The 64,968-nt window shown below is 35.4% G+C and overlaps 2 protein-coding genes and 1 long non-coding RNA gene across 3 annotated transcripts; all 3 read left to right on the forward strand.

Annotated features, from left to right (window-relative positions):
- Positions 1-2,472: 2,472 nt before the first annotated feature.
- On the forward strand, positions 2,473-25,287 carry LOC123664479. Its single transcript, XR_006744823.1, has 3 exons — positions 2,473-2,483; positions 14,956-14,963; positions 25,191-25,287. It is a non-coding gene; the product is annotated as an uncharacterized LOC123664479 (long non-coding RNA).
- A 7,267-nt stretch (positions 25,288-32,554) lies between these two features.
- Positions 32,555-35,404, forward strand: LOC123664599 (UDP-glucosyltransferase 2-like). The gene is made up of 5 exons (XM_045599116.1): positions 32,555-33,385; positions 33,731-33,953; positions 34,154-34,373; positions 34,671-34,872; positions 35,399-35,404. The coding sequence occupies exons 1-5, from the start codon at positions 32,555-32,557 to the stop codon at positions 35,402-35,404; spliced, it is 1,482 nt and encodes a 493-aa protein (XP_045455072.1).
- Positions 35,405-42,924: 7,520 nt separating this feature from the next.
- Positions 42,925-47,555, forward strand: LOC123664600 (UDP-glucosyltransferase 2-like). Its single transcript, XM_045599118.1, has 5 exons — positions 42,925-43,755; positions 43,865-44,087; positions 44,456-44,675; positions 45,465-45,701; positions 47,510-47,555. The coding sequence occupies exons 1-5, from the start codon at positions 42,925-42,927 to the stop codon at positions 47,553-47,555; spliced, it is 1,557 nt and encodes a 518-aa protein (XP_045455074.1).
- Positions 47,556-64,968: the final 17,413 nt, after the last annotated feature.

Genomic DNA, 64,968 nt, shown 5'->3' on the forward strand with positions numbered 1-64,968 from the left:
GATTTCGTGATGAGGGAGTCAACCTACCATCCCCCTTTTTAACCCCCAAAAAAGAGTTGATTTCTAAAGATACATTATTTGGACACCTTTTCACCATATAAGTCTCTTACTTCAAAAACATAGGATTTTCATACAAACTTCCAACCCCCGTTTTACCCCCTTAGGAATCGAATTTTGCAAAATTCGTTCAAAACGGATGTCTGCGCCCTATAAGAAGCTTTCTTGCCAAATTTCAAGTTTGTAGCTGTTATAGTTTCGGAGATTATGTGATGAGTAATTCAACCTACCATCCCCCGTTTTAATCCCAAAAGGGAGTTGATTTCTAAAGATACGTTGTTTGAACACCTCCTATCTTTAGAGCACACATTTTAAATTTCAAGTCTCTGACTTCAAAAACATAGGACTTTCATATAAACTTCCAACCCCCGTTTTACCCCTTTAGGGATCGATTTCCGTAAAATCCGTTCTTAACGGATGTCTACGCTCTATAAGGAACCTATCTGCTAAATTTCAAGTTTCTAGGTGTTATAGTTTCGGAGATTTCGTGATGAAAGAGTCAACCTACCATCCCCCGTTTTACCCCAAAAAGGGAGTTGATTTCTAAATATACATTATTTGAACACCTTTTCATCATTTATAGAGCATACATTTTAAATATCAAGCATCTTACTTCAAAAATATAGAACTTTCATACAAACTTCCAACCCCCGTTTTACCCCTTTAGGGGTCGAGTTTCGTAAAATCCGTTCTTAGCGGATGTCTACGCTTTATAAGGAACCTATCTGCCAAATTTCAAGTTTCTAGGTGTTATAGTTTCGGAGATTTCGTGATGAATGACCTTTCGCTTTTATATATATTATATATATATATATATATATATATATATATATATATATATACCACTTTTGTTCATATATCTATATATATCTACATATATGTAAGGCGGATGCATGAGACATGGCTAAGAATGTGAGGATTATTATTTTATTCTGATAATTAATCGGAATCAAGTCGATTTATATTAGAGTCAGTTATGTCTTTAAAATAATTGTTGTGAACTTGAGTTACACTTATAGTTGAAATGTTACTTTAATTTGGTATTAAAAGATAACCATATATCAAACCCAGACATAAGCCATGCGGCTATAGCAGAATAAACTATAGCCACTCCCTCTCTTCCCCTGAAAGTCGTAAGAGGCGAATGACGGATAACAAAGTTCCATTATGAACTTGGAACAGTAGAAGCCAACGGATGGCGGGATAACAAATTCGTCTTCGATCAACTAGGTCTAGTAGGTCTAATATCTGAAAAAATATTGCCATTGGAACGCACCGTGCTCTTCGACTGCTATTATAAATTGAACAATTCGTCTTTTTCGTAACCCCCCCTCGCTTTTTGTGGAATTGTGAGTTGAAATAATCCAGTTTACTGTCTTTTTTATTTACTTTTTCATTGTGCTGCATCGACAAGCATCGACATGCATTTGAAAGCAAAAGAACAGCTTTTTAGGGCATGCACACCAGCGAAATGGCTTTAATAATAATTTTACTACATAGTTACAAGCTGGGGAAAATGAAAAAAAAAGCTAATTAGGTAATCAGAGTCCGTGATTCACCCGCTCTGATGGTCTTATAGATATATTTCAAGTGATTTTTGTACATTCTAATATCAACGTGCGTATTTATTTTCTATAGAATATTTTAAGCGAAATAAAAAAAAATAACGATACTACTCCTGCTATCCCAGAAAACCTTTTTATTATAAACATAGACAGAGACACAATAAAATTCTTTGCAGTTCTAATATCGACTTTGGCTAACCAATAAATCAAAAATGTGCGAGACTATTCTAGAAATAGATGATGTTCTTGAATAAAACAAAGATTTTACGGTTTGAATGAAAGACTAAAAGATAAGCATTCCTCAGGTCTTTGACGAATTCAGGAAGGAAAGATTTGGCTAAGCTCCGAAGACTATGGTCTCTTTAAGATAAGAGAAATGTAATCATAGACCACGCATACTCTCACAAATTAAAGGGTTCAATTTTGGCCTTTGAAAATTTTGGCAAGTGCTCGAAAGTCGAAAAATTGTTATATTAATCATATCAATTTATCTTGACTCACAGATCTATAGACATAATCATTACACGGCAAAATATTTGCTATTTTATCGACAACATCAAAAGAATAATTATAATAGTTTATTAATTTAATTACTGTTGTAAGTCCATTCATATCGATATGGATGTACTTAACGTGTACTGATGTAGAAAATTGAGTTTTTTTTTGCTTATTTTATGATTTTTTTTTGCCTGCCCAGCGTGGTGACTATGGGCAATACACATGAGTTCATGCCATTTTTGGCGCGAACTTGTGGAGGCTTATGTCCATCAGTGGACTGCTATAGGCAGAAGTGATGATGTTTTTTTTAAGCCTCCTTTCGGCTTTTCCGTATATAATTTAGCTTGTTTCAAATTATAAAGAGTTATGGTATTCACGGTAGAGTTATATATGTTTATGCAGTTTCGGTTTTCAGTTAATGGTCCATGCACTTGTTAATGTTGTTTTAACTATTTTTATGGCGTACTTCATGTGATTTATTTGCTCGTAAATGCATTGCTATCACCGTATCAATGAAACGGAGCTTAAAATTAATTTATCACTTGCTGTAAATGACATTACGTGTAGCATAAAATTATTTTAATTACGAAATTCTGTATCTAATTTAATTTTGATAATGATATAATTGTTTTAATATAATTCATAGAATAGAAAACTTTTTTTTCTTTTCCATTTTAATAATAAAACAAAAACAATCCTTTGATAGAGCTAGTATTTCATTTGTTCTAATTCTTCCTTTATCAAAACATTAACGAACTAACATATTTGCTTCTCAGTGTGAACGTATGATCCTTTTCCACCTTAAACGATAAAAAAAATATTTAAAATTTAAAACTCATATCTAGAAAAGCCAAAAACATTTCAAGCAATACTTGTCCAAAATTTTTCATGAAGACATTTTCGTGCTATTTTATGTGACATCAAACAGTAATTCTTAATGTCATTATCGAAATACCAGAACTTATAAATAAAGAAAATTTATTAAGTTTTTAAGTTATATAGACAAAAGCAAACAAGTAAAACCATAGCGTTAATTCGTACTACGAACATATACACACAACATGGAAACTTTTTAACTTTATTTCTACCAGACTAGGGAATCTTTCATACTTTAAGACACTGTTAAATATTTCATTTATTATTTACATGACTAAATAAATAATAATAATAATATTGACGTAATCTTATTTTGTACCAATACTATACGTATTGTTAAGGACACACAAAGAAACTAGCGCCATCTAGCGGCAACCATTGAAACCACGCAAAGACAGAGACCGCATGAAACTCTCTACTCAATACTAGATGGCGTTAGAGGAACAACTGTGGAACTCTATAGAAGTATAGTCTCGAAAACCGGGTATATGCGCGAACTTTCCAGAATGGTCTGGGCCTCGTCTCGGCCGATATAAATAGCCGCAGCGAGGCGAGCGAGTTCAGTTCAGTTTGAGCGATCTTCGAGGCGACTTCAAGAGTGAAAACTAGTGATCAAGAGTGGTACCAGCGAAACCTACGACATTGGCTACGACTGAGGACATTGTGAGTGCTTAGTGTTTGAACTTAGTGCTTAGCGTTTGAACCTAGTGCTTTGTGTTGGACCTAGTGCTAGTGAATAAAGTCTTGAAAAGAGTCAGCAGGTCTTTTTCTCCAAATCCTTCGAACCCTAACACGTAACAACTGGTGTCGGAAGTGAGATTTGGAGATGCCTTACTCCGAGAGAAGACTCCAAGGACTTCAAGGGCGTCAGGACAAGGGCACAACGAGCTGCGGAGGCCACACCTACTGGGGACCAAGCTCCGCCCACCATGGACCAAGCCCCGCCCACTGACCCCACCTACAATGCCCCGCCCACTGACCACGCCCCCTGGCCCCGCCCACTCGGGCTCGGGCCCCGCCCACTCGGACGCAGGCCCCTCCCACTCAGGCTCAGGCCCCGCCTACTCAGACTCAGGCCCCGCCCACTCGGACGCAGGCCCCGCCCACTCAGGCTCAGGCCCCGCCTACTCAGACTCAGGCCCCGCCCACTTTGTCTCAAGCTCCGCCCACTGGATCCGCCCACCTTACCACGTCCACCAGCGACACCTTAGCTTCTACAGACTCTCAAGTGGCTCTTCAGTTAGGAAGTTTAATTAATGGAGCTGCGAAAGGCTGAAATTCGTAGTGCTTTGCAAGAATCACAAGAGCAACAAAAGGCTGAAATTCGTGGTGCTTTGCAAGAATTACAAGAGCAACAAAAAGAGCTCCAAGAAAAAACGCTTTAGGCTGTAAAAGATGTTAGTGACGCGGTGATTAAGCTTCGAAAAGATGTCGACGTAGTGGAAGAACGAGTTACCGGGTTAGGATTGGATGTTGAAAATGTGAAAACCGGCCTCACTGAATTACAGAAGAAAGTAGTGCACCTTGAAACCACGGGAGCCGCGATGTCAAGTGGAAGTACCGGAGTGGCGCAAGGACCAAGAGTGAAAGTGCCTCCATACGAAGGTACTACTCCGTGGAACGCTAATCGTCAACAATTCCAGACGGTTGCTACTGCCAACGGATGGACGGAAGAGCACTGCCTGACCGCTCTCACTGTTGCGCTCAGAGGGCAAGCTTTGTCGGTTCTGGAAGCACTGCCACGTACAGGAAACGGGTTCCAAGACTTGATAGAGGCACTTGAATCCCGATACGAGGAGCGACGGGGAAAGACAGAGTCCAACGCTCAGGAAAAGGACTACAACAATGGGCGTTGGAAATTGAAAAACTCGTCAGGAAGGCACATCCAGGAGCAGACACCAAAATGGTAGACACGAATATTGTTCAAGCATTTGTTGACGGAATCAAAGACCTGGAGGTCAGAGCTGCAGTGAGGCTTCGTCACCATACATCGTTAAAGGAAGCATTGGCGCATGCTTTGGAGGTCGAGGCTGTTCGCCATGACACACGGCAGACCCATAAGATCCGCGAGGTCTCTGAAGAAGTCAGGGAGGTTAAGGCTCCTAAGAAGAAAAGTTCTGGAGTTATGTGTTACAAGTGCGGCGAAAGGGGTCATCTTCAGCTCAACTGCCCGCAGAAGGAGACCCAGATAGCAAGGATGAAAAGGATCGAGGAACAAATAGAGGAGCTGAAGAAACAAGGGGCTTCGTCCCTTGCACGGGAGCAGGGAAACGAATAAAAGCCAGAACTAAGGGGCGAGTACTGGCTGACGCGGAGGAAGCCCCAATAACTGTTATCTCCCAGGCATGCAGCGGGAATAGTCTTGCGATTCAGGGAACTATTAACGGGACGGATTGCAAAATGACTCTAGACACAGGCGCCTCTAGAACAATAGTGAACCCGAAGCTGGTAAAAGCCGCAAGGGAACACAAGAGGAGAATTAACTGTCGGCTTCTTACGGCCTCCGGTCAGCCAATACCCGTCCTGGGAGAAATGTCAGTTACGATGTATGTAGGGGGGTCCTCATACTCCCATAACATTATCGTGGCTGAGATTATGGATGATTGCATCTTGGGTTTGGATTTCATGAAGAAACACAACTGCAGAATTAATGTCACTGACGGAGTTTTCAAGTGTGGTGAAGAAGAAATCTTCATTCTTGGTGATGCTTGCGGAAAAGTTGCATGTGTAAAGAAAGTCATTACACCTGGAAGAGCGGAAGCTCGGGTGTTGGTGAAAATACCGACAACTGGAAAGAAAAAGTCAAACAGATGCGTGTTGATCGAAGACACACCTACCAAGACATCGGTGCAAAAACTGATGACGGCGAGAACCCTTGTTAGAGGAAGCAGTAACACTGTGGTCAAGGTTTTAAACCTTGATGATCGCGAGATCTGCTTGAACAAAGGTGACGTCATTGGAAAATGTGAAGAAGTTGTCTGGGTGAAAAAGTGTAGTTCGATGACAGGCGCAGACTTGGCAAAGAGCAACAACTACGAATTAGTGACTGAGCTACTCGATGACTGCAAGAGTAATCTTACTTATTCGCAGAGCATAAAAGCCAAGAAGTTTTTACAGCGCTACGCGGATATCTTCTCCAGTCACGAAGGGGACCTTGGAAGAACGTCGGTGGTCCAGCACAGGATAGATACCGAAAGCGAGAGACCAATTCGTCAACGAGCAAGACGGATACCAATCGCAAAGGAAAAAGAAGTTGAAGGCCTTTTAGAGGACATGAGAAGGAATAAGATTATTGAACCGTCTGCAAGTCCGTGGTGCTCACCTGTTGTATTAGTGAAAAAGAAAGATGGTAGCACGAGATTTTGTGTGGACTATAGGCGTCTCAATGATGTCTCTAAGAAGGACAGTTACCCGTTACCTCGAATCGACGACACTTTGGATACCTTGAGTGGCATGAAATGGTTCTCAACCCTAGATCTAAAATCTGGATACTGGCAGGTGGAAATTCATCCAAAAGACAAGGAGAAGACAGCTTTCTCGACCGGTAAAGGTTTATGGCAATTTAAAGTCATGCCCTTCGGATTGTGCAACGCACCTGCCACATTTGAGCGACTCATGGAGTGTGTACTGGCAGGCTTAGTTGGAGAGGCTTGCTTAGTCTACTTAGATGACGTCATCATTGTCGGCCGTGACTTCGAGGACCATTTGCAAAACTTGGAGCGAGTTTTCGCTAAAATAGAGAGGGCCAAATTAAAGTTGAACCCGAAAAAGTGTCGTTTATTCAGGAATAAGGTCAGTTATCTCGGCCATGTTATCTCCAGTGATGGAATCCAGACAGACCCGGAGAAATTGGAAGCAGTCCAAAAATGGCCTACCCCTAAGGACAAAACCGAAGTGCGAGCATTCCTCGGTCTATGCTCATACTACAGGCGTTTTGTTAAGGGATTCTCAGAGATAGCCAAGCCATTACATAGGCTGACAGAAGATAAACGACAATTTAGTTGGGATGGGACTTGTGAAGATTCTTTTCAGAAACTGAAAAAACATCTGTGTGAAACACCAATCCTGGGATATCCACAAACCGAAGGTCGGTTTATCGGTCGGTTCGGCAATACGGCCATTGGAGGGGTGTTATCTCAAAAACAGGGTGAAAGAGAAGTAGTTATTGCATATTTCAGCAAATCTTTATCCAAGCCAGAGAGAAACTACCGTGTGACAAGAAGAGAACTCTTGGCTATTGTAAAGACGCTACAACATTTCAACAAATATCTTATCGGCACACAGTTTTTACTGCGAACTGATCACGCAGCCTTGAAGTGGCTACTGCAATTCAAGAACCCAGAAGGTCAAGTAGCTCGATGGATTGAGCAGCTTCAGGAGTACGACTTCAAGGCGGAACACCGCAGCGGAAAATTGCATGGGAATGCCGACGCACTCTCAAGAAGGCCGTGGTCGGAAGACTGCAAACATTGTGTTAAGCAAGAATCTAATGAAGTAACATTAAAGCTAACAAGGACAAGTCCTTTGGGTATCTTGGAGAGTGATGCTATGAGGGAAGCTCAAGAAAGGGATGACGACCTTCGGCACGTCATCACATGGAAGAAACGGGGTGACGTAAAACCAATCTGGAGTGAGGTTGCACCCACTGGCGCTGTCACTAAGGCGTACTGGGCTCAATGGGACAGTCTGATACTTCAAAACGGAATACTCTACCGGAAATGGGAGAAGACTAACGGCAGAGAGTTCCACCTTCAGATAATTGTCCCAAGAACGAGAGTACCAGATGTTCTCCGTGAAATACATGATGGCGTATCAGGAGGTCATCTAGGTGTCAAGAGGACGTTAACAAAAGTGCGAGAACGATTCTACTGGTTGCATTGTCGAGATGATGTACAGGATTGGTGCCGCAAATGTACTACTTGCGCTGCTGTAAAAGGACCACAGACCAGGAGCCGTGGGAACCTGCGGTTGTATAACGTCGGTGCACCGTGGGAACGAATTGCAGTTGACGTAGCGGGGCCATTTCCTGTAACGGAATCGGGAAACAAGTATTTTATGGTCGTCATGGACTACTTCACCAAATGGCCCGAAGTGTTCGCCATACCAAACCAAGAAGCTACAACAGTCGCTTCTAAGTTAGTCGAAGAAGTGATAGATATGTCGCTTTGGCGTGCCTCTAGAAATCCATTCCGATCAGGGCAGGAACTTCGAATCGCAAGTATTTCAAGAAGTGTGCAGAATCTTGGGCATGCATAAGACGAGGACCACCGCGTACCATCCACAGTCTGATGGAATGGTAGAGAGATTTAACCAGACCCTTGAGAGGCATTTGGCGAAATTGGTAGACGACAAACAAAAAGATTGGGACCAGTATATACCACTCTTCCTTCTGTCGTACCGAACCGCCGAGCATGAGAGCATAAAAGCTACCCCGGCGTATGTCAATTACGGTAGAGAATTACGAATACCAGTAGACCTATTGACTGGAGGGGCACCGGAGGGACCAAATACCGTACAAGACTATGTCAGCGATTTAAGGGAAAAAATGCGCTATATACACGCCTTGGTTCGGGAAAATGGGTTACATTCAAGCGAGAACATGAAAACCAGATACGACCGGAAATCGAACACGAGCGGCTTCAAGGAAGGGTCACTGGTGTGGCTGCATAACCCAACCCGCCGGAAAGGGAAATCGCCAAAGTTGCAGACCAAGTGGGACGGTCCATACAAGGTGGTTATCCGACTGAATGATGTGACTTACAGGATTCAAAAGCAACCAAGAGGGACATTCAAAGTGGTACACATAGACCGTCTGGCGCGTTACCATGGCAGTAACGACGATGCTCGGGACGAGCATCTCTAAGAGGGGAATAGTGTTAAGGACACACAAAGAAACTAGCGCCATCTAGCGGCAACCATTGAAACCACGCAAAGACAGAGACCGCATGAAACTCTCTACTCAATACTAGATGGCGTTAGAGGAACAACTGTGGAACTCTATAGAAGTATAGTCTCGAAAACCGGGTATATGCGCGAACTTTCCAGAATGGTCTGGGCCTCGTCTCGGCCGATATAAATAGCCGCAGCGAGGCGAGCGAGTTCAGTTCAGTTTGAGCGATCTTCGAGGCGACTTCAAGAGTGAAAACTAGTGATCAAGAGTGGTACCAGCGAAACCTACGACATTGGCTACGACTGAGGACATTGTGAGTGCTTAGTGTTTGAACTTAGTGCTTAGCGTTTGAACCTAGTGCTTTGTGTTGGACCTAGTGCTAGTGAATAAAGTCTTGAAAAGAGTCAGCAGGTCTTTTTCTCCAAATCCTTCGAACCCTAACACGTAACAGTATAATTGATTTTAGTCTGTTACTAGCGTTGTTATAGGGGCACCATATGTGTTATGTATGGACACTATACACATAGCCTATGAATTATTACACAGCCTCGTCTATCTTCTAGTGAAAATCGGTTCAGCTTTTCCGGAGATTACTCCGAATAAAAAATAAAGACAGACAAAATTATTTAAATAATAAATAATTTATTTTGTTTGTGTTTTAGTATTGTGTAAATAACTGTGTGGTCTTGATTACACATCACAGTTAATATCACAGTTATTTTGAAATCACATGGAGACAATTCAATTTTATTTATATGTACATACATAGACGTATTATCTATATGTAGATTTTTTACAAAAATATGTAAAATGTATATATCAGCGACCCAAAACACAGGCATTAAGTTGTCTATCTTCTCCTATGTACGGTTTTTAGCCCGACAAGCACAAACATCCCAAACGAAGACGAACATTTGTAAAAATATAAATACATATCTGCCCACGCCCATACACAATATACATATACAACTACAGGCATCACTAGAATGATTGTCATTAAATTTAGAATAAACAGCGAGTTTAATTTTTGTTACAAAAAATACATTACTAAAATTATTCTAAGCCCACGTAGACTACCCAAAGACATTTACGTTTAGTGATATATAATGAAAACATTTATTTTGTCATAAGGTAATGTACACATTACGTACTTAACGAACATTTAAAATAACTAATAATAAGTCGCTTTCGCTTTAGCTTGTAATATCCCACTGCTGGACATAGCTCGCTTTCCCTATATATTAAAAAGATCAGAGTTTAATCCACCACTCTACTCCAGTGCGAGTTGGTGGATATATTCCCTACTATGAGTAACGATCGCTATTAAGTGTATATGGTAATAACCGGGACCGACGCTTTAACGTGCTCTCCGAGGCACGGTGGGGAGACCCCACAAAGACTGCACAACCGTTGCACCAACGCGTCGTCGACAATAAGTCAACAAACAATTGCTCATTCAAATTTCTTCATTTTAATAATAGATACATTACAAATCTAAGTAATGTATGACTCTACTCTCTAGTTGTTGGTAGAAAAGCGTTCCCATTATGGTATCGGCCTTATTTTATTAATACTACAAGTAATTGGCTAAGGGGAAAAAGATAGAGGAAAAAAAACCTCGGTACTTTTTTATAATTTATTGTCATTATAAAATTTACACAATATTATAAACTAAATTTACATAATTTATAAAATGAATAGGAAATATAAGATATAATCGTATGTGTCGAAATCACGTATAGCGCGATGTTTTACAGACCAAGCACTGTAGTCTGTGAGCCCAAGTTAATGAATGGCGTAGACTTTTGAAAATTTGTTTTCTAAACATTTCTTTTTATGTATAGATTTTTTGCGAACTTTAGAAAAGTCTTCGCTTAGCAAAGCTTCTAGTGTATCTATAATTTTTATTTATTAATAATACAACTAGTTCGGCCAACAAGCGTACGACTCACCTGATGGTAAATGGTTACCGTAGCTTATAGGTGCTTGCAACACCAGAAGCATCGCAAGCGCTTTTCCGACCCCATCCCCAAACCCCCCAGGAGCTCTGATCACAGCGCTTACCACAGAAACACAACAATGCTTAAAAGCAGTATTGTGTAGCTGTAATTTTCTGTAAGATCGAAGCACTACCCCAGTCAGGTTGCTCCAGATTTTAAACTGGATATTTCATGCTATGCCGTACTCAGTTAAATAGCAATACATTTGAAAACAAAAATTTTTATTCGAAGCTTTTAACGGTAAGCTGATTATATAGATTTTCTGTATATCGTAAGCCTGCTATATTGCCAGATAACGAACACATCGAAATCAGTTTTGCGTCAATCTATTCGGATATGTTTTGTAGATACAAAAAAAAACATTTAACGACGATCATAGAAATGGCAAATATATAAAAAAATATCTTTAAAAACTCATAGATTTTACTAAATTCGTGTTTTTTAAAAGGTGTTATTTTCAGTTCGAGGTTTAAAAAAGGGAGATTGATTTTTAATTTTTTTTTAATGTGTATTTTAAATAATTGTAAAATATCGAAATAAATGTTTGTATATTGATAAATTTTTAAGAAGTTAATGTAATTTTTTATAATGACTTTTAATAAAATATAACGTTTTACATTTTTGTAAAGTCTGTATGTGTTGCTATTTTAAGTCAATTGCTTCTAAAAGCCACTATTGAAAACAATAGCAAAAATTGCAATAGAAATATTTTATATTGTTGCTGCAAATTGATAGAGCAAAAAGAAAAAATATATATATAGTCATAACTTTCATAAAAATAAAATCCAAATATCATTAGGTATGATTTTAAATACCCACTAATTAAACAACGAATTATTAATTAACTTTAATCAAATTAAATATAGAAAATCTTTTTTCAAAGAATTATCCTTAAGTATCTGTATAAGTGTGCCGTCAAAGTCGTGCACACAGACACACCCAACCACATGCTTCCAAAGATTGTTATTGATAATACCTATAAAAAATAATAATGTATTCTAGGAAATCGAACAAACGTGTAGGTATGTCAAACGTATGCATGTCAAAGTAAATATATTTGATCATTATGATGTGTATAAACGTTTAATAATAAAAATATTTTTAATCACAATGCTTGGGAGCGGAGCCAATGCCAAGACGTGAAAAAGCGCCTACCTATCCTATCTATATAAGGACCTAACCTATCTTTTTTCGAACAGCTTCGTCGTCTTTTTGGCCCTTTATAACTTGGTTTAGATCATACCAGATAAAAAAATGGGATAATAGTTTTGACGACGCGTTAGCGCAACGAACAATTCGATTCCCGCACATGGCATGTATTTGTATTAGCCATACAGATGTTTGCTGTGGACGTTTGTGTTTTTGTATTGTGTCTGTTTCCAGCCCACGATACAAGAGTAAAAAGGTCGTTGTGTGTGAGAAGTTTATTTATTAATGTTCTAGTTAAATATGCCAAGTTTCAATTACATATCTCTTATACTTTAGACTTGATTGATATCTAAAAACCCCGATTCCAACACTGACTCATATTTACTTCGTTAAACACACATGTTTAACAAAGTTCTTAGGGTATTTCCTGAAGTCCTAGAAATATGAAATTTGTATAAATCGTTACTACTAGAAATATTTTACAACAGTAAGGTAATTACGACCAAGTCATATTTTATAACTAATGTGTAGATTTTGTGAGTGTTTGGGCATGCAGAGTGAGCAGTTGAGAGCAGAGAGTTGAGCAGAAGCTTGATTTGAATGTGAAGCTTGATTTGAACGTGAATTCTGATAAGTTTTTACTAGTGTCAGCCATATAGTCTCGTCTTGGTCAAAATTTCAGTGGAAAGTATACATCTTCGAAGTCCTTGATCACAATCAGTAACATTTGAACTATTTCAAGACAGTTAACCAATACTTGTCACAAGTGGTGTATGAAGGCGCCAATGGGAAAGACCAGTGGTTGTTGATTAGATACTCGCTCAGGATGTTTATATCTGTACAATCCTTTCCTGCTCAAAATATGGAGCAGCCCGACTGGGGTAGTACCTCGACCTTACAGAAGACCACAGCTAAATAATACTATTTTCAAGCAGTATTGTATTCCTGTTGGTGAGTATTATTGGGGATTGGGTCGGCAACGCGCTTTCGATGCTTCTGATATTGTAGGCGTCTATAAGCTATGATAATCTCTTACCATCAGGTGAGCCGTACGCTTGTTTGCCGACCTAGTGATATAAAAAAAAAAATCATTTGTTTCCGGTCTGACAGTTTGCTCTTGTGAATCTCCTCCGTGTCTCGGGTAGAACATAAAGCCACCGGTACCGGTTGTTATCACAAATTCCTGCTATGAACTGGCGGGTACTTATCAACCACCAATCAAATCATATGATTTTATTAATGCCAAGTGTCATTAATTGTTTTCTGTAAATTGACAATTACAACGTCGTTAAAGTAACGCTACTGATAATTGCAATCGATAGTTGATGCTGTGATTTAAACCACAGCGATTAATCTATTTCATGTCTCTCTCATTTTATGTTACATGAATGAAAACATTCTTGCTATCTTAACACTGAATGAGAGTAAAACATTCATGAACCCTGAATTGTATACGATCCATTTTATCTATATTATAAAGTCGAAGTCAAAATCAAAAACAACTTTATTCAAATAGGTCCCATGAACACTTTCGTATAGTCATTTGCAAACTAAAACTTTAAAAATGATTATTATTTTATACCGTAGATTCTGCAGAGAGTAATCGGCAAGAAACTTCGCAGTTACTCTTTTGAAAATAACGTATAAACTGTTACATAGTGTATACGTTTGAATACTTACGACAGTACACTTTTCTTTTACTAATACATATACGTATAACTTTTTGTGTGACTTATTAACAATATGTACTTCATAATATTCAGTTACTATTTTTGTAACTTCTTTGTATTTACATTTTTAAATCACCAGCTGTAATAATCTGTTTGCTATAATTATAACTGCATATAAAATATTATTTTATATATTAGTAATGGAGTCATAGAGTCATGACGATTTATTGACAGTTTTTGGATTCTCTGAATATGCTCAACCTGGTAAATGTTCAACCAGGAAGAAAAAATGGACGTTAAATTCTTTTTTTACAAGATGAACCAGTCATTTTATTTATTAAATTTCATAAAATACTTCAGTGACTACCGATTAGATTATTTTTAGCAATAACCTATTTAGACGTTGAATTTAAACCCACTACTGATCCATTTTCTTCACTAACAATTTAATTACGCATTCAGCCTGTAACATCCCACTGTTGGGCATAGGCCTCTTTCTCCATGTAGGAGAAGTGAAAGAGATAGTTTGGAAATATTTTTCGTGCAGTATTAGTAACTGTAAAAAATAAGTCCCATTTATAAAAAAAATCCACACATTCACAAAAAAAAATTGCCAAAAAACTTGTTTTTTAGAAAGTCACGTCGTATCCAAGACACGTTTCGTCGAATTTGTAGCTCCACAACTTATTTCGATCGTATAGAGTCAAAGGAAGCAAAAAATCTTTTTGTTTTGAAGTTGATGGTAACTTATTCGTTTGCGGTTACACGTTTCAACTTTTTATACGAAAATTTATTCTGTCTTCTAGAGAAAACGAAATTAATTTGAGTACTTTATGGTACGACCTCAAATCATATCAAATTTCATTCGAATCATTTTGTCGTTTCAGCGTGAGGCTTGGCAAAAAATATATAAACAGCTCTGGATTCTTTATTGATTATGTCGTGTTACACTTTTATGATAAACTAGCTGCCCAGACAGACTTCATTATGTCAAAAGTTTATAGTAAAAAATATTTTTGTTTCTATTTTTTTGTTTTTTTATTAAAACCTTCCGTGAGATTTAAAAAACATGCATGGTCAAGCCATTCTCAAGTTAGCTCGCTCTTCTCAAGCGCTTAGCAACATTCACTTTTATTTATAAATATTAGATATATATATATATATATATATATATATATATATATATATATATATATATATATTCATTTTTATTTATATATATAGATATTTCGTCAAAATAAGTTTTTAAGCTTAAACAGTTACAACGTCACTGAATGTTGGGAATTTTAAAATAATAATCACCCTTTAAATTAAACATTTGGAAAAAACGTTGGTTCATAACATACTCGTAACATATTTCGTAGAAATGACGTATATTATTTTTTTCCTTCTTCATTGATAATTAAAAAATTACATACATTTTAATCTTTCAACGAATTATATATCATTATCATAATCTTTTCTGTTCTTTTCCAATAATTTATTTTGCAAGTTGATTAACTAAGATAATAAGTCTAATTAAAGACTAAATTTAATATAGTCATGTTTTTTCTACGCAAACAAATTTATCCATCTTTATTTATTTAAATTTAATATAGGCATAAATAAGTATATATTATATACACAGATATAAATACTAACTAATATTTTATATGCTAAATAAAATAGTATCTGTTACCTCATGACTTTTGCTGGGTAGACTGATTTTGATTATTCTTTCTGTTTTCAAAACTGGTGCCTGTAGTGTGGTGCCAATTAAATTCAAGATCTGACCAGTACTTCCCTCCTTTTTTTTTCATATCACTAGGTCGGCAAACAAGCGTACGGCTCACCTGATGGTAAGCGATTACCGTAGCTTATAGTCGCCTGCAACACCAGAAGCATCGCAAGCGCGTTGACGACCCAATCCCCAATCCCCCCCCAGGAGCTCTGGTCACCTTACTCACCAACAGGAACACAATACTATTTGAAAACAGTATTATTTAGCTGTGATCTTCTGTAACGTCGAGGTACTTCCCCAGTCGGGCTGCATACATGCCTCCTGGGTACATGTGTACTATGCATGGTACATAAAAAGAAAAAATTTCTATAGTCTATGTTAAAGGTAGCATCACCGAAACACTTTGTCAGTGCCATCTAGTGACTGCGCTATGCGCTATGTAAAAAAATTAAAACGTCAAATGTAATCTGTCTAATCTGTGTAATCTGTTTTTTTTTAATGGCCTCGGAGATTAAAAGTTTTACAATGCATCCGCGCAGATATAGGTAGGTATATCGTTAATAATCTTTATATTTTTTTATAAATTATTGATTTTTGTTTTTTATGAATGGCGAAGTATAATTGTAAGTGTTGTAGATAATACTTTTACGATAAAAGCAATAGTTGACGTATCATATTGATTGTATTCTTGATGTCCACAGCAAAGTACAACCGCACTCAATTCAGATTTTCTTAGTCTGAGCACAAATGTATTCTATAGAAAGTACATTAGGCAAATGTAACTAATTTTCATATTTGTTCTAATAATATGAGATGAAAATGACAGAGGCATTGAATGACTCTTGAGTTTGATTATTCTGGAAACGATTCGGATGATGATCCAGAGTTCTATCCACCAGTTTTATACTGATGTCACATCGGAACAGAAATTGCAAAAAATATGGAAAATACAGCCATTGTTTGATCACATATTACGTGGATGTTTCGAACAAGACCGCCCACTAGAATTTAATAAAGATGAAATGATTATTCCTTTTACAGGTAAATGTTCAATGCGCCACTACTGGCCCAATAAACACAACCCTGTCGGCTTGAAAGTCTTAGCGTCACCTCAAGGTATGGTTTATGACATGGTGGTATATGAAGGTGACACCACACCTCCGGTTTAACTAGCCAAGGATTCAGTTTAGGAAAAGCTGCTGTAATCCTTCTAACAATAACGTCGATCCCTGGATATTTATTTTTTTTATAGATATTTCACTACCACAAAACTTTGCCAAGAGTTAATAAAACGTGGTTTTGCATGGCACAGGCGCTATTATGAAAAATAGAATTCCAAGAACCTGTGTACTGACACTAGTATACTTCAAAATAGTATCGCTATAGAAAAAGTGATTGTGACAAAAGAAACAGCGGTGTTTTGTAAGAAATGCGAAATCCGTTTATGTAATACACCTAACCGTAATTGTTTTTCAAGTTCACGAAGACCGCTAAGTTTAAGAGTTAAGCATTACTGATTAATCTCTATTGTTCTTATTTTATTTTATTTTATTAGTTGATCAAAGTGTAATAAAAATGTAAATATAGCTTGTTTTTTAAGATTGTGTTGATCACTTATATTTTTTTTTAAGAAAATAAATTATTTGTATTACGTACAAAAACTTAATAAATATTGTCTCTCTAAATATATGTGTAATATATGTGCTGTGTGGGCTACGGCACCAAAGAATTTAGCCACCCCCTCTCTTCCCGTGGGTGTCGTAAGAGGCAACTAAGGGATTACAAGGTTCCACTACCACCTTGGAACTTAAGAAGCCGACCGATGGCGGGATAACCATCTAACCGCTGGCTTAGAAACACACAGGCCGAAGACGGGCAGCAGCGTCTGCGGTGCGACAAAGCCAGTTCTGCGGTCACCAACCCGCCTGCCCAGCGTGGTGACTATGGGCAACACACATGAGTTCATGCATTTTTGGCGCGAACTTGTGGAGGCCTTTGTCCAGCAGTGGACTACAATAGGCTGGAATGATGAAATATATATATATATTTTATCATTATTTCTTTGAACTACCTGCTTTCTCTTTGTTTCAATACAGAAGTTGGTTTATGTCCTTTATAAAGAACATGTTAGTAGTACCCCCTTGTACTTTGAGTAGGATATAGCGAAAAACCAGATTTTCCGTAACAAGAATTTTCCCACTATTTTCTCCTGATAAAGGCGGATTTATATTTGACTGACGTGTCGTGTCGTGTCGCATCAGGAAAGAATCGGTATCATACATTTTGTATGAAAATGTTGTAATTACTAATAAGTTTGCTGCAAGAGTTTCAAAACCATCTTAGAAAAAAAAGTTGTCTGGTCAAGTTATTCTAAATAGCGCGTTTTAAGTTATACTAAATAGCGCATGTATTTGATTATTTTTTTTCGAATTTTTTGTTTCTGAGAAAACACAATTACTTATATTAAATTTGTTAGGCTTAATTTATGAATTGGTATATTTTACGGTACGTACTTACGTATAATAATAAATAAATAACGGCCAACAAATAAACAACGGCACCCACTGGGGTTCATTCCTGCGTCGGGTGTCCGGGAACACACACAATACACAAGCACAAACGCCCAAACCACTGCAAGCATCGGTATGGTTAATACAAATGTATGCCATGTGCGGGATCGAACCCGCAACCGCCCGCGTAACAGCAGCAATCCAGCTCTTTGACCTTTACTCTAAGTAATTAACACTTAATAATTGAATTAAATGTGGATTTATGCGTCTTTCACAGTAAAAATGCATGTATAGTTTCGATGTCAACCGTTCATATGGTAGCCTGGTTGTTATATTTTAACAACTATATAAATATTATAAAAAATTAAATTTTTGTGTAACAATAAAGTACGATACATATATGTAGAGTTTTCTCGTATCGCATCCTCCTCATCGTTTATTCCGAAGGCGAACGTACCACCTGCGACTGTAGCGAAAGCAAATCGAATCCATTGCCACAAAACACGACAATATCAAAACGAATGACACATATGAAATAGAAATATGAACTATATTTATTACTCTTATTTTAAAATATATCCAATTGTACATTTGAGATAGATGTTGAACATAGAGTTGAAAAATACTTGTCTTGTTGACTGTCTTAACCTTTATCCCATAAATAAATAAGCTGACAACGGTAGTGGGTTACAAAAAAAACAACTGAAAATTGACTGTTGTGAAGTTTAGTGCTAACATCACGTACGGATATACTCAAAAATTTTATAGTGCTCTCCGCGTTCAATACAATAACGCGTTCAGGTTGCTGTTGGGCCTGCCTCGATACTGCAGCGCCCCAGGGATGTTCGCTGAAGCGCGTGTTGATTGTTTTTACGCCCTCATGAGTAAAAGATGTGGGGTCTCTGGTGCGTGGGGTACAGAGTAGTGCCAACAGAATTCTGGGCATGACATCCAGTAGACTGCATTGTAAATACATGAATCATTGCTGTGCCGTTGCAAATGGAACGCTGCAGCGGTGATTCGTATGTATTATATCATTTAATTGTAACATTTATTTATAACATTTATTTATTTAAAAAAATTGTAATAATTCAACTAACATTTCAGTTACAGACTTAACAGAGTCACTGGTTACTTAAATAAAGAATATTATTATTACTATTATTATTATTATTGTTAGTCGGGTCAAATTAGACTTGAAAATAGTGATCGAATACCAAAAACTCCGCCAGAGCTAAATTTTGGTAAAGACCGTTGGTATACCATAGAAATAAAATTCGAAAAATCCACATCGATCCTATGGATACTAAAAAAGTTATTCAAGGTCAAAGGTCAAAATGATATTTTCCCGAAAACGGTAAGTTTTATAAAAAAATATAACCAAGACAAAAGCTGTTGATCCCAAAATTATCTATAAAATGGTACGATTACTTTTTACCTTTGCACCCAAGTTTCATGACAAACATTTGTATTGGCGATACAGATGTTTGCCGTGGTCTGGGTGTTTGTGCAGTCCTTGTGAGTCTCCCCACCGTGCCTCGGAGAGCACGTTAAACCGTCGATCGCGGTTGTTATCACGTACACCTAATAGCGATCGTTACTCATAGTAGGGAATATATCCGCCAACCCGCATTGGAGCAGCGTGGTGGATTAAGCTCTGATCCTTCTCCTACATGGGGAAAGAAGCCTATGGCCAGTAGTGGGATATTACAGGCTGAAGCGTGACCCAAGTTTCGAGTTTTTGTAATTTGAAATGTCTATTTTATTAAACGGATTATGTATATTTAATGGACTATATTCCAACACAAAATAAAAACTACTCCAAGCGAATTCTTCAAAATTGTATCAAAACCACAAGTAGGTACACACTTTCACTTTTTTATCGCTGTAGTGCTTGGCTAATTTGAACTTTAAATGCTTAGGCATAACGTCGCTAATTGTTATTAAGATCATAAAAATCGTCCTTGACCGTCATATCGAGTCACACGTGTGCTTGAACACCTGCATTAATTATTTATTGCTTTCTATAGAACATATTGTTACTGAGTCATTCAATTCCTTTTAAGCGATTTATTTAGCTTATATTGCTTCCTTTTATTTGCGTTGCTAAGTGTTAATATTTATTTGCATGTACCAGTGAAATTAGTTCCTTCACAAAGTGGCTGACAAATTAATTAAGAGACGTAGCTCAGTGAAGACTAAGCTTACCAGCTTTAGTAATTATTTAGAAGTAGTAAAAAGTTTGTATGACGAATTACAAACCGAGATCGAGACTTTGGCGGATAAACCGGAGGAGGCCTACGCCATGAGGACACAGTTCAAAGAGCAGTATTATGCGTTGTTTGCGGTGGCTCGGAGCTTGCTGAATAAGGGTAGCAAGCGTCGTGACTCTGCAGGTTTTGTAACCGGTTCCGAAGCATCAATGACAGGTGGGACTAAAAACGATTTTATTAGATTACCTAAAATTAATTTGCCTCACTTTGACGGCATTTATCAGTGCTGGCTAGAGTATAGAGACACATTTAATTCTCTTATTCATGAAAATACTTGTATTGACGATATTAATTAGTTCCACTATTTGCGAGCCTCTCTAAAGGGTACAGCTGCAGAAATAATAAAAAATATTGATTTTAAAGGCGATAATTACATCATCGCTTGGAAATTAATTTTTATTTTTAACCATGTCCAAGCTTTATTTAATGTAGAACCGTTATCAACGGAATCTAGTGTTTCTTTACGACGTCTAGTTGACGTCACTAATAAAAATATAAGAGCCCTTAAAACCTTAAATGAACCCACGGAGCATTGGGATACTCTCATCATTTATATGATGTCTATAAAACTGGATTTACATACCAGTAGAAAGTGGGAGGAGTACCGCAATACTTTGGCCGATAATTCACCTACTTTATCACAATTTTGTACATTTATAAATAACACAGCCGATTTACTCGAAACATTACAGGATAATATTTAACACAATAAAACACTTTATACAAATAAATTAGAGAAAAATAATAACACAAAGAGCTTCATCGTTACATCAGAAAATTCAAAAGGCAAGAATACTTCTGCTAATAACTCTAAATTTAAATGTCCCATGTGTTCCGGTAAACATTTTTTATATAGCAGTGAATCTTATAGAAAACTACCTATAGAATCACGTATTCAAAAGGCTAAAGATTTTAAAGTTTGCATGAACTGTTTACGTATCGGTCATGTTGAAAAACGATGCAAGTTTTCACATTGCAGATATTGTTCAATCAAACACAATACCTTATTGCACATAAAACGGACAGACATACCAGCTGTTTTGGACCCATTACCTAGTACATCTGAAAGTGTTTCGCTTTCAGCAAACACCTTAAATTTACAGCCTACTACTCGTACAAATGTTTTGCTTTCCACAGCGCTGGTGAGGGTGGTCAACAGTGCAGGCGAGAAGTGCAATGCCCGTATCCTGTTGGAAAATGGTAGCACAGCCAATTTCATTAGCGAGAGCCTTTGTAATAAGCTGCGTTTACCCCGAAGCGATGCATACTTAAAGGTTACAGGTATTAATAATCAAACCAGCACTAGTGTACAATCTTGCAATTTAAAAATCGAGTCACTTTATGACGATTACACCGTCGATATTGACTGTTTTATCTTACCCGAGATCACGTGACTATTACCGTCATCTCGTATTAATATTAAAGACGTGGTAATCCCAGAGGGTTTAAAATTGGCTGATCATTCTTTTCACATTCCATCAGTTGTGGATATATTGGTGAGTGCAAACGTCTTTTGGAGTGCTATCAAGCCTAATCATATAAATTTAGGCAAAAATCAACCGAAGTTATGTGGAAGTAAGTTGGGCTGGGTAATATCTGGCTCCGTAGCTTACAATTCACGCTCATCTCGTTTGAATTCTTGCAATCTGCTCAATATTGAATGTAATAATGCTTTGTCTAAATTTTGGGAGCTAGACTCCATTAATGAAAAGCATTCTCTTTCATTAGATGCACGAGCATGCGAAGATTGTTTTTATAAAAATACTACACGATAAGACGATGGTCACTTCGTAGTTACAATACCTCTGAAGGCGGATCCTTCTACATTGGGTAGTTCTTTTGTGACTGCAAAACGTCGTTTTTTGTCGTTAGAAAAACGTTTTGAACGTGATACTAAGTTCAAAAATATGTATTTAGATTTTATATCTGAATACGAGCGGTTAGGTCACATGACCGAAGATAGTGATATGTTACGGTATAAAAATAAAATTAGTTATTTTTTACCCCATCACGATATCATTCGTGATTCTAGTACCACGATTAAGTTGCGTGTCGTGTTTGATGCCTTTGCTAAAACTACGTTGGGCCTATCGTTTAATGACATACAGATGGTAGACGACCTAATTTCTATTTTATTAAGGTTTCGTCAACATAAATACGTGGTTTTAGCAGAAATTGAAAAAATGTATAGAGCTATCTATTAGAAGTTGCAACGCATAGTTTTTCATAAAGATCCCACGGAACCATCAAAAACATATACATTAAATACTGTGACATATGGCACAGCATCAGATTCATATTTAGCGACTAAATGTCTTGTTACGTTATCCGATTTAGCGAGTCAAGATAACGTTAAAGAATCCATAAGACATGATTTTTATGTCGATGACCATTTAAGTGGTTCTAGCAGTATTTCGGGTGCTGTAGAGCTATGTAAAACAGTTAAGACTATTTTGAAGTCAGCTAAATTTAATCTGCGAAAGTGGCAATCGAATAATTCACAAATTTTGAAGGAATTAGGTTGTTTAGAATTTAATAGTAATATGTTAGATTTGTCACGTACTGCTTCCGACAACAACTGTAAAACCTTAGGTTTGAATTGGCTATGTACATCGGATAGTCTATCATTTTTTATTAATGTTGAGTCCCAGTCAAAGGTGACAAAACGACACATTTTGTCAACTATTAGTCAGATCTTTGATTCACTAGGTTTAGTAAGTCCATGCATAATTGAAGCAAAAATTATAATGCAAACCTAATGGATAAATAAATGTGAATGGAATGATGAACTGTTGCCAGAAATTACCAATTTGTGGCTTTCATTTGCAAACACTTTGTCATTTTTAAACAACATTAATATCCCGAGATGGATATTATGTAATGACTCAGTCAGTCATGAGATACATATATTTACAGATGCCTCAGAAAAAGCTTATGGTGCTTGCGTTTACATCAGATCAATAAGTAATTTAGGGGCTGTCACTGTACGCTTATTAACTTCAAAAAGTCGTATAGCACCAATTAAGCCTACTACCATTCCCCGGCTTGAACTTTGTGGAGCTCTGTTGGGTTCAAGATTGTACGCAAAGGTTAAAGGTTCACTTACCTCACCAATACACAAATTTCAATTTTGGTGTGACTCTACTATAGTGCTGGGTTGGTTAGCGATACCGACACAAAACCTCAAAGCCTTTGTACGAAATCGAGTAAACGAGATACAAGAAAGAACGTCGAATGCGACATGGGGTTATGTGCCGACTAAGGATAATCCGGCGGATCTTGTTTTTCGAGGGTTGTAGGCCAACATTATCAGCGAGTCTAAATTATGGTGGTCAGATCCGTTTCCATTTTTGCAATCTGATTGCAACTGGCCAAAACAACCAAACGAACATATAAAATCTCAATTACCAGAAGTTGGTTTTAATCCCAATAAATGTAAAAATTACTATTCTTACACTAGTACCTTATCACCTAATAACAATAACATAATAATCCAATTAATTAATCATTATTCAAATTTTAATCGTTTACAACGCGTCGTAGCTTATATTTTAAGATTTATTTACAACCTAAAATTAATTAAAAATAAGGATTTAACATTATCAGCTTTTATTACGTGTCAGGAATTAAAAAATGCTTTAAACTGCATAATTCGTGCAGCTCAGCGTGAAATGTTCCCAGAAGAGTACGCTTTACTTAAATCGGGCACTATCTCATAAAAATAGGTTAATAGCATTTACTCCCTTCATTGACGGTTAAGATATTATTCGCGTGGGGGGCAGGCTCGTCAATACCCACTACGAGTTCGATGTTAAACACCCGATCTAGCTTTGTGGTAAGCATCATTTAACAATAATTTTATTTGAAAATGTACATACCAAACTTTTACACGCAGGCCCACAGTTGCTTTTGGCCAACATTCGTCAAACTTACTGGCCAGAGAGTGGTGGAGACTGGTGGGAGAAATTTGGCTAGATCAACTGTAAGTGTATTAAATGTCGTCGCTTCCGTGCCCAAAGTATCCAGCCTATTATGGGATAGTTACCTGCGACTCGAAGTGAACTAGTGTTTCCATTTTTTAACACTAGTGTCGACTATGCTGGGCCGGTACTGATATCTGATCGAAAGGGTCGAGGGTCTAAGCTCATAAAGCTACTTGTGTATTTTTGTGTGTATGGCCACTAAATCCGTACATCTGGAACTCACTACAGACCTCACTAAGGATGCGTATAAGGCCGCCTTGAATCGTTTCATGGCATGACGTGGTAAACCGCGTAAAATTCTTTCCGATAACGGAACTAGTTTCGTTGGTGCATGTAATGAATTTAAAAAATGTTTACTGGACAAAAATGTTGCAGCTGAACTGGCTCAGGAGGGTATTGAATTTTCATTTGTACCAGCCTATTCCCCTCATTTCAATGGATTAGCCGAGGCAGCCGTCTGTTCTACAAAATACCATCTAAAAAGGTTGCTCACACTCACTTAACTTATGAGGTACTAGCTACGTGCCTAACTCAGATAGAGGTAATATTGAATTCTCGTCCTTTGACTCCACTTTCTACTAATCCCCTTGATCTCTGTGCCCTTATTCCTGCTCACTTCCTGATTGGACGCTTACTAATGTCTGTTCCAACTCCACAGGTTTCAGATGACATCTGCCGCCTGGAGCGATATCAACGAGTGGAATACCTCAAACAGCACTTTTGGAGGAGATTTAATTTAGAATATCTTTCCATTCTTCAGCAGAAGACCAAGTGGGCTACATCATCCGACAGTCTTGCAATCGGAACGCTTGTTCTTATAAAGGATAAAGCGCTCCCACCTTTATGCTGGTCATTGGGGCGCGTCGTGCAAATCTACCCAGGCAGCGATGGAATCAACAGGATCGCCGAGTTGAGGACCAAGCGTGGCACCATCCGGCGTGCTTACAACAATATTTGTCCTTTACCTATTTCTTGAAGATTCCACTTCAACCCGGGAAGCTTGTTTACGCTACAACGTTTCGATCGACGGTCTGCGGTCTGCGGAGTGCGGGGTGGGGAACGAGCCCAGCGACGCAGGCGGCGGCCACGGCGAGACACTCCCAATCTGACACCGTGGTGAGGAACAACACGAGATATTTAATCTTCTCCCAATCTATTATTACGGCGAGGAGCAACAAATATAATAGAAATACCGAATTCATATTTTATTTTGCACGTTCTTCATAAAAAAATCCCCGGCAATATGATTATAATTTGTCACGGGCTATACGAAGATTTAGGTCGCGTCCGTACGTCTGCCTCGTTTCTGCCCGGTTATCATTGTTTTTCCCACTATTTCATATCAGGTGTTATGCAGTATAGCGCATATGTTTAAAAAAAAATATCTCAGTTATTTTCCAATTTCTATGCGAATTTCACTCATTATAATGAAACAACTTTTTCGTATTTTGTCGCTGCTTATTAAGTTTTTCAATTGCCCGACGTGTCCGATACTTTACAGCAGCCACGGTCACGGGGGGAATGAAAATAGTTTCATTCACTCGGTTTCACTGAAGTATGATGGATATAAATGTTATAGAATTCCTACGAAACATACATTAGCAGGTTTTGAATAATTTTGACTTTATAAATAAAAGACAGTGAACAACTAACTAACAAACAGTCAATTTATGTAATTTTGACACCTTTTTCGTTTACCCAACGATAAAATTGGATGTTATAGTTATTGAACCTACTAATAGAAATGATAATGAGAAGCTCGTAGTCGTTAGTAATTTATCAATTTTTACTTTCCTAATATCTTTTAATTTAAGCATTTAGTGAACGACTGACCTCAGTTGATAAAATTATTTTTCAGTATTATGTTGGTTCGCTGGTTCTTACTATCTATTGTTATTTTTGTCCCACTGTGTGTTCTTATTTGTTAATTTTCTAACTATTTCGTGGGGTAGTTACCTCATAAAAACTGTTTCGATTTTATTATATTGGGTTATATGGTTTATTATGTTGGTCAACACATCATTTTTTTATTGATATTCGTGATACCATATTACATATAACTTATTGGTTTATATAAAAAAAATTACGACGTAAATAATTTCATTTTCTTAGCGTTATACAGCATGAAATCGTTATAAAAATGAACACAAGATACATCGGAATGGATGGAGCCTTGGCGATATGCCAAGTGCGAATCCATAACACTCACCTGTGCACAATCGTCCATTACAAATGCATGCGAGAGTGCTAATCACTCCCCCACACCGCCATCTTGTGTTTTCACTTTTGTTCCCTACGGTTCTTAATGATTCAGCTCGTTTTTACGTTCTCGAATTTCAAGTATTTTCAGTTGCTTGTTTTTCTTGAATCATATATCAGAATCATGAGGATTTTCGACAATGATCTTACGGGTTTTTCGTGTAATGTGGAATGGAACTAAATGAACCGATTTTCTTTTATAAAATCAGCATGCCACGTTCCCGTGCTGAACCTAAACCCATTTGCATTTAGATGATTTTACATAGAAGAAACTTTCTCAGTTGCACGGATTAGCTTCGTTTCTAAATCGACAAGAAAATGAGAAGTGCAAAACTTGAACTGTTTACATAAACACAAGGCTAAAGAAGATTTTCTTCCGAAAGTAAAACATTACAAAAGTCGAGACTTTAATAACCAAATACTATTAAGGGATTTTAATTGTTTTGAATAAAGTTTTTATTTTTTTATTAGGCTTATTGAAAATATAATAAAATTAAAAATACATCTCGTTTTAATTAAGTTCAAATAAATGAAAAATAAATAAATGAAAAAATTAAAAATAAAAAATAAAAATAAATGAAAGTAATAGTAACTAGTATCATATTTTCGTTACACATATCATTTTTTAATGCTTAATTTTGATTACTTAAATTAGTGTTTTTTTAAATGTGGGTAAAGACGCCCTGGGAGTTCCTGATGTAAATAATTAAGAATACAAAAACAAGGAATATACTCTCAAACGTTTGTATAATAATACAAACAAATAAACAAAAAATAAATATAAAATGATCTTCATCCATTAAACAGGTGGGTGGGTAAAGGTCGTCTCTAGTTCGGATTTTCTACTATCAATGAAGTTGACAAAAGTTATTTCCTACTTTTAAGAGGAAAGGATACCGGCTCTTTCTCCATACAAACGTAGTCGACTGTTTTCTCCCTGGATAATGACACTAGATCACTAGATTTTTGTAACATAGAACCTTTTACTGCCATGACCATGCCCCTATGTCTTGGTTTTTTTCATATTTTTATTATCATAGGAAGTAGGAGACTTCAAAAACTAGAAATATTGCCTAGTTTTTTGTACATTTTCAGACACTCATTAAAAAAATTGCCTAGTTTTGAGGAGAAAATAGTCGACTACGAAATACTGTTTTGGCCAATAATTAACTACCTAAAACGGTCTGAGCTGCAGTTGTCCCTTTCTTGCTGTTTGGGGGAGAGAAGGGTCAAAGGAATACGTATATACGCCAGCGAAGTGATGCCTCATAGTCGATAATTATATCGATACACTAGTGATGTAATTTTAAGTCGATATTTTCTAAAATTCGTATTAACAAACTAAATAATCTCTCATTTCATAATTACAATAAAACGGTATTTGGATGCGGTTTTTATTAACACTGTGCAAACCTGGGCAAAAATGATAATTATAGTAAATAATTATGTTAATTGTTTTTGATATCAAATTAAAGGGTTCCAAAAAAGTATATCATGATTATTATTACTGTAATTTCCAAAAACTACAATTGTCTGAACTGTTTAATAAATATTTACTCGGAAGCGATCAATCAAATAAAATTATCTCTATCTATCGGTTAATAAATAATATTTAGAGAATGTGAACGATCAAAATATTAGATACTAAAATCTTGTTAGTAAAATTATTGATAAATAAGTAATTTTAATGATATGTATGCCTTGCTTACGCGACTTATTTTATCCTCTTATGCGAATTCGACCGGGAAACCTTGTCTTTTAGGCTTACATCCAAAGCCTAAAAGTTTTTTAATATCAATTTTAGGACACATACAAAAACATACATACATAGGGGGAGAAAGAGAGAGAGAGAGAGAAAGAGAGAGTTACGCACACAAACACATATATCCAAAGAAAGAAACGCTTTCACTCAACTTTTGACTCCACTTTTTTTCTTCTCTTCTGATCTTAAATAGCTGAGACAGTAACTTCGTATCACCTCAAGATTAAATAATGTCAAAGTTCAACTAAACTACAACTTAGATATCAAATCAAAACTAAAGCTAAGCAGAAACCAAAAAAAAAAAAATACACAATAATTGTGAGAACGTAGATAGAAACAGTATATATTTCTGCCCTTGGTCATAGGTGCTCCGTTAGTTTATCGGATGTGTCAGGCTGGTCAATCACGAGGCTTAGACCACTAATGGTTATGTGGCGCAATCCGAAATCCTTGGGCTTGAGTTGCCCATCCTGAAGCTTTGCTGTCTGCCAACGTGATACGGCATTATATTCTCTTCTCCCTGAATTCCCTGAATTTCCTTCTTGGACACTGCCATTAATATGAGTAGTATGGTTTTGGTTCCTTCTATCTGGTTCTCAAAAGGTAATGCATTGCCAAATTGTCAAAAAGGATAAAGAACTCGTATCATCCAATTTTAGACTGCCATCCGAATATGAACGTGCGTCTTAATTATTTCGCATCAAAGAATGGCAAATCAAGGAAAAAGCGGCAGGGTCACGACTTCTATTGCAGATTAGTGCTCCTAATGTCAAGGATCAAATTTTGTGAAATCCCTTTAACCTGTTTAATTTACGGGCGATTTTATGTGGATCTGGGTTCAACATCTACTAGAGGCCTGCCATCTGATAGAGGCAAGATTAACTCTATTCTAGTGTGACGGTAGCAAAACGGCAATAATAATTATAGTTATAAGTTCATCATCCAAAAAATGTAACCACTGTTCACATACAAGTCAATAGTTCAAACGTCACTTAAGCACAGCGGCTGAGCGAGATCCCCCGGGAAATCCCCGGAAGAATCAGTGTGGATTCGATGAGAGTCGGCTATGATAGAGGCGACGTATCAGATAGGTACAGCTGCCTAATGGTCTCCAAGAACAGTGGGGTCATTGTCTACGAAGACAGGGAGGAGGATCTAAGTTACTTAAGACAGAAATCCAAAACACCTTCACCCCGACTCTCGATGAAATCGCACAAAGCGACTCGCATCTACAACTAAAGGTCGAGACCCACCCGAAATGGCCGCATCCGAATCTAAGCCGAGCTCGATGTCGTTGGCGATATTTATCCAGGCAACCATCTTCCCGAAGCAAGGTAAGCTCCCCCGTCACCCCTCTTCCAAAAAGGCTGGACAGGGAGAGCAACTATCGGAGGCGCTGAGCAGGTTCACCAAAGACGATAGTCTGGCCACCTGCAAAAAGATTATGCAGGCCTGCCAGTGCGATCACCAACGATTACTGGAGGTGGAACTCGAAGAAGCCGAAGCAGCCATATACAACAGTGATACCCGACAAATACTCAAGGGCAAGATGTCGGGTAAGTATATGGCCGCATATAACAATACAGCAGGCTTCGTGAGCGCGGTCAAGTCTGAGGGGAATGACGAGGAGTCACAAACTTTCAAAACACCCGAATGGACCAGGTGGTGGTATTGGCTAGATGCACGAAAGTAATGCTGTGGGATCGGATGCTACGGATGGCAAAAACCATCACGGGCGACCGAGCCGAAGCCGGCTTACCGTACGTGACCTGGGAACTACTATTGCTGGAGTGGATAAACGGGGTACCAGGATGCGGTAAGACAACTCGCCTAGTCAGGGACTTCAATGAGGACACGGAGGTCGTGATTACGACCACAGTCGAGGCGGCCAAAGACCTAAAGGAAAAACTGGCGACCCGTATGGCAACAAAGCCAAGCAGAAGGTGCGTACTATGGCCTCCGTTCTGGTAAATGGCTTCCATGAGGGTTCAAAAATCAACCGCCTAACGGTGGACGAAGCCCTCATGAACCATTTCGGAGCCATTGTATGGCCGCCCGACTATCACAAGCTGAGAAGGTAGTCCTCATCGGAGACATTAACCAACTGCCGTACATTGACAGGGATAACCTGTTCGAAATGCAGTATTGTAGACCAACCCTGTTAACGACTATTTCGTGCGAGTTGTCATGTACGCATTGTAACCCTAAAGACGTGGCCTTTGTCATCAGTGAGGTTTACAAGACCGTGTACAGCTCAAACACAAAGATACGATCTTTGCGAGTGGAGAGCCTCACAGGCGCACGCATTCCTGTAGGAAGGGACTGAACCCTATACCTGGTATTTACGCAAGAGGAGAAGAGATTCTAAACATTTTTGAATATCATATCAAAAACTGACCGTTCCAGCGGGGTTTGAACCCGCGTCTCCGACTGACCGTGTCGGTGCTCTAGCCAATCAAGCTATGGAACGATGTACCTAGCTTGCGCATAGTCTCAAGATGGGCATTCACCATAGAGATGACGCCGTCATTGAGAATGTGCTCGAAATCTTGGAAAATGTAATGGTGTGAAGACATCTTAATATTGTAGTTATAAATAGTGCGTAGATAAAATTTTAACTATGTAATATAAATAATCTATACATATAATAAAATGGTAGGAAAGTCAAAACTGTACATTGAATATTTTTTTTAAAAGATTACTTGGGGTGTGATTTACAATCGATACCGAAGCCAAAAATATAGTTTTTAGTATTTTTGTCTGTTTGTCTGTATGTATAGTACTGCATGGATTTACTTCAAATTTGGCACGAATATTATTAAGAAGTTGGGTCAACATATAGGCTACAAATTATCACGCTATCACCTACGGGAAACGAGCAGTGAACCTTTATTTCCTCAACGTATTCTGTAACGTGCAATCTAACGACGCATAATTAAATGTTGTTATTATGTTAATAACCATGCTATAAGCTAGCTTCATACTATAAATAAAGACATTCTGTAGTATATTTAATATCAGCATTGCACCCGTGCGAAGCCGGGGCGGGTCGCTAGTAAACAATAAATGTAATAGTATAGGTATAGGATAATGTAATTGTAATGATAAGGATTTATATATGTACTTAATAAGATAGGATTAGTCATATAATATATTAATAAAAATTAATAAAGTAAAGTGGATAAAAAGATTTTCTAAGAACACAAAAAAAGTACCTATTAACAATAACATAGGTTAAGTGTACATTGTAAGTAGCAAATAAGTGTACATATATTGTAGTTAGGAAATAAGTGTAAATATAATAAAAATAATAACTATAAAAAAATATATGTAGAATAGTCTTGATCAGTGGACTCACGTCAATTTTTAGAGATTCTAAGGCTAGCTATTAAGTTATCTAAAGTTGCAGTGAAGTACCGATGCATGTTTAAATAAAAAAAAAAAAATGGAATGACAAAAGCACGGGCATTATCACTTACATGAAAAAACGACACTTAAGCTATCGTTACTATTTCGTAAGCCACTGATTAATGTAAACAAGTGTGACATATTTTCCATTTGAAATAATTATCTATTTACACTATGATAATCTTATCACAGCCTACTATTTGTAGTCTACGCTAAAATAATAATTTTTTACCACCCTAAATTGTGTTTGACTTAATTTATTTTAAAATTGAGGTTGACACTTTATTTTTGTCAAAAAGAGTATAAGGATAACGTTCCGATTCTTAATTCAAACAAATTATTGACATTCATAATAAATTATAAATCAACTATTACGTGTACAACAATAAAGTTCCTACAAAAATAATTACAAACATTTTACGTTACATCGTTATTAATATGTTATCAAAGTGACAAACAAAACTTGATAAGAAGGATGCGCTTACACAGGATTTCGTAAAATCTTATTTTTAGCATGATAAAAACACAAAATATTTTTTATGATCATTTACTCTACAAGTGTTGTGAAATCTTTTTTTGGAAAAAAAAACCACTAAAACTTTCACGTACTAAGTATTATAATGTACAGAAATGATATATTTGGTAGTGACTCTGACTGTCTTTCCCGATTCTATAATTAATTTCATAATTGTTACAACTATAAAGCATAATAATTTGCAATTACATAAAATACAAATTTTTAAACAACCTGTCTGGTTTATTTTTTTAATTATATCGATACTGATTATGTATGTAAACCCCCTCTGAAATGTTTCTAGTTATCGGTATGGTGATATCAATTAATTGATATCCACACATATATAAAGTAAATTATGCATTTTACAATCTACATACAAGCAGAGCTTGGCAATTACTTTTAGTCAACATCTTCACAATGTTATGGACGTCTAGAATCGTAATTGCACTTTCAGTATTTTCAATCACGAAAATCGACAGTGCTAGAATTTTGGCCTTTTTTCCTACACCATCGATAAGTCATCAAGTTGTGTTTCGACATGTGACAAAAGAGCTAGCAAGACGAGGGCATGAAGTCACTGTCATAACAACTGATCCACTTCCAAAAGAAGAAGTGCCTGCAAATTTAACGGAAATCGATGTCCACGATGTATCATACAAACATTGGGAGGAATTATTTTTAGTTCACACAGGAAAAAGGAAAGATGTTAATCAACAAATAAATATATTGTTCGAGAAAATAGCAACAACAATTAAAATACAGATGGATACACCAGCTGTTCAAAAAGCCTTATCAAACAAGCATAAGAAATATTTTGACTTACTTTTGCTTGAATCATTGTATCGTCCGCTGCTTGGTATCGGTTATATGTTCGATGCTCCAATCGTTCAAATCAGTTCTCTTGGAGGAATTCCACATCAGTACAATGTGTTTGGTGCACCAGGGCACCCTTTATTATATCCCACAAGTATTAGACAAAGGTCGTATAATTTAAGCCTTTGGGAGAAAGCAGTAGAATTTTTTAGATATTTGGCTTTAGAATATAAGCTTTCGAGTATGTTGGATTTTGATTATCAAATAATGAAGATATGTTTCGGGTATGATAATCCAAATATTGATGATGTATCTAAAAAGATTCAATTGTTGTTGTTGAATGAACATCCCATTTGGGCTTCAAATCGTCCAATAGCTCCGAACATAATTTTTATTGGTGGTATACATCAAACTGATGAAAACGCCTTACCTAATGTAAGTTATTAATTAACTTTCACTAAGTTTATAAAAAAAAATGCATTTATAAAACATCTTTAATGACTTCATTGAAATTAATGCAACCAATAGCTACTCTTTAAAAACATTTAAAAACATTGAAAAATTTGATACCATTTCTATTGAGAATTAAAGAAATCCACTGACTAAAAATGACTAATTTTTATTTACTATACAATTACACAATTACTATGTGTTAAAAAATACATATAACTTCTTTAAAAAAAATTATCCTTAAGATCAATTTTTAACAATAATCATTCGCTTCTAGTATGTAAAAATTAAAAAGGTGGTATATATCTAATGGTCATATTTTCCTTATAGGACTTAAAGTCATATTTAGATTCATCGAAACATGGAGTGATATATGTTAGTTTTGGCACAAACGTTTTACCATCGTTATTACCACCGGAGAAGATTCAAATAATGACCAAAGTATTCTCTCAACTACCCTACGATATTTTGTGGAAATGGGACAAGGAAGTGCTACCTGGAAAATCAAATAATACAAAAATTGGTCGTTGGTTCCCACAAAGTGATCTCTTGAGTAAGTTTGGTATTTAATTAAAACTAATTTTAACTTTGTTTTCTAAAAACTTATCATAGTCAGATAAAGAAAACATAATAATATCCGATTGAGCATGATAATTAATCTTACTAACCCAATCTATTCGATTTTATTGAATTAAGACGTGATGAGTGAAAATCTAAGAGCGAATCGTTGTGATCATTTGTTTTTGTTTACAGAACATCCGAACGTAAAACTTTTTATAACTCAAGGAGGACTTCAGTCAACAGATGAAACTATAAACGCGGCTGTACCTGTAATTGGTATACCGATGTTAGGAGATCAATGGTACAATGTGGAAAATTATGTTCACCATAAAATTGGTTTACAACTTGACATAACAACGCTAACAGAAAAGGATTTCCTGGATGCTGTGTTAACTGTCGTTAGTGGTAAAAGGTAAAATTTAACTTAATTGGTTATTTTAATTAAATAAAGTATCAAATTTAAGTTTCAAAAAATTATTAATATGTAAATGAAGTAATAGTTGTAATGTTCGATTAATCAATTAAGAAGCACGACAAAATCATTGTATTTTTGAAAGGCTGTTTGAAACGAATCGATACTGAATTAGGTTATATTTTTGAATTTATTTTACCTTTTGTATATCTAAATAATATTAATGCAACTTTGTGTCGCTGTTATAAAGGGGATGACCTTTTTTATAAAAATGCCTCAATTAATTGTAATTTACAGTTTTAAGAACAATATCATCAGGCTGCGTTCCCTAATGAGAGAGTTTCCTATCAAGCCATTGGACAGAGCTGTTTGGTTGATGGAACACATCATCCAGTATGGCGGCGATCACCTGCAAAGTCCAGCCCGTGGTCTGTCTTTTGCGGAATATTACGAAATTAATTTATTACTTGCATTTTCTTTAATATTATTTATAATATCCGTAATAACGTTCTATGTTTTGAAATTCACTTTAAATTTTGCATACAATGTATATGTATCTCATAGTAAATTAAAGAGTTTATAAACAGTAAAAATGATTGAGTCAGGTTAGTCTCGTGTTTCTATATTAAGACTGGTATAGGATATAAGTAATTTATAAGTTAGTGTAATTAATGTTAAACATAAATGTGCTGATACTTTTAACCTTTTTAACGTTTATTTCGAGTCATTATTGTATAATATATAATTTTATATAAGTCGGCGCGAGTCACTCACCGATGTAAAAAACACATTTCTACGAGTTTCTTCTACTTATATCAACGCAATATGACAGTGTACAATTCGTGATTAAACCTGTTTGTTACATTATATAACACCTATTTTTGAGATATACAAAAATAGATGAAATATAATAATAAGACGGAAGAAATATCGTTCGATCTTCGATCGTCTATCTGACGGTCGTGCTACATCCACTTATTATTCTTATTAGATTAGTTTGACTTTTTACATTAATATTGTTTCAGTCATAAATGTTAGAATTTGTATTCATTGAAATATTGTTGTCGAGTGTAACGTTACGTTTAACTTATTAATAAAAGTGTTGTAAAATTAAAGTGATTGTTTTGTATCCAAAATAGTTTTATTATGAAACGAATTATCACGACGTTATAGCACGAACATGATTGTATTGAAGATATTGTCGTCATATTCATGACGTCTGTTTATTAAGAAGCCTTCTGTAGAGACTCTTCTCCGTTATATATATATATATATATATATATGATAATTTTTTTAGTATTTACTTCTAGTTTATTACAAGTCGTTAATAACTTTTAATCTTAATTAAATATGGCTTTATTATTATTTTTAACCTTTTTGTTCGTTTTTTTTTTACTTTATCAGTCTTGCTTATGAGTCCCGCGGTAACATCATTCCTCACCACTATGAGTAGACTAGTACAGATCTCTTATAGAGATAAGTTCGCCCTTGCCAACATCCTTTGTAAAAATGATTTGCAATTATGTTTTTCAAAGTGCAATAAGTAATATATATAATTACTAGCTGTGCCCGCGGCTTCGCCCGCGTTGAAATTAGTGTGTCACAAAGTTTTGCCGGCAAACTTCCAGTGAAACTCTCATCAAAATCGGCTTAGCCGTTCCGTAAACCTTCCTCTTGCCAATGGTGGAGCCCTCTCTACAATGGTGTAACCGCATGAAAATCCGTTCAATAAATTTTGAGCGAATCGATCACAGACACTTTTGGGGACTTATAATACATTAACTGTTGCCCGCGATTACGTCCTCGTGGTTATAAAGATATGTATTACTATTAAGATGTTTAACGCAATTAATTTTTTATTTCAGTCACTTGAAATGCTTATCAAACTGAGTAACTTTTTAAAAGGCACAATTTAGTATAATTTAATAGTTATTTTTATAAAACCTCTCTATACACCACATTTTTGGTTTTATTTTCAAGCTGTATATGTTTTATACAAACTACCAACCCCTTAGCGATGGAATATCGTAAAATCCGTTCTTAGCGGACGTCTGCTAACTATAATCTACATCCCTGCCAAACTTTATCTTTGTCCAACCTGGATGGTTAGACCATCCAGCGGATTTGAGTTCTCGTGATGAGTGAGTCAGTGACCTTTCTCTTTTATATATATAGATTACGATGCATTATTTGGACACCTCCTCACCATCTATAGAGATTTTCGTAAAATTAGTTCTTAGCGGATGTTTACACCCCATAAGGACCCTACCTACCTACCCTACCTGCCAAATTTCAAGTTTGTAGCTGTTATAACAACTTTTAAACTTTCGCGTTGCATTATTATATTTTAATGTTCACACGGGGATTAACGCGAACAAAATTTTTTAAGGTAAAATATATTACCTTGAGGCCTGACGTTTCGGCCAGGTTACACCAGCCGTGGTCACAGGCAGACAGGAGTCTATATGAGGATATATTTTACCTTAAAAATTTTTGTTCGCGTTAATCCCCGTGTGAACATTAAAATATTGTAGCAGTTATAGTTTCGGAGGTTTCGTGATGAGTGTGTCAACCTACCATCCCCCGTTTTAACTCCAAAAGAGAGTTGATTTCTAAAGATACATTATTTGGTCACCTTTCTACCGTCTATAGAGCATACATTTTAAATTTCAAGTCTCTTACTTCAAAAACATAGGACTTTCATACAAACTTCCAACCCCCGTTTTAGCCCTTTAAGGGTCAAGTTTCATAAAATCAGCTCTTAGCAAATGTTTACGCCCTACAAGGAACCTACTTGCCAAATTTCAAGTTTGTAGCTGTTATAGTTTCGGAGATTTCGTAATGAGGGAGTCAACCTACCATTCCCGGTTTTAACCCCAGAAAGGAGTTGATTTCTAAAGATACATTATTTGGACACCTTCTCACTATCTAAAGAGCGTACATTTTAAATTTCAAGTCTCTTACTTCAAAAACATAGGACTTTCATACAAACTTCCAACCCACGTTTTACCCCCTTAGGGGTCGAATTTCGTAAAACCCATTCTTAGCGAATGTTTAAGCTCTAAAGGAGCCTATCTGCCAAATTTCAAGTTTGTAGGTGTTATAGTTTCGGAGATTTCGTGATGAGTGAGTAAACCTACCATCCCCCGTTTTAACCCCAAAAGGGAGTTGATTTCTAAAGACACATTATTTGGACACCTTCTTATCATCTATAAGGCATACATTTTAAATTTCAAGTCTCTTACTTCAAAAACATGGGACTTTCACACAAACTTTCAACCCCCGTTTTACCCCTTTACGAGACGAATTTTGTAAAATCCGTTCTTAGCAGATGTTTACGCTCTATAAGGAGCCTTCCTGCCAAATTTCAAGTTTGTAGCTATTATAGTTTCGGAGATTTTGCGATGAGTGAGTCAGCGTACCATCCCCAGTTTTAACCCCAAAAGGGAGTTTATTTCTAAAGATATGTTATTTGGACACCTTCTCACCATCTATTGAGCATACATTTTAAATTTCAAGTCTCTTACTTCAAAAACATAGGACTTTCATACAAACTTCCAACCCCCGTTTTACCCCCTTAGGGGTCGAGTTTCGTAAAATCCGTTCTTAGCGGATGCCTACGTCTTATAAGGAACCTACCTACCAAATTTCAAGTTAGTAGGTGTTATAGTTTTGGAGATTTCGTGATGAGTGAGTGACCTTTCGCGTTTATATATATTATTATAGATTATAGATTTGTGCTGTGTGGCTACGGCACTAAAGAATTTAGCCACCCTCTCTCTTCCCGTGGGTGTCGTAAGAGGCGACTAAGGGATAACAAGGTTCCACAACCACCTTGGAACTTAAGAAGCCGACCGATAGCGGGATAACCATCCAACTGCTGGCTTTGAAATACACAGGCCGAAGACGGGCAGCAGCGTCTTCGGTGCGACAAAGCCCGTACTGCGGTCACCAACCCACCTGCCCAGCGTGGTGACTATGGGCAAAACACATGAGTTCACGTTATTTTTGGCGTGAACTTGTGGAGGCCTATGTCCAGCAGTGGACTGTATAGGCTGTAATGTAATGATGATAAATATTTGAACCCTGTGTAATATCTGTAACCCTGGATTGGTCGTACGGATTACAATTTGTAATCCACCCTTACAAAATCGTAAATATCTAAAGGCTCAAGTTTACAATGATCTGTGATGTGGTCAGGTCAAGTGGTCAGTTTACAATGATTCAACAAGAGTTTAAGAAAAAAACTTAAGGACATTTAAAGCCACTCATTTGAAGGAGTTATTTATTGAAAATTAATTTAAAACTTATATAGTCCTTAGACTTGTGAAAACAAAATACATAAATAAACATCATAAATCAAAAGTAAGAAAAACAATAATAAAAATTTAATTTGTTATTTTATATTATTAGAATACACTGCTACAAACCACTCTGTTGAGTACTCATCTTGATATAATAATGATGAAGTTTTTACTTTCGGTACAATTTTGACGCATATATTAATCCTCTTGTTGTCCTGTTATCACATGAAAAGTGATAATAGTAAATATATGTAACTTGCGACACACATTTAATACAATGTCTACTTAGTAACAAGTTGAGCAATATGGTGAAATTTATCGCTTATTATCATTTTTAATCGTTCAGCTTGGTCATTGAATATGTACTTATATGTTAATCTAACATGTCTATCTAAATAAATAAAAGTTATTCACTAAATGTATTACTTAGCGTAAACCTCGAAAATCGCTGAACCATATTGTTTTCTAATGTTTACGCGAATTTTACTCATTTAATGAAACAACTTTTTTCGGATTTTATCGCGGTTTATTATTAACTTTTGATTCCCGACGTTTCGGATACTTTACAGCAACCGGTAAAATCCGAAAAAAGTTGTTTCATCGCTGAACCAATTTGACTATTTATTTTTAAGTTTAGCTTCTTTTACTCCTTTTCTTTGACTTTATTTTCGGCAGATTCTTACTGCAACAAAAATAAATATAATAACATAGATAATTGGAAAATTTAAGAAAACATCATGGTTATTTAATTTCCATGCTTTTGAAAGTCGCAAGACAGGACAACAGGACCGGACATTGTTTTTTAGATAAGTAAACATTCTATTTGGAAGACACTATTTTTTTTTCATTTTTTTAACCGACTGTTGATTGGGCTTCACGACGTAATAGCTAAATTAATTTAAAATATAAAAATCTATAATATAAAATAATAATATATTTACTATTTTTTATTTATATTTTTTTCAGTCTGCCAAAAGCTATGTATGTATGATATTTATTTATTTATTTTATTTATTTAAACTTACGCACATCAATACAAAGTTTTAACAGTATTACAAATGATATATAATAATAATTGTGTTTGCAGGTAAACGAAAAAAAACCGACTTCAATTATATCGACAAGTAATACAACGCAGGTAGACGAAAAAATAGTCAAGTAAATACGCATAATCAAAGATTACTCCAAAAGTTGTAATTAAATCTCAATAAAATTTAAATGTGACCACATGATAAACATCGGCTTTCGTTTAAATTAAAAATCATCAAAATCGGTTCACCCAGTAAAAAGTTATGCGTCTTTTTGAGTTTCCCTCGATTTCTCTGGGATCCTATCATCAGATCCTATTTTCCTTATTACGGTACCACACCAGGAATATTTTCTTTTCAACAAAGAAAGAATTATCAAAATCGGTTCGTAAACGACGAAGTTATCCCCGAACATACATAAAAAATATATATTATACGGTCGAGTTGAGTAACCTCCTCCTTTTTTGAAGTCGGTTAAAAATAGAATTTGCATCAGCTGCAACAAGCGGCCTTATCGCTAATACAGCGATCTTTTTCAGGCAACCTTTGGGCAGAGAGGACTAAATAAGCAGAACGATAATGACTAGTTTTTTATTAATCCATAAAATTGCATTTTTATTTGATTATTTTAAATCTTATATATAAAAATGAATCACAATATGTGTTAGTAAGCGCATAACTCAACAACGCCCGGACAAATCATTTTTTTAAATGTTCGTTGAAGTCCAAAGATGGTTTTTACGGTGAGAAAAATTCGAATAATTTCCGGGAAAACCCTAAAAACAGCCCTTTTCTTTTTTCCATACAAACGTTTTCTTACTAAAATGTAGAGTCAATTTGAACTTTATTGCTATTTAATAAAGTTCATATTAAATTACAAGCATTCACTGTTGTCTAAGCAATATAGGTGTGTTCCTAACGTCACACAGTTCAAATTAAATCATATCCATCAAAACAGTGTGCGTTTTCGCGTTGGACGATCTAATGTCGCGTTCCGAAACTCAAAAAAAGTGATAATATCGGGAACCTGACCAAATTGAATAGTCAAAAAATGTAAGAGCTATAGATCATTAGTACCTACTGATTTTTATTTTGGTTTGCCTCGCAATATTATTTCTATTATTTTAGTTTCGGCACGCGACATAAAATGCATTCGTTTTCAAGTCATTACATCTGTCAAACAAATCGCGTTAAAAGGGGTTTTATTATCTTTAATTATTAATTTAATATCACGTCACGATCAAGCCAAATCGGCGCGATCGGGTACGACGCGTCGCGCGTTCTGTGACGTAGACTTGGGCCACTTTTAAATACAATCACGTCGGTTAATAACCCGTGTATCTTTGTGTTTATGTCATTGAGGTACAGAATTTTTGAATATTTGTCACCTTTAGGTTCCCACTATCCCTTTAGATTAATTATTTTCCAATCAGGTTTGAACCCTAAGTTCGCCTCTAAGCTTGAAGCCCTCTAGCAGACATCCCAGTCGGGGTTTTTAAGTGGGTCACAGAAGGGTGGCCAAAGTTCGTGGAAGCGAAGATACTTTAGTCGCCCGAGCTGAACCTCACGTACCCCCTTATCATCAGGGTGACGGTTCTGTTCAGGAGAATTTTTTGCGCCGACTATTAAATATGTAGGAACAAAAAACTGCCACATTCCAAATCTTTTTGACAGAACGATGTCTGTCGGGTCCGCTAGTTATATATATAAAGTTAATTAAAAGTAATGAAATAAAAATGTAATAATTCAATGTCATTTATTTATTACGATTAATTTTATTGAAATATTATATCGTCTCCACAAAAAATCATCGTCACCATTAACGAAGCCTATGCTGTAATAAAATTTTACTCCTTAAAATCGATCGTTCGATCCCCTCATTTCAGTACTGTTTACTTCAAATTTAACTCTTACACTTCAATTTTAAATCCAGTTCCATAATTATATTCTCTCATTACTTTGAATCGTATTACAGTAATTCCTTATCTATATAATACTTTCCGGTATGTCGATGATAATTTCTGTTTATGCGCTATGCAAGATATTGTATATTTTTATAAAATACAAACTATTCGAAACTATTAAGGCTATAATAAAACTTGATATGAGTAGACTCATATCATACTAAGTTTTACTCATATTAATATTGCGAGGTAGAAAAATACTATATATCATACAAATCATTCTGGGTCCCTTAGGAAAGCGAATGAAACACTAAACGGCTAATCTTAAGTGCAGTCGTGCACACACAGCACAGCTTGTGTAAGTTTAGTAACAGTATCTAACTAATTAGTTATAATTAACGCTATGTTAGACTTTGACCATTTAAAAGTATATAAATACATATGTTATAACGTAAATCTTATATTAAATTATCAAAAAGTTCTAATAAAAGACAACAAAAAAAAGTGTCCTGAATTGTGACTTTGTTGCACCGAAGGTGGGATATATATTGAGTTTTCTACAGCCGAATTGAGTAACCTCCTCCTTTTTTGAAGTCAGTTAAAAAAGACTTCATCCAAACTGGCAGCGAATCATTTTAACTCTCTCTTCTACTACTAATCCTTCACGATTTACTAAAAATACCGAGCTGCGCTCGGTCACCCAGGTACTGTGTTATAACGTAACAAGTAATCGGGGATTATTAATGGAAAATATACTTATCATACATTGTACTAGAAAATGAGTACTCGGTAATATATCGTTTTAAGATATAGATAGATAAGTCATAATTATTTTTCTTTGATTAAATAGGCATATAATAATATTATTATAATAATATATGATGTACGTCCGTTCGTAGCTTTTTAACCAACTTCAAAAAAGGAATAGGTTGACAATTCTACCATTTTTTGAGTGTATAGCTTCTAACCGAGTGTATCGATTTTGATTAATCTTCAACTTGAAATCTGGTTCTTATCGTTTATTAAAATTTGAGCGAAATCTGATGTAACTTTATTAAGTTAAAACAAGTAGTACGTTATTTGCTCTATATTTGCCTAAAAGAGATAGCTTTTTAGTGAGAAGGACCTTTTGTACGTTTTTTTGAGGCTGAATGCTATAAATAATGATTATTATTCAAAACATACCAAATTACTATTGCTATCAATGTGCTAGTATCAGTTAGGTGATATCAACACATAGTACAATATTGTCAAACATCTTACGACTTATATAAAATAACAGCGCTTAATTTTTTCTTCAGTCGAGCTATACAAAATGTCGTGGCCACTGTGGACTAAAATTGCAATTTTTATACTTTTGTTAGTGGATATCGACGGTGCTAGAATTTTGGCATACTTTCCTACACCATCGATAAGTCATCAAGTAGTGTTCCGACATGTGACAAAAGAGCTTGCAAAACGAGGGCATGAAGTCACTGTCATAACAACTGATCCACTTCCAAAAGAAGAAGTGCCCGCAAATTTAACAGAAATTGATGTCCATGATGTATCATACAAACATTGGGAGGAATTATTTTTAGTTCACACAGGAAACCGAAAAGATGTTAATCAACAAATAAATATAATATTCGAGAAAATGGCAACAACAATTAAAATACAGATGGATACACCAGCTGTTCAAAAAGCCTTATCGAAGAAGCATAAGAAATATTTTGACTTACTTCTGCTCGAAGCTATGTATCGTCCGTTGCTTGGTATCGGTCATATGTTCGATGCTCCAATCGTTCATATTAGTTCGTTTGGTGGAGTTCCATCTATGTATGGTATTTATGGTGCACCAACGCATCCTTTGTTATATCCCACAGCCTCAAGACAAAGATCATACAATTTAACTCTTTGGGAAAAAGCAGTAGAACTTTTTAGGCATTTAGCATTAGAATATAAAATTTCAAGTATGTTGGAATTTGATTACCAAGAAATGAAAAAAGCTTTTGGAAATGATATTCCAAGTATTGAACAATTAGCAAGCAAGATAAAACTATTGTTGCTGAATGAACATCCAATTTGGGCTTCAAATCGACCAGTACCACCAAACATAGAATTCATAGGTGGTATACATCAAAGTGAAGAAAAAGAATTGCCTTATGTAAGTCATTTGAATTTACGATTTCGACGATTGATAATTTCGTTACAGTTTGGTTGAATTTGTAACGAATGAAATTGTTATTTATTAATTTCAATAAACTTTTTTATAGGATTTGAAATCATATTTAGATTCTTCAAAACATGGTGTGATATATGTTAGTTTTGGCACAAACGTGTTACCATCGTTATTACCACCAGAGAAGATTCGAATAATGACCAAAGTATTCTCTCAACTACCTTATGATATTTTGTGGAAATGGGACAAGGAAGTGTTACCAGGAAAATCAAATAATACAAAAATTGGTCGTTGGTTTCCACAAAGCGATCTTTTGAGTAAGTTAGTAAAATATTTTAGATAAATATGAAAAAGCAAAATGATACTATTCTAACGTTTGATCATGATAATCTTCGCACATATCAGATTGATTTCGGAGAAAATGTGGTTGGATAAGATATATTTTACGCATAAAGCATTACCGCAATAAATGTAATACAGAATATAAATTATATTTAATCTAACATATTACTAATGTATATCGACACGACAATATTACCTGTATTTCACACCTTTTTATAGTAGTACTGGATAGTAATCATAAATTACACTGCGATTACAAAATATATTGTTGATTTAGTCCTCTTTAACTTTTTGATATAGTTAATTTTAAAATTAGTTGGTAAACGTTTCTTTTATTTTACAGAGCATCCGAACGTAAAACTTTTTATAACTCAAGGAGGGCTTCAGTCAGCTGATGAAACTATCAATGCGGCTGTACCTGTAATTGGTATGCCGATGTTAGGAGATCAATGGTTTAATGTAGAAAATTATGTTCACCACAAAGTTGGATTACAACTTGACGTAACGACGCTAACAGAGGAGGAATTTCGAGATGCTGTATTAACTGTAATTAATGACAAAAGGTAAAATTAGTTAACTAATTATTTCAATTGAATATATTTAGTATAAAAATACTTATCACTTCTCTGTCACACCGAAGGCACTGCCCGTCTTCGGCCTGTATATTTCAAAGTCAGTCGTTGGAAGGTTATCCCTTTGGCTTTTTATGTTCCAAGGTGGTAGTGGAACAGTGTTATCCCTTATTCGCCTCTTACAACACCCATGGGAAGAGAGGGGATGGCTATATTCTTTACTGCCGTAACCACACAGCATATATACAGCAGAAATACTAATGCATTTTAATTTGTGGATGAAGAAGAAGTTTTTGAAGACGTGTTTGAAATCGTGAAAGACGAATTTTAAATTGTGATTATAATGTTGTATTTATTCCGAAAATGTAACTTATATTTCGAAATTGACTTGAGTCAGCTAAACTCATCATTCTTCAATTTTGAATATATTTGAAAAATAAAAATAAAATATATGATATGTTTGAAATTCTCGGTATTCAAAAATTGGATATAGTTTGTTGTTTTGAAGTAAAACTTCTTGAGAATCGTTGTGATTTGAAACTCGGTGAAAGGAAAATGCATCACGATAAAGAAAGAAACACATACGAGTAAACGTATAGGACAGAATGAGACAAAATACATTACTCTATGGCAATTACGACCTTTTCCACAAGACCGTGATCATCGTTGATACATCAAATTGCCACGACCAACCTTGCTACGAATTTTCAGAAGTTTCACTTCTGCTGTGTGTTAATTGCAGACACAGACTTTTTATTTATATTTATATTTTTGTTTCAGTTTTAAGAATAATATCGTCAGACTACGATCGCTCATGAGATCGTTTCCGATCAGACCATTAGATAAAGCCGTTTGGTTAATAGAACATATCATCGAGTATGGCGGTGATCACCTACAAACTCCATCGCGTGGTTTGACTTTGGCGGAATACTACGAAATCAATCTAATACTCGTGTTTTTGTTTATATTGTTAATAATATCTGTGACGGTAGCTTGTGCTTTAAAAGTTGTCTTAAGGTTGGCATACGGTGTTTATATTACTCATAAAAAAATAAAAACTTGTTAAGTTTAGTTAGCCTGCCCAGCGTGGTGACTTTGGGTAGCACACATGAGTTCACGCCATTTTTGGCGCGAACTTGTGGAGGCCTATGTCCAGCAGTGGACTGCGATAGGCTGAAGTGATGATGATGATAAGTTTAGTTAGAATTAAAAATTAAACCTCTTGTGTATGTATAATAAGACTGGTATTTAATATAAGTAATTTTATACCTTAGAATATATGATACTAATAAACTGAACAATTATTATTATCGTTGTTTATTTTTAGTCTTCTTTCTTTGCAATACTCCTCACATTTAGAAAGGTATGTGAAAAACACATGTAAGGCAGTACAATAATATTTAAAAAACTTTCTATTTTGTTCAAAAATAATTTTAATATTTAAAAACAATATTCGCAGTAAACTAAGTTCAATTAATTTAATTATAAATTTAAATCAATTGTAATTAATATTTATTTATTGAAATGGATTAATTTTATGAGTTATTTTTTGCAACTTAATCAGTGGTGATTGAGTTTTATTCTAAAAAAAAATAATTGAAACAAAAACCACCTTGCTACAAAAAACACTTTGAATACAAATAAATGTGTAATTGAACGATAGTAATAACATGTCCTAAAATAGGTTCAAGATTATCGCTGGGTGTAGATTGTAGTAGATTGTAGATTGCTGTGTGGCTACGGCACCAAAGAATATAGCCACTCCCTCTCTTCCCGTGGGTGTCGTAAGAGGCGACTAAGGGATAACAAGGTTCCACTACCACCTTGGAACTTAAGAAGCCGACCGATGGCGGGATAGCCATCTAACCGCTGGCTTTGAAACACACAGACCGAAGGCGAGCAGCAGCGTCTTAGGTGCAACAAAGCCAGCCCTGCGGTCACCAACCCGCCTGCCCAGCGTGGTGACTATGGGCAAAACACATGAGTTCACGCATTTTTGATGCGAACTTGTGGAGGTCTATGTCCAGCAGTGGACTGCAATAGGCTGGAATGATAGATTGTACAGTATGGCAATAATAAACGATGCCAGTATATACTCAACGGATAAACCAAACAGCTGTATCGGCAATTGACTTGATGGACTGTATTGATGGACTGTGTATTGATTCCGCGTTGGCGGAGAGGTCACAGCACTGGTTTGTGGCAATGGCGCCTGCAGTTGCCGGTTCGAACCCCGCACATGACAAGCATTTTTATTGGCAATACAGATGTTTACCATGGTCTTCGTTTTGGTGTAGTCCTTGTGGGTTTCCCCATCGTACTTCGTAGAACTCGTTTAGCCGTCGCTCCCGGTTGTTATCATGTACGCCTGATAGCAATTGCCACTCATAGTAGGGAATATATCCCTCAACCTGCATTGAAGCAGCGTGGTGTATTAAGCTCTGATTGTTCTCCTACATGGGAAAAGAGTCCTATGGCCAGCAGTGGGATATTATAGGCTAAAGCGATCGGCAATTTACCTTACAGAAGATTACAGTCAAATAATACTGCTCTCAATATTGCGTTCCTGTACTGAGTAAGGTAGTCAGAGCTTCCAGAAATCAATTGTATCTCTCGGTATCATAATTGGAAGTTGATGGATATTGTGGGATATTGTGGATAACCACCACTTCGTAGCGCTTGGCCCTAAGCTCGTGTTCGACTCCTAGCTGCGTTCCTTCCAATGGAGGGTTCTATAGGTGTAATAGATCAAGTCCCACGTAAATAAAATCCTAACTCTTTTTTAAATTTAAATTTGTTTATATAGACAAGTTAATCTGTTCTAGCATCGTTGTTCCTTGTAGAATGTTATTCAGTAATTTAAAGGCGTAATTAACTCTTTACGTGCTCATGAAAGCCTACAGAATGATTCTATCAAAGTAGCCCGACTACTTAGACAAAGTTAAATTCAAAAATGGGCTAGGATTTTTTTTCTACAAAATTTGATCACCTACAGACCCTCACATTGGAAGGGACGCAGTTGGAAGTTGAACGCTCTGTATATATCTTATATAAATAAAAACGAATGTTGCTAAGCTCATAACTCGAGATGGCTTGGCTAATTTTTTTTGTATGTTCCTTAAGGGCCACGGAAAGCTTTAAAGCTTAAATTAAAATAATAATAATAATAATAATGTTTACTATTAACTTTTGACAGAACAAAATCTGTCCGGGCAGTACTGAATACAATTTGAAATTGATTAATTCAATTTGAAATCTGTATCATTATCTCAAAATTGCATGCATGGATGCAATTTTAAGAGAGAGAGACCATGCTTGCTGTAAAGTATTTGAAACGTCATCTATATACAAATAAATAAAATTGGAATGTCTATTTGTAATATTAAAATAACTGCTTTTTACTAAATGCATATATAAAACACATGAGTTCGCGTTGTTTTTGGCGTAAACTTTTGGAGCGCTATGACCAGCAGTGGACTGTATAGGCTGTAATGATGACTAAATGCATATTTATACACGATACTAAACGGTAATACACGGTAATATGTACACGGTACATATACCAAAAGAACATTTTTTACCATTTTTGTCTGTCTGTCTGTCTGTTTGTTCCGGCTAATTTCTGAAACGGCTGGACCGATTTTGACGGGACTTTCACTGGCAGATAGCTGATGTAATAAGCAGTAACTTAGGCTACTTTTATTTTAGAATAATAAGCAAAAGAGTATATATACGTGTGCGTATCAAATACATGATAGTGTGTGTAATGATTTTTTTTTTCATTAATTTGTATGCATTATTAGAAAAAGTAGCATTCCTTTTCCATATAAACTATGTGTGCGAAATTTTCGTAAAAAGGGATGCAAAGTTTTTGTTTCACGTATAGATTTCTCAAAAAGTTCTATTCAAATCACAATTAAATTAAAATGGACCACATGACATGCATCACTTTTCGATTAAAATAAGAATCATCAAAATCTGTCTACTCAGTAAAAGTTTCTGAGGTAACGTACATAAATAATTGTGTTTGCAGGCAAACGAAGAAAAACCAACTTCAATTATATCGACAAGTAATACAACATAGGAAGACGAAAAAATAGTCAAGTAAATACGCATTATCAAAGATTACTCCAAAAGTTGTAACCAGGTCTCGATAAAATTTAAATGTGACCACATGATATACATCGGCTTTCGATTAAATTAAAAATCATCAAAATCGGTACACGCAGTAAAAAGTTATGCGGATTTTCGAGAGTTTCCCTCGATTTCTCTGATCCTGGTTTCCTTTTATGGTACCAAACTAGGGATATCTCCTTTCCAACAAAAAAAGAATTATCAAAATCGGTTCATAAACGACGGAGTTATCCCCAAAAATACATAAAATATACACATACAGGGTGTCAGTTGATGGATAACCCCCCAGGTGCTTGTGGAGGGGCACAGGGCCAACCCAGAACAAAATAAAAAGTTAATCTATTAGCAACGGTCTAGGGTTTTTTTTTTTTTAAATAAGTACGAAATTCGATAAAAGCCAAAAAAAGCTTATCAAATTTAATACCTGTCATGCACCCATTTCTATAATATTTAACTTATTTCAATAAATATTTACAATACGTATAATAGCATCAGATACATAAAACAAAGAATAAAAAAACTAAATGTTACGAAAACTAATGTTATTATGGAAAAATTACAACAAAAGTAGGTACGTTAAAATTAATAAAAGGTAAAAAATATCATAATATAGGAAAACAAATTAACTATGTGCTTTGATCGTATTGCCACTTTGTGTTTTTCAGAATTGGTCATTTTTGACTGGATACACAAACTGGACCGTTTCAAGGTCCGAAAGGCTCTCCACTCGATATTTAGATACATGTGGTGCAAAAATGTGGATTCAACCGTCCCGTGTGTGTCCCGTTAAATCGATGTTTCGTAAGAAAATCCGACTCCGTGACAACGGTGCCTTTGAGTTTTGTTTTAGCAAACCAGACCTTATCCTTTATTGCTATTTCTGACAATCTTATAACTATAGATCTAGGTTTGCTTTATAGAAGCTTTCTTAATCAATAACATGACCTTACACTGTGGGTGAAAAAAATTCGGTAAATATAAATGCTCTGCAATTAGACCAGTTATGCAAGCCGTGTCATCTACGGACCCTACTTCTTTCCTACGCGATCCATTTCCCTCGTAAGAAATTCTATTTGTCTTTGTAGATCAGTAAGAGGGATTACAATGAATGTCATAAATTTAGTAGAAAGAGAGTTGACAGTCACCACTGTTAATGTCATCAGCAGTTCCTGTTGAAATTTATTGATGCTGTTTTTGAATGTCTCGCCAATAGTAGCAAGATACGCTTTGATGACACATTGTTTTATATACTTCAGTCTGTAATATCTCACTGTTCTGTCTCTTTTGAGAAGGGTCAGAGCTTAATCCACCACGCTGCTCCACTACGGGTTGATGCATCTATTCCCTATACTATGAAAAACGATTGCTATCAGGTGTATATGACGACAAACAGGATCAACGCCTATAGGACTGACTTATGATCAGTAAAAACTTAAAAATATTTCAGTAGCAATTCGAAAAACTGTTGATAGATTATTGCGTCTTCTAGAAAAGAGAGTCGAAGAAAAAGTAGAGCGACTAAATTTATATGTCTAGTCTTTTCTATCACGTAAATACTTTTCTAAGAGATCTTTGAGCTTAACAAAATGTTCTAAAAGTCTCTAAAATGATCTAATATTTAAAATTGACAATCATATGAGATGATCTATTTTATGAGATTTTCGTGGTACTTAAATTGCAAAGTATAATGTATTTGTTATGTATTGGTCAATAAATAGAAAAAAAAAATCTTTGAAACTCTGGAAAGCTCTAATAAACGAATTTAATTAAGAGACCCAAAAATCTGAGGTATTTTCAGGGCATCATTCAGAGTGCTCTTAAACGTATTTAAAAAATGTCAAATATTTTAAAGAGAATAATCACATTTAATTCAAATACTATAAAATGATTAAAAATAGATCGTCCTCTACTATGCTCGAAAATGTTTTAAAATATTTGATACCAATCTAAAATGATTCAGTATAATATTATAAGCATTCAAACGGTTTAATTTGTCGGAAATTTTTTGAATTGCCGAAGTCGAATCAAAAACATTTATTACTATTACAGTGTGTTACTATAATATGTTAATATAAAACCTTTAAAAATATGTAAAGTTTATTCGATGTTGTCTCATATGATTGGCTGCAATACAGTCCTTTAAGCTTTGAGGCCAGTTATCAATAGAAGCACGCACTCTTTCAATGGGAAAATTCTTCACAGGCAATCATATGGTTTGTTTAAAGAACTCCAAATTATCAAGCCTTAGAGCCAGCCATACTCTCTTAAACTGACCATAAATCATAATGCAGTGGCCAATCTTCAGCTCTGATGAAGTCCGGAACGTTGGTTTCCAACCAAGATTAAGTGGATCGAGCTTTATGACCTGGCACCGAGTCTTGCTGAAAAGACCATTCTTGATTATTGAACATAATGTTGTTGAGGGGCTTAACTACCTTCTCAAAAATGGTATCTGGATACACTTGTGCCGATGTTTTGATAACTTTTCTACAAAAATATGGCTCAGTCACTCCTTCATAGCTAACATCTCACCAAACTATCACTGAAGTATATATGCCTACGTTGCACTGTGTCGACTAATTTAGAAGCTTTGAGCATAATTACGGTTATTTTGTTTCTTAAAATATTGCTCAATTAAACTAATAAAAAGTAAACTAAAATTTTCTGTGACCTCAGTTTGCGTATCGCTTAAGGAGTTGCTTTGATTTTACTACACTATTCTTTATTTTTCTGAGTAAAGTATTCTGTATAAAGGCACAGTAGGGACACTCAATTAAGAACGTGCACGAACTAAGTTCTAAAAGTGCATCTCCGAGTGCGTTATTAACAATATCAATCTTATATTAAAAAGTTTTGATCGCGCGATGCAACTGGGGTCAGTGCCATCGAGTGATGAATCCGAAACTTAGCAATATCAATCTTATGCTAGTTTATTAATAATTGTTTCGTGACTGCGTAATATAAGATTATAATCTTATATTACGCACGCAACAACGCACGTAACAATTTTAAAAGATAATTCGATAAAATTATTAAATCTACACCGATTTTATAACTCGTATTTCAAATAATATAGGTATATAAATAAGGTGTGATGGAGGTTTTCGTTATCCCTCACACTATGAATAAAGAAATTTAAAAAAAAAGGTATAAAACTGTGACAATATTTTCATTAATTCGAGTAGATCTGTGTGTTAAAATAATTTTGGTTTTTACTTTCCTTGTATTAAAAAAAAAATAACGACGAGTTTTTAACTGTTTTCAGTTTATCCGAAGACAAATGAGGTCTGAGTGTCTTTTACAAAAGAGGATATTTGCATATTTGTATTTTTTTACTAAGTTACTAGTTAAGAGAAATCACACAATTTCATCACTTATAATTGTGTTTGCTCGCAAACGAAAAAAAACCGACTTCAATTACATCGACGAGTAATACAACGTAGATCGACGAAAAAATACTCAAGTAACTGCGCGTTATCAAAGATTACTCAAAAAGTAGTTATCAGATCTCAATGAAATTTATATGTGACCACATGACAATCATCAGCTTTTGATTAAATTAAAAATTATTAAAATCGGTACACCCAGTAAAAAGTTATTGCGGATTTTCAAGAAGTTCCCTCGATTTCTCTGGGATCCCATTATCAGATCCTGGTTTCCTTATCATGGTACTAAACTAAGGATATCTTCTTTCCAACAAAAAAAGAATTATTAAAATCCGTACACCCAGTAAAAAGTTATTGCGGATTTTCAAGAATTTCCATCAACTTATCTGGGATCCCATTATCAGATCCTAGTTTCCTTATCATGATACCAAATTAGGGATATCTCCTTTCCAACAAAAAAAGAATTAACAAAATCGGTACATCCAGTAGAAAGTTATGCGGTATAATACAACGTAGGTCGACGAAAAAAGCGTCAAGTAAAAACGCATTATTAGATATAGCTCGAAAAGTAGTTGTTAGATCTCAAATAAATTTAAATGGAACCAATTAGCACACACCACCTTTCGATTAAAAGAAAATTTGTCGAAATCGCTCCACCTAGTCAAAAGTTCTGATGTAACTTACATTAAAAAAAAATACAGTCGAATTGAGAACCTCCTCCTTTTTTGGAAGTCGGTTAAAAACCCAATAAAAACGGGATATTCTCCAAGTAAAGTAACTTCAAAAATGACTTTTTGTTTCAGAAAGACTGGTTAGATTTCAATTAAACTTAAATTAGACTCGCACCATTACATGACACGCACCACCTTTCGATTGAAAAAAAAATCATTGAAATCGGCCACTCAATAAAAAGTACTGAGTACAGAATTAAAGGCGATATTTATAACTAAAACAGAACAAATGGGGACATCATTAAGATTTCTGTGCAAAAGGGGATATTTCATTTTTCTTTGTTTGTTTTGTGTGGTCGAAATTCGACCATAATTAATTTAAATTATAAGTTTGAACATTAAACAAAAGAGTATGTATGCGTGTGTTGTCAAGTCCATTGTAGTGTGTGTAGTTTTTTAAACAGATTTTTTTTTTGTATTTTTATGCATAATTTATAAAAAAAAATAGCCTTTTGCACTCCTTCTATATGTGTATATTGTGTTCTATAGTGTGCGAAATTGCATACGCCTTTTCGTAAAATGGGATACAAAGTATTTGCGTCACATATTAATTTAAGTTAATATTTATAATACGACAACACTAAGAAACTTTTAGGCAAACTAAAATTATAGACATATCGATCTTATTTTATTTTAGTTATATGAATTATTGTTTATTTTTTGTAAGGATAAATTCTTGCAAATAGGTGACGGAATAAGTGATGTATTCGTTTTAAAAATTGTATAATACAATTCATACTAAAAGTTTACTTTAACTGATTAATATGAATACGACTTTCTCATTTACTTTTATTTAATTTGTCGTAGACCGTGGCTAAACTATGCGACAACGATGAGTTGCTGTTAACGCATAAGGCTGTGTGGCGTAAATTGCGTTTCGAAATAAAAATATATTACTAGCGAGCGAAAAGCAAAACGGAATTTATTTTCATTTCATAATAAAAAATGACAGGTCTAAATGTGATGGCTATTACCTTCATACACCCTATCGTAGCTCCAGTTCATTTCGGTCTAGGAAATATTGAGGTCACGTCCGAAGCATAAATCAGCTAAAGCAATTTGCGTGGAACATGTCGCATAGTCAATATTTCTATTTTGACATCTCATATTTTAACTACTATCATTTATCATATGGACATTTTGTCAAATTTTTAACGCATTTCCAGACCTAATATGTAAGTTTGAGACCAAAGTTTTTTTAAGAGTACGAAAGCTTTTTTAAGTAACTGTATATTTTCTTGCTGATTCCTCTCACTCACATTCACCCGAGCCTATCACAGTCTATTGCTGGACAAAGGCCTCCACAAGTTAGCGCCAAAAATGGCGTGAACTCATGTGTTTTACCCATAGTCACCACGCTCTCTGGCTGTGTCGCACCGAAGACGCTGCTTCACGTGTTCGCCCTGTGTATTTCAAAGCCAGCAGATGGATGGTTATTCCGCCATCGGTCGACTTTTTACGTTCCAAGATCGTAGTAGAATTGTGTTATCTCTTAGTCACCTCTTACGACACCCACGAGAAGAGAGGGGGTCACCAGTGTTTAAATTCCGAGTCGGTACTTGCTTCATATTAACGATATGTAAATACTAATAATAAATAATACATTTAAAACAAATATAATTCTAATTTATAAAATAACAATTTATAAATGCTTTTAAAGCGTATCAAGAATAAAGTGACTTTTTATTTTGATTTTGAATCAACTCATGTATGTATGTATAACTCATGTATGTATGTACTTTCATAAATTAGCCTAAACCTAAACCCATACATGGTAAAAAAAAAATTATCAAATCAACCAAAATGTAGCCAAAAATTTGTTGAGTCACTATAACATTTATAAATAAAACTCATCTTATTAGGATACTAATTGTGCCCGCGACTTCTTCCGCGTGGAGTTTAACAAAAAAGTAACAAAGTATTGTTCAGTTCTATAGTTATAAAATAAATAAATTTCTAAAATAAAAGTAGCCTAAGTTACTCCTTACTACATCAGCTGTAAAAATCCTGTCAAAATCGTCTTTGTATGAGTTTCTTTTTATGTGAGTGTAAAAAAATACTTCATTATTATTTCACTATAATTATTCATAATGCAGTACTTTATTTCTACCTTAACAGGCTGAATAAATCCATCAGTTACTTTAATCTGGAGTTGAAGGTATTAATAATGTTTGTATTGTAAGGCTGTATTTTTTAAGTAAAACTTTATTGTGAAAACTGCTTCTCAACTTAAATAAATAATAAATATGCAATAAAAATATAAAAACATATAAAAATATATAAAAAAGCTAAAGCTTCTACAAAATGCTTAGTAGTAACACATATCTTACGCAAATGCAAATAAATCTCAAGCTTTTTATAATATACTCGCTGACCCCGCAAACGTTGTTTTGCCATTTATTTTATTAACCCCCTCAATCTTCCCCCCTTATAACTTAGCTGTATGAAAAAAAGATGTTTGCCGATTCTCAGACCTACCCGAAATGCACACAAAATTTCGTACAAATCAGTCCAGCCGTTTCGGATGTGTATTGTAACTAACATTATGACACGAAAATTTTATATATAAGTTATAAAAAAAATAAATTTCTAAAATAAAAGTAGCCTAAGTTACTCCTTACTACATCAGCTGTAAAAATCCTGTCAAAATCGGTCTAGTCGTTTCAGAGATTAGCCGGAACAAACCGACAGACAGACAGAAAAACAGACAAAAATTGTAAAATATGTTATTTATACTTTAGTAAAAACTCCAATTTTATTTTTCGTATAGATTATCACCAAAACGATCCATCATACGACGACACATTCTATTAAGCGACAGATAAATAATTTAATTACCTAACATATATGACTCAAATGAAAAAAATATATAAATGAAATTCATTGAAAATTTATTGATAATGAGCCGTATCGTGTAAATAATAATAATAATCATACTAATAATCTTTATTGCCACGAAAGACTATACAATGAACTTATTTCTAGCGGCATCTGCACTAAGCACAGCTTGTATCGCAGATGTCAGGCATGCAATTACCAGAAGAGTAGTTCTTTAGATACAGCGTGAGCCGATATAAACTATTTTATATACAATCACTAAACAAAATAAATTAAGATAAAATAACAAAACCATAATATTAAACGTAATAATAACATATTCTCGTTGTGTGCGTGTGTTATAGGTGTGTGTACGTGTGCATGTGAGTGCGTGCATGTGTGAGTGAGTGCGTGTGTGTGGTTACAGAAGTTTTCCCCCTTTTTTATAGTAAGTTTTCTGTTTCTGCATAACCCAGCCCTAACAACCAGTGTTCAAGTACTTCTTTCAGTTCGTGAGTAGTGAGAACTTTTATTTTTTATTTTACTATGTACGCGGTTATATAGGCGCGGTAAAAGGTAGTACGTATGTCGTTTAGCAAAGGTTGTTCGTGAAGAGGGAACCGGAATTCGGTATACTCGCTGCTTAAGTCTGTGCTCGTGATCTGGTGAGGCTACTGCAACTTTATGCATAGACATTACACCTCTTAGTATGAACAGTTGCCGAACTCTTAACAACTCGCAATCTTTGTATAGAAGATCCGAACTATACCTAAAGGTCTTGCCAAGCATGATCTTAAGAACTGATCTCTGAGCTCTCTCGACTCCGATCATAATTGACTTGGCAGCATCACCCCAAACTCCTATACAATAGGGGACGAGGAAGGGACTGACACAGTGCCCTGTATACATACGACATAATGTTATCGGGGGCTGAGTGTCTGAGGGACTTAAACACAAAGGTATTTTTGTGTCAAAAATTTCAAAATGTCACTTATCATCGTTAATATTTAATTTATTAATAAATTTATTAGAACGTGATAATGTAGTTAGCAACTGAAAAGCTTTAACTGAGGTAGAGCATAACAGGAAATTTCCTGCTCAAGATATGGAGCAGTCCGACTGGGGTAGTACCTCGACCTTACAAAAGACTACAACGGAATAATACTGGTCTCAAGTAGTGTTGTGTTCCTGTTGATGCCTAAGGTAACCAGAGCTCCTGGGGGATAGGGAATAGGCAACGCGCTTGCGATGCTTCTGGTGTGCAGACGTCTATAAGCTACGGTAATCGCTTACCATCAGGTGAGACTTACGCTTGTTTAAAAAAAAATGTGGCACTCGGGGACTGCAGCGGTAAAGCTATTGCATAGCATTTATTATCAACTTATGCAATTATAATTATTTACTTATTTTTTAATTATGCAGTATTTTTCTTTTCTTTGATATTTATTTAAGTTACACTTTTTGAACGTCGTGACCGATAAGAAAACAATTTTTTTCTTTTATTGAAAAAATGAGAAGTTAATATCGTTATATTTTTATTATCTTACAATACATGGAGCAGCTCGTCTCGATCCGTGCAAGCTTCGTAAAGTCGTACCATATACATACACGATAAGCGAACGCACGGCCGAGCTACATAGTAGGCGGAGGGGGGGGGGGGGTTAGGTTTTATTTTCGTTACGGAATTTCTTGATTTGGTCGCCGCGCTCAAAGCCCGCGATGAAAGCTATGCAATAGCTTAAAACTATTCTAATAGACCTGAAAAAATGACGCTTGATTCATAGAAATGACGAAGGTCCTTTTTTGTAGTCTAAATGTTTGGGGCATCTCCAACCCAGCTCATAGCTGGGGTAACAAAGACCTCGTTCAAGTCGGGTTAATGTACGAGTATTAAAATTTTTATCGGAGTTGGATTCTCGGTTTCACCGAGTAATCTACTATATATGTTTTCTCCATCCCACACGACTTTAGAGAAATAGCTCTTGTCAAATTGACAAAACTAAAAGTTCCATAAAAAACTGTAGATATTTTAACGCACTCTCTATCGTTCCACTTATGTTCATCGTCGTTAGTGATCGCTCGACGTCATAGATGACGTCGATGATACAAATATAGGTAGATCAGAGTTGTTTTTCATAAATAAAAAAGTAAAATGTTGTAAATTTGAAAAAAAAACAACTGTCATTGTCAAATTGTGAATGTCAAATTGTGAATGTCATCAGAACTTGATGAACATTTCGAGTCATTATTAAATTCACGAGAATCTATGTTGAATTAAGTTTTACTCCAATCCATGCGAAATATTTACTCACAGCCCCCACAGCTGCATGTTTTGGACCTTTATGTAATAATAAGCTTTTAAATATATAGGATACAAATTATAATATACAAAAGATACACGGAAGGACAATAATAAACAATTTTTACTTGAGCATTGTTATTTTAGCTTCAACTATTAAGTTCTTTCTAGTTTCGTAACACTTGTTAGCCGTTTCTAAGAGACCCTCAGAAAGAATGGGTTCGTTTAGAAAAGTAGACTGCAGATTTCTTTTAAGATCCTCGGAACAGAAATATTTTATTCATCAAAAAAAAAGAACTTCCTGCAAAGAAATGTTATACATATATCCCTCTTGATTAATTCTTATGTCAAAGGCAGACTTAAGATTAATAAAAACTAACCAACTTATTATGTTTATCATTAGAGTAGCTGATGACTGCGTCTTTGTACGAGTTTCTTTTTATGTGAGTGTAAAAAATTACTTTATTATTACTTCACTATAATTATTCATAATGCAGTACTTTATTTCTACCTTAACAGGCTGAATAAATCAATCAGTTACTTTAATCTGGAGTTGAAGGCATTAATAATGTTTGTATTGTAAGGCTGTATTTTTTAAGTAAAACTTTATTGTGAAAACTGCGTCTCAACTTAAATAAATAATAAATATGCAATAAAAATATATTTTGACTTCTACAAAATGCTTAGTAGTAACGCAATTCTTACGCAAATACAAATAAATCTCAAGCTTTTTATAATATACTCGCTGACCCCGCAAACGTTGTTTTGCCATTTATTTTATTAACTCCCTCAATCCCCCCCCCCCCTCCCCTTATAACTTAGCTGTATGAAAAATAGATGTTTGCCGATTCTCAGACCTAGCCGATATGCACACAAAATTTCGTACAAATCAGTCCAGCCGTTTCGGATGTGTATTGTAACTAACATTGTGACACGAGAATTTTATATATAAGATTTTTTACTGAATTTTTTATTCAATCACAATATAGCCTATGTCTCTCCTGAATAGTGTAGCTTTTTGTTACTAAAAGAATTTTTGTGATCGCATCAGTATTTGCGAAGATTACCTCCTACAAACAAACAAAGTTAGAAACTGTACCTCTTTATAATATTCGTATAGATTGTATAATTTTTATAACATGTGTTATTTTTATAATATATTGTGTAACTAAAAGTTTAGTTATACAATATAATGTTGTACCGAATATTAGTAAGGTCGATGGTAAGCGATGAACTAATTTTCGGAAATATCGCTAACTATTTTAATGGAAATCAACCGGAATAAACAGGTAAATGAAAACTTTTTGAATATTACATTTTCGAATAATCTGTTACTTTGACGTTTAAACAGTAACTTCTGTCGTACTCAAATATATTGAAATTTTTAACGACATAACTTTAACAATACTTTGAGATAACGAGATATTTAACGGATAACATATAGTAAAAGCGAATAAAAAAAATTAAATATATACGTTTTTTAATTTTTGGCTTCTAAAAACACTTTCAATTCTAAACCTTGTTTCGAATGGCACTCAAGTTTACCGATCGTTTTAAAAAAAACGTTAGTTTGCAAATAATCGAGCAACAGGGTCGAGAAGGAAGTTAAGATGAAATACTCTAAAAATAAATAAATAAATACTGAGTTTAGAGATATGAAGCATTCTAACGAACTGGAAAAAGCCATAATTGATACTTTATTTCAGAAGAAGTTATTAGTCTGTCATTAGTATCAGCCTATTGCAGTCCAATATTGGACATAAACCTCTCCAAGTTAGCGCCAGACTTCCTGGTTTTCCGCAATCCTCATCCAGCCTATACCGGCAATCCTTGTTAGATCGTCAGTCCGGAGGAGGAGCAGGCTGGAGGTCGTCCCACACTAATAACTAACTAACTAACTAACTAGGAAGTACCTTAATTATTATTATGTTATTGATATTATATGAAATTGTTTAAAATATACTCACGTTCGTTTTTATTGTATGTCTGTGCTATAAATATATTACACTCAGTTTCAGAAATCAAACCCACAACCCAGAATCACTGAGTTACTACCAAACTTCGCCAACGGCCTAGTCAAAACATAATTTTCACTCTACGTCTATATTAAAATATGTTTGTCTGTATAACTTGGAGGGTGAGATTTTTGGTACGATTTAAAATTGTTTACTTAAAAATTGGCTAGAGAGTTAGGAGTTCGTATGTAATATTGTATTCGTTGTTTTGTTGTTGCTATTTTGACTTAATCGTTGAAAGATATGTGTATTTGGGGTGTGTGGGTGATGAACAGGGTCTGAAGTCCCTCATCCACCATCGCAAAGGGAGTATTCTCCAACCAGATGGCTGTTGTGTCTGGTGGGCTACTGACCCCCGACAGTTGTTGTCGGTTTATTGTATTTATTGTTTAATTGTTCTGATAACTACAATAACGCGATGTAGGATACGTCAGTTGTAAGTCGCATGTTGCGAGATAGATGTCACTCATGTAAAATAAAAACAATCGTAAGCTTTTTCTGTGTACTTACTATAACTGAATAATACTATTCTTGCCGTTAGAGTGTTGTGTTTTCTTGGATAAGTAAGCTAACAAGTCCTCCAGGGGAGGGTCAAGGATAGGGTTGGCGACGCACTTGTAATGTTTCCGGTGTTGCTGGCGTCCGTAAGCTCCAGTATCTGCTTATTGTTAGGCGGTTCGTACGCTTCTTTGATACCTTTGTAAAACAAAAAACACAGCTGCCCCCAGCAGTGTTTGAACCCTGTATCGATAAGACCAAGATAAACACATGTACGATCTATACAAATATTTGCTAATACACTGGCTTTTATGGGTTTGATTCGTGCTCGGGAAGGATATTTATATTTGTACAATGGACAGATATTTGTTTTTATTTGTCCGGTCTGCCACCCCATCGTACATCGGAGATCAGGTTAAGCTTTCAGACCCGTTTGTTAACAAAGACACTGAGAAAAATTGAGACGTTTTATTTGTGATGACTAGTTATAATTATCATCGCATCCATCTCATGTCACTGGTACGGTTAGTACATGGGCTCTCTTATCTTGCTTCGCTACGTCCAGTTACCTATTGTTGTATTGGCTCTCCGATATTTTCTTAAAGAAGCAATCACGGGCAATGTGAACTTGTTTGTTGTGAACGACCGTTATACGTACCTAAATATGTAATATTTTACATGCATCTATAGAATAATGCTGTGTGGTTACGGAAGTAGAGAATATAGCCACCCCCTCTCTTTCTGTGGGTGTCATAAGAGGCGACTAAGGAATAACACAGTTCCATTACCACGTTGGAACTTAAAAAGCTTGTAACAAGTATAAATGTTATTGGTTTTAATTTTCGTCAGGCGTTTTGAATGTATTTAATAGTCGGTTGCCTTCGTGGTATTGGTTGTTTCCTCGAAAGTTCTCGTATGCGGTTGCAAGGTGGGGGGTCATGTTGGTAGAACTACTAGCGGCCGACGATATAATTACAAAAGGTTGCTTAGCGAGGGTCTTTCTTTTTCGCCTTCAGCCACGGTGCAGGTTACATATAATATATTGTTGGGTGAGTCATTATTGAAATAATTTTATTATTAAGTAATTACTAGTGAAATTGTTAGTTTAAGTCTTCTAAATTTTATGTATTTATTTCTGGTTGTTTGTTCGAACTGTCAATAGATTGTTTTTTTTTTTGCATATAATGTGGGTATGTGTAGGTATGTGTTCCTTATGGGCCATTTTCGTGTCAATCCTTAGAACTTTCGGGGTCCTTGGCGATAGCAGTCTCGGTCGGACCGTTTTGACTTTGGCGGTATCACGTGGCTGGCGTGGCAGACGGCGGTGACTTCCTGCTTGGACCCCAACAATTATTACCCATCAATTATTGCCCAACAATTATTCATCACATCAGACTTTCGCAGTCCACTACTGGACATAGGCCTCCACAAGTTGACGCCAAAAATAGCACGAACTTATGTCTTTTGTCCATAGTCACCACGCTGGGCAGGTGAGTTGGTGTTCGCAGGGCTGGCTTTGTCACACCGAAGACGCTGCTAACTGCTAGTCTTCGGCCAGTGTATTTCAAAGCTAGCAGTTGTATGGTTATCCCGCCATCGGTCGGCTTTTTTAAGTTCCACGGTAGTAGTGGAACTGTGCAATTCCTTAGTCAATTAAGTCAACAATTATTGCCCAACAAATTATTGCCCAACAATGTTGTTCAACAGTATTGACGGACAGTGCTGACCTACAACATTTTACCAACAATCACTCCAACACAGGTCTCCACCATTATTTGAATTTCTCTATCAACTGCTCTCTCTCTCTCTCTCTCTCTCTGCCCAATGTCATCAACCCAAGGCAGATGGACATCGGGGTTTCCTGTGGCTACCTCTGGATTTGGTGTTGCCGGCGTGTACGGTGCTACGTGGTCAAACCTTCTTAGTACATTAATACTTTTTTAGCTAAAATCAACAGGCCTCCACCTCCTTTTTTATCCGTAAGATTAAGATTTCTGTCTCGACGGAACATTAAGTAGCTATCTGTTTTTATTTCAGAGTCAGAAACAGTAGAAGAAAGCCAAGTTTCGACTAGGATAATCACATCGTACTCACAGGTAAGTAAATTTAATTTTAATTGGGTAATTTTAGTTTTTAAGCCACCACAGTTTTGATAGAATATTGATAGATTAGCTAAATGCATTATTTATTTATTTATTTCTTAAGGACAACCAACAGAAGATACAATATAAATGTTTCAATACATACTTAATAGGTAAACAATGATCATTGTACTTCTTTTTATAGGCAGTCACTACATGCTATACTGCTCAGTGTAAATTTAATTTAATATAAAAAAACACAAAAATGCATTTATAAGGAAAATAAAGATAATATGAGAAATACATTAAAGACAACTATAAAAATGTTAAACAGCGCAGCTAGTTTAGCCAAGACCATAATTATGTGTAGAAATAGATTTACATTCCAAATTCAATACATCATTTCAAAACAATAATATATATATATATATATATATATATATATATATATATATATATATATATATATATATTTTTTACACAGGAGATCATTAAATAAAATAAAAAAGGAAAAATACCAAGATACTAATATGAATAAAATTTATTAAATTAAACTTTGAAATATTAAATTTGAATAAATCTGTTATTTGTCTTTGTAAAAGCATATCAATTTTGATTTAAAAACACCCAAATCATTACAAGTGGAAGTCAGAGATTTTCGATGAAAAATCATTATAGGTTCTTTGCAGTCTAGCTAGAGTGAGTACTTTCCTACATTACTTTTATAAAGCGGTACTTTGAAAAGCGGACACGGTTGCTTAGGCAGACCTCTAGGGATGTTGAAATTAAATAATTCTACTATAGACGGTCTATCAACTAAATTATTCAAAGATTTGTATAGAAATATCATGTCTGAAACAGCTCTACGGGACTCCAGTGACATAACATTAAAAAATTTGAGCTTCTGCTCATAAGATTTGTTGTGTTGGTGAGATTTCGCTCGATACGCAAGGTGGCGGAGTAGGCGCCTTTGTACATCCTCTATTCTTTTACAATGTATTTTGTAGTGGGGATTCCAAATTTGGCTACAATATTCCAACTTGCTTCGCACAAGACTGTTATATAATTTGATTGTAGTAGAGGAACGCCTGAACTCCTTGGAATTCCTCAGTACGAAACCCAGCGATTTTGTTGCTGAGGTAATCATTTTGTCAATATGTGTAATAACTCCCAGATCACGTATCGAACCAACTACACTCAACTTTTCAGAAGCCATAAAATATTGGCTGTGCACAAAATGTTTTTTCCTGGTGAATCTAACCAAATGGCACTTTTTGGCACAAAGGTACATACAATTCTCCTCACACCACCGAACTAGACGATTAAGATTCTGTTGCAGCAGTTCAACGTCAGATTCATCCACGATACTTTTAATTATATTAAGATCGTCTGCAAACAGAAAACACTCAGAATGTTTGAATATTGCGGCGATATCATTAACAAAAAAATTAAAAAACGCAGGTCCCAAAATGGAGCCTTGTGGAGCACCAGAGTAAGAAATAAAAGGTTTAGATTTATACCCATCAATGACTAACGTGGATAATCTATCTTCCAGGTAAGACGCGCCAACCAAGCAACACATCACTCAGACCAAAATCCCTCAATTTGTCAATAAGAAATTTGTGACTTATCCTGTCAAAGGCCTCAGAGAAATCGGTGTATATAGCATCCACCTGCATCTTATTGTCGAGGTTATTTATTAATTTAGTTACATATTCGAATAAATTTGTTGTTGTTGACCTGCCAGATAAGAAACCATGCTGGCGACAGCTAACGTTTGTAGTTATTAACCTTTTAAATATAGTTTCATAAACCAAACTCTCAAATACCTTCGACATGGAAAAATAATCGAAATCGGTCTAGCACTGGGCACTCTTCTCGATGATTGCGTTCATGTGGTGTGACAGCTGACCCGAGCTCAATGACATCATGTCCAGTAAGAAGCATTCGCCGCAACCCAGTAAGTTTCATGTTACTGAATAAGTAAAACTTTGGAACACATTTTATACTCTAGAACTTACCGCAACCCTGATTTCGAAATTATCGATATTTCGGTGACACCTAAATAAAAATCATACTCGGAACTTATTAGTCATGTGTGAGCACGGCGTTTGCAATGTCGCAGAAATATAAGTAAAAAAGGTAAAAAGTGACCATAGTGACCAAGAAAGCGTAAATCTTATATATTAAGTCTTGTTAATACTATTGTAGTGGTAATCGAAACTTTAATTATAATAATTAATTTCTCTGCAGAATCTCCATTCCGAACCGGTAGCTTTATTTTTAAAAATATTTAAAATATTAATTTGTAAAATGACGATTA

The sequence above is a fragment of the Melitaea cinxia genome, chromosome 22, assembly GCF_905220565.1.
Source record: "Melitaea cinxia chromosome 22, ilMelCinx1.1, whole genome shotgun sequence".
Classification (NCBI taxonomy): Eukaryota; Metazoa; Arthropoda; class Insecta; order Lepidoptera; family Nymphalidae; genus Melitaea; species Melitaea cinxia.

Bases quoted from the DNA above. Each gene is read 5' to 3' on its own strand.
- LOC123664599 (XM_045599116.1), top strand. From the start codon at position 32,555: ATGTTATGGACGTCTAGAATCGTAATTGCACTTTCAGTATTTTCAATC. The intron at 33,386-33,730 runs GTAAGTTATTAA...TTTTCCTTATAG, and splicing joins ATGAAAACGCCTTACCTAAT to GACTTAAAGTCATATTTAGA. The intron at 33,954-34,153 runs GTAAGTTTGGTA...TTTTGTTTACAG, and splicing joins CCCACAAAGTGATCTCTTGA to AACATCCGAACGTAAAACTT.
- LOC123664600 (XM_045599118.1), top strand. From the start codon at position 42,925: ATGTCGTGGCCACTGTGGACTAAAATTGCAATTTTTATACTTTTGTTA. The intron at 43,756-43,864 runs GTAAGTCATTTG...ACTTTTTTATAG, and splicing joins AAGAAAAAGAATTGCCTTAT to GATTTGAAATCATATTTAGA. The intron at 44,088-44,455 runs GTAAGTTAGTAA...TTTATTTTACAG, and splicing joins TCCACAAAGCGATCTTTTGA to AGCATCCGAACGTAAAACTT.